The 72,089-nt window shown below is 41.5% G+C and overlaps 1 protein-coding gene and 1 long non-coding RNA gene across 4 annotated transcripts in view; one reads left to right on the top strand and one right to left on the bottom strand.

The window, feature by feature from the left end:
• The first annotated feature begins 21,836 nt into the window (after positions 1-21,836).
• Positions 21,837-36,980, top strand: htr5ab (5-hydroxytryptamine (serotonin) receptor 5A, genome duplicate b). 2 transcript variants are annotated; one of them, XM_014180684.1, is made up of 3 exons: positions 21,837-21,971; positions 29,362-30,155; positions 35,096-36,980. In XM_014180684.1, the coding sequence occupies exons 2-3, from the start codon at positions 29,427-29,429 to the stop codon at positions 35,426-35,428; spliced, it is 1,062 nt and encodes a 353-aa protein (XP_014036159.1). In that variant the 5' UTR covers positions 21,837-21,971; positions 29,362-29,426; the 3' UTR covers positions 35,429-36,980. The 2 variants fall into 2 exon arrangements, with proteins under 2 accessions (XP_014036159.1, XP_014036158.1); XM_014180683.1 differs by having other exon boundaries at positions 29,362-30,164.
• Positions 36,981-60,974: 23,994 nt separating this feature from the next.
• LOC106590070 (uncharacterized) overlaps positions 60,975-72,089 on the bottom strand; it is a 13,880-nt gene continuing 2,765 nt past the window's right edge. The window contains exons 1-3 of one of the 2 annotated variants that reach the window (XR_001325003.2): positions 70,372-70,434; positions 63,288-63,458; positions 60,975-62,942 (exon numbers count right to left, since the gene is read on the bottom strand). This is a non-coding gene — a long non-coding RNA (uncharacterized lncRNA). Of the gene's footprint in view, positions 62,943-63,287; positions 63,459-70,371; positions 70,435-72,089 lie in introns of those variants that run through there. The other variant, XR_001325002.2, reaches the window with a different exon arrangement.

Genomic DNA, 72,089 nt, shown 5'->3' with positions numbered 1-72,089 from the left:
GTCAGGGCGTGGCAGGGGTGTTTGTTTTGGGGTTTTTGGTCTAGGGGATTTTGGTTCTAGTTTTAATTTTCTATGTTCCGTTTTCCAGGTTTGGCCGAGTGTGGTTTCCAATCAGAGGCAGGTGTCTTTCGTTGTCTCTGATTGGAAGCCATACTTAGGCAGCCTGTTTTCCGTTGGGTTTTGTGGGTGGTTATTTTCTGTATAGCCTGTGTGCCTTATGGAACTGTTTCGTCGTCTGTTTATTTTGTTTTGAGTGTTCTTTCAAATAAAGTAAGAAGATGAGCACTATACCCGCTGCGTTTTGGTCCAATAATCCTTACGACGCCTGTGACATATACAGATTTTTCTATTGTGTTATTGACTATACGTTTGTTTATCCCATGTGTAACTCTGTTGTTTTTGTCATACTGCTTTGCTTTATTTTGTTAAATAGAGATGAAAAAAAACAATGGTGGCTATTTTGTGTTGTGCAGTGATAATGTATTACATTTATTCAGAACAATTTAGAAGTGGATAAATGTGTTTGCTTTTCCGTGTCTATCAAAGACAAAAATAAATGTAAAAAAAAAAAAGTTGTCCTTCTCAGGGGCTGACAATTAATTAGGGCCGGGCTCAAACTTGCATGCAGTGTAGAAAAGACGAGGGCCTGTTTGAATGGCGCAAGTTGTCTCTTTCACTTCTCCCTTATAGACTATTATAATCACATTCATTGGTAAACTCTGAACACTGTAGCCTAATATATTTGTCAGTATGCGGAGATCATAAGTAAAAAAATGTAAATGGGGGAATGTTTGGCCGACTGGTTGCTCAGGAGACAAAGGCAATGTCAGACGTGTGGAAGACGTTTGACTTGAGCTTATAGAAAGAGGAAGACGTTTGACTTGAGCTTATAGAAAGAGGAAGACATTTGACTTGAGCTTATAGAAAGAGGAAGACGTTTGACTTGAGCTTATAGAAAGAGGAAGGAGCCAGCGCTGCGTGCTGTAGGCTACTATATATTTTTTCTGATTGCTTGGTACGGTGTAAACACCACAAAATACATTATAGGTGTACCAGAGTTGATCTGTGCTTAAGTATTATTATTAGGCCATTGTATACTGTAGGCTAATTATTCAAGAGAATGCTTGACTGCATTTAAAATGCATGACTAGTAGGCTGTGTGATGAAATTAAGTAATAAGGCCTAATCGATAACAGGCCAAAAAGCTAAACAAAACAAAACCAGCATAATGACATACTAGAGAGTCTGCTCTAACGAAGAAGAAAAAAAACGGTAAAGCATTTATTAGGGCTACAGCATAGCAAAATAAAAAAATAACAATTTGAGAAAATGTCATGCTGGATGGACTGTTATACATTTTTCAGACATGCGCGTCAATAGGTTAAAAGGCCATTGAGGTCCCATGATCACCTCATTCAAAATTGCCAAGCTCCTGAAACCATTCTTCTCAAAAAGGGACCACACAAATTACCACCATGCAAATGAATAATTGGTTTAGAAGACAAAACAAGAATCTAGCCTATTAAAACAGAGATCAGATCATTTTGATTGTGCGACCTTAGTGACCCTTTAAGCAATGGGAGGGTGTAGTAAAGGCTTTTCTTATGCACAACGCAACTCAGTGTGCCTGGATACAGACTGTAACCATGTATTGTGTGGTTACGGTACCACAAAACCCGGAGGACTTTGCTTTTATGGCGATGACACCCACCGCCATGATAAAAATGTCATAACACATGGGCTCTCAGGTATTATTGCTTAAATATACCATGTCTGTTAGCCAATCAGCTTTCAGGGCTCAAACAACCCAGTTATTAATACAAAATATACTCAGAATAATGACGTTTGTAGGTACCGTTGACATTAGAGTACACAGTTGTGTTTCCTAATGCACGCTTTGCGCAATGGCCGTTGAAGTTTAACAAGGACACCAGGCCATTGGTAAAAAGCCTGAAGGTCAAGCACACATAGGATGTACTTTGTGAATTGAACACTTTCAAACTGCTGAGGAGGTAAGGCTCTTGGATTTACTGTCTTTGTTGCAGACAGTTTTGATCACTAATGATACCTTTACAATTACTTTCTTATTGGATCCATTCTAAAGATATGACATTACCTGTCCAAGACCTTATTGGCACAGTCTTTTGTGTTGTTACCACCCATTTTGCTTAACCTTGCAATCTGTGTCAAGAGACTTTGTTTGAAATGCCGGAAGTTATGCAATAACCACTGTCTCAGTATGACTACATATAAAAATAAATCTACAGGCATTTCTTGTAAGAGTGGAATTAACTAATTGTATAGCTTTAGGTGGTGTGAAATAGGCTGACTAAATCTACAGTGTAAATGAAATGTCAATACATTTCAATTTCACCATCAGATTCTGTGCATCCACAATTTGGAGCTGCTTCTCTAGTTGCTCGAAGTCTTGCTCTGTCTCCATCCTCTTGACATGGAACTCAGAGTCTTGGGGCTCTGCTCTCCCAACACGTTTCACCTCCTCCAATATCTCCACCAATTTAGTTTGGACACACTTCTGAAATTCTGAAAGAAGAACATTTTGTTGACACTGTGGAAATATGGGGTTGTCACACGCAAGAGGATCCTGACAGACAAGATTGTGATTGCAAATAAGAGTGAAATTGTACTTGCAATAATACATATAGTTCAACGTTTCAATAATATTCTATGTAGTCAGTATTTAACTTTAACACAAGTTTCAATGTTGTAGTAAATTTTGCAACATTTATACATAAAATATCAGAGGGCATCAAAATCCACACTTTTCAAGTACTTTGAGGTTGCTCTAAAGCGGAAAGGTGGAATAAACGAGTCGGGAGCAGGTTCTCTTACATTGACAAAGTTCTCTATTGGGGTATTTCTTTCTTCTCAAACAAACCCACACAATCAAGGATGATCTCACAAGGAAAACACAAATCTTCTTCTTTACAGGAACGAGGAACACAAGGTGAGTAACTTTTAAACTATAACATAAATTAGGGGTGTGTCACCGCCTTAACAAAACGTTTGTGGAGAGCTCTCTTCGGGTGGTGGTGGGATCAGTGGTTGCCATTCCCAAGAGGGTTGCCATTCCCAGTGGTTGCCATTCCCTTATGTCCGATAAGTCCTCTCCTTTGGAGAAGCAATCACTCTTTTTTTTTTCTCCAGTCCTCCTCACTGCCGGTTCCCTCCTCTCTCTTGTAGGGGGAAGAGAATAGGTCATTAGTACCATCAGCTGTGGTTAATTGCCTCTGATCACCTTGACTCACATGCCGTGCTTGGCTACTATCCGTGGGACCAGCCTGCACCCTGGTGGTCTTTTCACATACCTCCCCCCTCAGGACCGGACCGGAGGGCCAGGCACCAGACGCGCCGTCTTGGTCGCAGCGTGTCCGCATTCCCGTTCCTCAATCCAGCCCTGTGGATAACATGGAAATAGAATGGTTGTAATGCAAGAAACCATCTGGCTATTCTGTTGTTATTGTTTCTCTTACCGGCCATCCACGTGAGGGGAGCATGGTCAATAACGAGAGCGAACCGACACCCGAGTAGGTAGTACCAGAGATACTCGAGGGCCCACTTAATGGCTAGGGCCTCTTTCCCTACGGTAGCATATCTCCATTCCTGATCACTGAGCTTTCTACTTATAAAGAGAATAGGCCTCTCTGCTTCGCCTTCACCCTGAGTTAGGATGGCCCTGAGCCCCGTATCTGAGGCGTCTACCTGCACAGTGAACTCTTGGGAGAAGTCAGGAGCCTGCAGGACGGGATCAGAGCACAGGCTATCTTTTAGCAACTGGAAGGCGTCTTCCATCTCTTCCTTCCACGCTACATGGTTTGGCAGGTTTTTCTTGGTGAGGTTTGTGAGGGGGGTGGCAATGGTTGCATATCCAGGGATGAAACGGTGATAATATCCCGTTCTCCTCAAGAAGGCTCGGACGTCCCGCTTCGTCTGGGGCCGAGGCCAGTCCCAAATTGCCCTGGTCTTTTCTGCCTGTGGGAGTATTTTTCTGTTCCCCGTGGTGTATCCCAGGTATTCCGCTTCAGACAGACCCAGGCAGCATTTTTTGGGAATGGCTGTCAGCCCTGTAGCCTCCAGGCTCATGAGCACCGCCCGCAGTCGCAGGAGGTGGCTAGCCCAGTCCTCGCTGTGGATGACCACATCGTCTATGTACGCCGCTGCGTACTCTTGATGGGGCCATAGAATGACATCCATGAGGCGTTGGAAAGTTGCCACAGCACCATGCAGTCCGAAAGGGCATTCCCACATACTGAAAAAGCCCCTCCGGTGTGGCGAAGGCAGTCTTTGGGCGGTTCTCCGGAGCCACCGGCACTTGCCAATATCCCTTCGTCAGATTAAGGGTGGTGATGAACTTGGCCTTTCCCAAACTCTCCAAGAGTTCATCCACGCAGTGCATGGGATACGCGTTGAACGTAGAGATGGCATTTATGCCCCTAAAGTCGTTGCAGAGCCTCATACTACTGTCGGGTTTGGGAACCAGGACTATGGGACTGACCATCTACGAACGAGTGGTCTTGATCACCCCCATCCTCAGCATCTCCCTTACCTCGTTCTTTGCGATGACGCGCTGTGTCTCGGGAATCCTGTAAGGCCGGATATGCACCTTCTTGCTGGGTTTGGTGAGGATATGGTGAAACAGGACATCTGTTCATCCTGGGAAGGGAGAGAATACCCTGCCGAATTGCATAATCAGCTTGTCTAGCTGTCTCGACTGCTCCGGCAGGAGAGTTCGGCCATGGCGCACCTGTAGCGGAGCCTCCTCTTTTTCCTTGTCTTCCACTGCCATCAAAGACACACCCTCCTGTCTTCCATGGTACTTCAGCAGGTTGATATGATAGAGTTGGACCTTCTTCCTCCTGTCAGGTTGCTTGATGCAGTAATTGACCAGTGAGACCCTTTCCGTTACCTCGTAGGGCCCCCTCCACTGTGCCAGCAAGCGGTGTTCGGCCGTGGGCATGCGTACCATCACTTTATCTCCCACGGTGAACTCCCTGGGTGTTGCTGACTTATTGTAGGCCCGGCCTTGAGTCTGTTGCGCCTTCTCCATATGGGCCAAACTGGCTAAGTTGAGGATCCTTGGCTAAGTTGAGGATCCCTCAACATGGTCTACAATTTGAACGGCAATTTGAACGGGGAAAACCCTGTGGACGCCTGGGGTACTTCTCACAGGGCAAACATTAAGTGGGGCAGAAGCATGTCCCAGTTTTTTCCGTCTCTGGACACCCCTCTTCTCAACATGCTTTTAATTATTTAGTTCAGGCATTCGCAGAAACCGTCTGTCTGTGGGTGGAATATGCTTGTGCGTATCTGTTGAACCTGGTATAATCGACAAAGGTCTTTCATCAACCGGGACATGAACGGGGTTCCCTGGTCAGTTAGGATCGTCTTGGGAAGGCCCACCCGGGAGAACAGCGTGAATAATTCCTTGGTGATTCCCTTTGACGATATGTTGCGAAGGGGTATGGCCTCAGGGAACTTGGTAGCGACAACCAGGATGTACTCGTGTCCTCTGGCAGATTTCAGGAGGGGTCCCACAAGGTCCATAGCTATGCGTTCGAAGGGGGTCTCTATAATGGGAAGAGAAATCAAAGGATTACGCAGGGGTGGCCGTACGCTGACATCGAACACACGTCCTACATTACCTGGCCACATCTCAGGTTACGGGGCCAATAGAACCACTGCATGACTATTTCGATCGTTTTGTCCTGTGCCAGGTGTCCTCCTATGATGTGGGAATGGGCTAGCTGTAGGACAGTATCCTTGTATGCTCTAGGCACCATTAGTAATTCCTGTTTTTCCTCTTTGTTGCACAACCCAATACAAGAGGCCCCGCCCGATAGCATAGTAGGATAGAGAGAGCTCACCTGATCCGTCAGCATTTCTCCCATCGATCACCTTCACCTTCCTCATGGCATCCCGTAGGTCTGGGTCTCTATGCTGAGTGGTGGCGAACTGTCCCTATAATTCTTGGGGCAGGTCGACCTCGGTAGAGGGGTGTGGAGGATGTTCCCCCATCCCCGTCGGGGGTGCCAGAGGAGAATCCCTTCCAGGTTCCCCCCTCTGACTGGGCTTCAAATATATATCATAGCCTCTGGTCGCTCCTTCCTTCCTCCATTGTGTATAACCCTTCACAGGTGTCTTCATCTGAGGTTTCCTGGAATAGCTGTCGGAGACGTTGGGTCTGTATTTGTTCCTCTGCTCCAGAGGCCGGGGCTATTTTTCCTTGTAGGGCTACTTCCTCGGGCTTGGACATGTTTTTTTTCTTTCTCTGCTTTCCTGCCCCCCTGCGGTGGCCTGGACCTTGGCGTGTGATAGAGGGACCTGATCCCCTTTGTACGGTGCGTGAAGTCGTCTGCCGAAGCTCCTTATACAGGGGTGAGAATGGACAGACTCACGGTGGGGTAATAGTGGGTGTCTCCATGCGTACAGGACACGGCTACTTTGTCTGGTAGCAGTGTTGCTGTGGTCACCGTCTGCTCCTCCTAATGTGACCATACTTCCGAAGTCGAGAATGGCTACCATGTCTCGTCTTTCTATTCGAACCGGAATCTTTGGGGCTGGGGCTATTTCTGCTAACCAACAGGGGAGATCCTGCCCTCTTGGACAGGGATGCGTGGGGATGGGCAGTGATGGTCCGGAGACTGGCATTTATAGCACCGACCCTTTTGTGTGGGTGATGACTTCTCCCATGTCCGGAGTGGTCTCGGTTGTTTCGATGACGGGTATAACATAAATTACGGGTGTGTCACCGCCTTAACTATCTGTTCGTGGAGAGATCCCTTCGGGTGGTGGTGCGGATCAGTGGTTGCCATTCCCATTTTTTTACATTTACATTTTAGTCATTTAGCAGACGCTCTTATCCAGAGCGACTTACAGTAGTGAATACATACATTTTTTTTGTACTGGCCCCCCGTGGGAATCGAACCCACAACCACCCATTGCAAACACCATGCTCTACCAACTGAGCCCAAGAGGTAGTTTGTCCTCTTCTTCTCCCTTCCGTCCGGTAAGACCTCTCCTTTGGAGAAGCAATCACTCTTTTTTTTCTCCAGTCCTCCTCACTGCCAGTTCCCTGCTATCTCTTGTAGGGGAAGAGAATAGGTCATTAGTACCATCAGCTGGCTTAATTGACTCAGATCACCTTGACTCACATGCCGGGCTGGGCTACTATCCGTGGGACCAGCCTGCACCCTGGTGGTCTTTTCACACCTCTTACTGGCAGTATTCATGGGAAACGGCTCTGGTCTAGCGGAGGGAATGGGAGGGTGAGAGCTGTGATGCTCTTGGCTCTGTTGGGACTGGCAAGTAGAAACCCTGGATGAATCTGCAAAATTCAAAGCCAACTCAGTCTCAACCCAGAGGTAAACAGAAAAAATAAATAGCACTTGATTTTTGGAAACCTACACACTACAATACATATTTTAAGGATAGTTTTAATCTTCAGTTATCAAGACTGAACATAATGTGTATAAATTCTGCTCATTGTAAGGAAACTAGCATTGATGAGCGAACGCGTCCCCGTCATGTGCATGTTGTCTGTGAGTGCTCTTTAGTTACTACATAACTGCTCTCACCTTGTCTGGTAGAGTAACAGGATGGATATGGAGAAGGTCTGGCTAATAGAAGCCTTGGATGATTCTGCAACATTCAAAACCAATGAATAAACCTTCTTAAGGACTTGACCGGTTAAAGAACAGATCCGATGTAAAAAAATTGAGTGGTCATGTGATAATGAACTAGAATGTATTGGCATAAACGTTACACTGTCTCCCTAAATGTCTTTTACCCTTATTGGAATGTATAGACCAACTTCTACCAAAAATGTTTTTTTTTTAAATCAGTTTAATAACATGCTTAGGAAATTTGATTTTGGGAAAGAGGTCATCTTAATGGGAGATTTTAATATTAATTATGAAGACAAGTCTTGTAGGAAATCCCTCAAACGGATCACTAATAACTTTGACCTTACACAGCTAGTTAAAGGGCCAACCAGGGTGACTTGTTGTTCTAAGACACACGTTGATCTGGTGTTCAGTAATAAACCAGAGAGAGTGACTAAATCATTCAATATGGTTACTGGGCTGTCTGATCATAATTTGACACTTATAGCCAGAAAGCATTCCAAGAACAGATTTAACCTCTTTACTGTTAGAAAGCCTGATCAGCTCAGAATACCTAAGAGTGAATTAAATGTTTTTGAAAACGCAATAAAGGGAATTAACTGGAATGATCTCTTGTCCTGTACAGATGTGGAAGCTGATAGTCAGGTTTTTCGATCCACGTCCCAGGATACAATAAATGGTTTCCTAAAGAAAATCAAATCCAAACCTGGCCAAAAGAGCACTCTTCCTTGGCTAAATGGAGAAATCTGGAAACTGATGAAAGAACGAGATCATGCTCTAAAAACGGCTCTAAAGTCCAAATTAGAGCGTGACAGACGTAGGTTTATCATGTTGAGAAATAAGGTGATGAAAGAAATCAGACAGGCCAAGGCAAACTTTTTTATCAACATAATTGGTGAAGCAAAGGGAAATTCTAAATTGATCTGGGAGAATCTAAAAAAAGTTAACGGGGGAAGACCATAGTAACGCTGCAAAAAGACTAGAAATCAGGATCAGTTGAAATAGCAACAGCCTTCAATTCCTACTTTGCTGACTCTGTCAAGGTACTGACACAGAACCCCTCCACTGGTTTCTTGGGCTCAGCGCTAGTGAATGACACTCAACCTGTCTTCATCATAAGGGAGGTTTCTGAGTCAGAGGTGAACAAGGTAATTAGCTCACTAAATAACTCTAAAGCCAAAGATGTGTTTGGGCTGGACTCTACCTTTCTTAAAAACTACAAAGAGTCACTCATTGGCCCCATTACTAAGGTCACCAAGACATCTATTGGTCCGGGGGTCTTTCCAAGGGTCTGGAAGTCGGCCATAATAACGGCCATCTTTAAATCAGGTGACCAGGCTGACGTGAGTAACTACAGGCCCATTAGTATACTACCTGTGGTGTCGAAGGTTGCTGGAAAGTGTGTAGCAGAGCAACTGATAGCCCACCTCAACAATAGCCCTTTATGTTACAATCCATACAGTTTGGCTTCAGAGCAAAACACTCCACAGAAACGGCCACCTGCATTCTTATGGAAAATGTGAAGTCCAAGATGGACAAAGGTGACTTTGTTGGGGATGTATTTCTAGAAATAAGGAAAGCTTTTCATACTGTTAACCATGAGGTTCTCATCACAAAACTGTCCAAGTTCAACTTTTCCCTTGATGCATTGAGATGGATGAAATCATACCTTGAAGGCAGAACCCAGTGTGTCAGAGTGAGCAATGAGCTGTCGCCCACTCTCAGCTATGATGTGGGCGTGACCCAGGTGTCAATACTGGGGCCCCTCCTGTTCAGTCTGTACATTTAATGGTCTGTCTTCTGGCTGTACTGGGTCTGAAGTTCAAATGTTTGCAGATGATACAGTGATATATGTGCATGCAAAGAGCAAACAACAAGCTGCACAATAACTCACTACTGTAGTGGTTCAGGTTACAAAGTGGCTCAGTGACTCATGTTTGCATCTCAATCTGAAAAAAAACAGCCTGCATGTTCTTCACAAAGAGGGTGCAACTGATGCTACTGAGCTAGATTTCTATGTGTTAGGGGAGAAGCTCCAACTGGTATCCGATTTTAAGTACCTTGGCAGCATACTTGATTCCAACCTCTCTTTTAAAAAGCAGGTGAAAATGGTAACTCAACCAAATTCAACCTAGCTAATTTTCCCGATTCATACGAAATTGTTTGACTACAGAGGTAGCAAAACTGTACTTCAAATCTATGATGCTCCCCCACCTAACATACATCTTGAGTAGTTGGGCCCAAGCTTGCTGTACCACATTAAAACCCATTCAGTCTCTCTACAAACAAGCTCTCAAAGTGCTTGATATAAAGCCCAATAGCCATCATCACTGTTACATCCTCAGAAAGCATGAGCTCCTGAGTTGGGAAAATCTTGTGCAATACACTGACGCGTCTTGTATTCAAGATCCTAAATGGCCTGGCTCCCCCTCCACTTAGTACTTTTGTTAAACAGAAAACCCAAACCCATGGCAGCAGATCCACAAGGTCTGCCATGAGAGGTGACTGTATAGTTCCCTTAAGGAAAAGCACCTTTAGCCAATCTGCTTTCTCTGTGAGAGCTTCCCATGTCTGGAACAAACTGCCATCAGACGCACAGAGCTGCACCATCATTCGCACCTTCACAAAAAAACATAAAGACAAGGCTAAAGGCCAATCAGACTTGTGAACATAATCCCTCGCTGTGTATTGCCGCTTTCCATGTAGCCTGTAGCTTGTGAGGTGTGGAGACACAGTTGCTATTTTGTTTTGTTGCTTTTTGTGTTATGTTGCGCTGTCTGCGTGCTACGCGTTGCTTGTCTTATGTTGCTCTGCATGTGCTCATTGCTCATTGTTTGTCTGTGTTGTTATTGTTTTTAATGACCTGCCCAGGGACTGCGGTTGAAAATTAGCCCGGCTGGCTAAATCAACACTTTTAATGAAACCTTGGTTAATGTTGCACTCTCCCTGTAAAAATCTCAAACTCAAAAACTCATCAGACCAGGTCCTAAGGGGTTAGACAGTCTCCTGTGCCTCTGACGCATTGTTCCCACAGCTCTCAGTGTTGTTTTATTTCAGCAGATCGAAGCCTCCCTGTGGCTCAGTTGGTAGAGCATGGTGTTTGCAATGCCAGGGTTGTGGGTTCGATTCCCACGGGGGGCCAATACGGGGAGAATTTTTTTTTTTAATGAAATTAATTGAAATTAATGCATTCACTACTGTAAGTCGCTCTGGATAAGAGCGTCTGCTAAATGACTAAATGTAAAAGCAGATTTGCAAAACCCAAAACACTCTGAAGAAGGTTGCCACGGAAATGTCTCTGTTTTCAGCTGTGAGACAAAAAATGTTTGGTCTACTTTTGTGTGCAAACCATTCTTAATTTTTGGGACTTGGTGTTATGTGAATTTCGTTATCAATGTTCATAAACTTCAATTAATCTACTCAGTCTGCAACCCAGAGTTGGACTGGGAGTTGGACCTAGTTGGACTTATGTTTAATACTTTAATTATGCATTATACATGCTACATAAACAACTAATTACTAATTAGTTACGTTTCAGGGTAGAATTATTTAATCATTTTCTTTAAACATATCAAATCTTTTATCACTTGGTTTACTGGTTTAACGAAGCAAAGACTTCGTTTAAGGTTGAGCGTGATGGTAAATGCTTTTTTTAAAGCAAAAAAACAAAACACAAATGTACAGCTGTGGTTTACAACAGAACAGAAAGTCTCAAACTCAAATGTATCGAATCAACAGCCTTCTACGGTGTCACAAGGATGAAGGAAAAGCCCACAACAAGGTCAATGTTCTGACCGAGTGTTGCATTCTGTGATTTTCCCAGTCCCAGTCTGACAGCTTGTTATGGTACACAGGTCTGTGTGGTGACCTGTGTACCCCGCGCACCGTTACTGAAGTACTGGACCTCCTACACTAGACATGGGGTCAAGATGGACAACACAGAACAGTGTAGCAGTTATCACATGAGTGCATATTCTGTGGACAGCAATGGTTGAAAAAAGTAACTATTTCCCGGTCTAATGGAATATTGTGCTGAATATTTTCAGTAGATTGGGCATTTGTCAGAGGTGTCGCTCTGATTAAAAATATTAAGTGCTGCATATTTTTCCAGGGTTGGCATAATTTGGTACACTGCAGAGGGGGACTTGACTTTGTACGGAATTGGTATGCCTGCCTACTGTCATTTCCTAAACTATGGAGCAGCACTTTTAAGCACTTTATTGGAAACTTTACCAATATTACAAATTTGTGCAAACTTAGAAAGTAAGGCTATGGACCGGGTGAATCAGAAAACCTAAGATTAGGTCGGAATGAATACATCTTGGAAAGGGTCCTAGATATTGTCTTAGAAATGCTAATGTCATTTGTGGCAGATATAAAAGAGTCACCTGTATTACCTGGACTTGGCTATGAGTCCTCAGATTGATGGTTCCCTCAACAGCTTTCTGGCACATGACCTTGGTGGGCTTGTTATATTAAATTCACCCAAAAGAGCCAGGGGATCACCACAGGCAAAACTGTTGAAATTAGGCAATTTCCTTTCTTAATTCTAAAGTCCTTCAATAATTCATGAACAATTTCAATTAAGAATAGTCTGTAAGGAATAATTAAATTCTCAAAATAAAATGTGCTACTCCAATTGATATGTAAGGTAACCTTTTCAATTATGAAAACATTTGGCTAGAAAAGAAATGAAGTTTCAACGAGATGCAGAAAGATTACACTCCATACAGGAGGTGAGATGAAACTGTATGAATGAGTTGTAACATTAGCTGATTATTTTTAGTTCGAAAGAGGTGTGTACATTTTGTCTCATGTCTGCTCTATATCTAAATGTTACTATATTACATTACAAAAAAAAGTAAAGTCAACCTCAGATTACTCAACCTAAATACTCTATAGTGGAGGTGAGATCAAAATGGAAATTATGTTAATGGGGCCAGACTAAAAAGCAGCACTAAAAGCTTATGTGCCATTTGTCCACTTAATGAAGTCCAATTCATAAACATGAAAAACACTTGGTTCCAATCCAACATAATTGACCTCAAGGACATCGATTATAATTGGATTTGGACTGGAGTCTGAAAGGCACTTGGACTTAATATGGTCCTTTGTGCTCAAGAGAAGAGCCTTTCCTGGCAGACAGACATCCCATTGAACTCCAAGATCACACAACCACTAATAAAATGATGCAAAACTATTGCAAGTTGTTTTGGAACAGTTCATTCTCACACAGCACTGATGAAATTAAAAACTCTCTTTTGGTCTATTTTGAAAATGTGTTCAATTTTTTATTTTCCACTGCTTTTCTTTTCTTTTGAGTATGTGATCACTCCTCCGTAAAGTCTGTATATTATGTGTGTCTGCATAAATGGTGTCTGTATCAAGTCTGTGTAAAATGGTGTTACCAGGGTATAAATGTATCATTAGTGGTGTTAAAGATGGACAGAGGAAGGTTAGACATTGTCTGTACTGTACAAATCATTTGTTTTTATAATTGTTGTGGCATAGTGGAAGCTTCAGCTCTTAGACCAGAGTAAATGGGGACACAGTGAGACTGTAACGACTGTATAATGGCTCTATGAATACTTTTGAAGCGCTTAGCTACTTGTGTAATTTGTCAAAACAATGCACATGGAAAGGCATTACTTCCGTAAACGTAGTGACGCTCTGCTGCGGGAAAGAAAAATAACTTCCATCAGTGGTGAAAGACGTGACAATTCCATATTGGTAAGAATGTGGGAGCGGGTGTTTGATTACTGTGTTTAGGATTGATGGAAATAAAGCCCGTGCTGTCAATCTTTATACCTTGCATTGCTTTCCTCGTATGTTTCCGATTTGAAAGATGTCTATCTCAATCCACGAGGTTTAGCAATAACACCTTGGAAACTCAATCACTCCAGTTCGGATCACCATATCTAAACGATCCGCTATGTGGACAGCCACATTGAAAAGCCTGGGAGACACATCCTATTACAGATCTCCTAATTGATATGCATGTCCTTCTCCCACAGAATATAATCTTCATGGCAGAAAGAAAAACACATTTCCTTAGCCTCCCTCATTCATTCCGTAGCAGGGTGACACTCTTGTGACATATATAAGACAGTCATATTTCCTGTTGTTCCTTTCAGTGGTAGGTCACAGTACCTCTGAGAGTGATGAGCAGTGTAATGACACCTCCATGTCCCTACTACATACTGTACGTGCTGCAACTCAACACTCTGACCTAAATTCCGCAGACAAAGGAGGACAACACGGTTGACAACGGAGAAAAGGTTGACAAGAAAAGTATAGGAGTCCATGGCGCTGCAATCCAAACAACAATTAGTGTCAACCCTACATTTGACCTTGAAATATTAGACTCCAGTGTAACACCAGGAGAATTCATATTTGACGTGTTGCTGTCTGCATGTGTAAAACCACAACCTAACCACATGAAAAGAGTAATATGTGAAAATGTTGTTTCAACACTGTTTCGTTTAAAATAATGTGTACATATTTAGTCTGTAGATGCAGTAGTGAACCCTGTAAACATTTCCAATTGAGTCATTTAGCAGACTCTCTTATCCAGAGAGACATACAGTAGTGAGTGCATACATTTTCATATTTTGTTTGTACTGGTCCCCCATTGGAATCGAAACCACAACCCTGGTGTTGCAAGTGCCATATTCTACCAACTGAGCCACACGGGACCAAAAATGAGTTTTTAGCACGTCCCCGGAACGTCATGAAACGGTTGCCTAAAGTGGTCAGGACGTTGTGTCACGGTCCCCTCAAGGTTTTTGTCTAGTTCCCAGTTTGTCGCGGGGACTTCCTTGACTAAGTTTTTAGGACATTCTTGGGATGTTGTGTCATGGTCCACTGGAGGTTTTGTCTAGTTTATCTCCACTTTCACAGGACACAACAGGTGTAAAACAGTACATTGAAATTCTAACCTTGAGAGCTCTTTCCCAACAATGCTGTGATAATAATAAAGATAATAATAGAAATATAATAAAAATTACAAATAAAACATTTTATTCCCAAGGACATTTTTGGGATGTTGTGTCATTGTGCCCTGGAGTTTTTTGTCTAGTCCCAGGGGAAAAGAAACATTCATGCCAGGGCAGACACACCCTAGATCCATTACACAGCACCCTTTGCTACTGTTGCCAAGCCCATCAAGGAATTGATTGGTGAACCACTGATCCATTCACACACACAAACAATGTTTCTAACATAGTGTTTTCAACTTCCATATTTGACATATATGATTACATTGAGTACATTTATACAGAAATTATTATTCAACATGTCCTCTCCTGGGATTTGAACTCACAACCATCTTGGTTCACAGCAATCTGATCTTCCTGCTACACCACCATGTCTGTGGCAATAACTGGTTTCACCTCTATTCCTACACTTTGGACTTCAAAGTAAATCTCAGCTCTGTTGAAAATACACTCAAGAAAAAACATTCTGTTTATCATAGTGATTCAGGAGTAACATTAACATTAAAAGAGAATAATACATTTAAACCCAGTAGGGTATAACCTTTTACAATCACTATGTAGTTAAAAAAAATAAAAAATAAGTTCATTAGAATTAACCGTACCTCAGATTGCAGCCCAAATAAATGCTTCATAGAGCTCAAGTAACCGTCACATCTCAACATCAACTGTTCAGAGGAGACTGCGTTAATCAGGCCATGGTCAAATTGCTGCAAAGAAACCACTAAGCATAGAAATCGTGCATATAGAATAGGACAGATCTAATGCTTCTTAGACTTGCTGTCAATGAGAATGACAGTTCAATAACTCACATTTCTGTACATATTTCTCTATCAAACACTTCTTAGTGTCAGACAATGGGAGATATCTCTGTGGTGGATAACCATTAAACAAAATGGATCTCCGGGCAAGTGCTACACATTGCAGTTTTGATACTTCTTAGGTTCAACCTAACATCGCATTCCTAATTTAGCTTACAATATCCACTGAAGTTGACGATTTATCATCATTAGGTTCCACTTGCAATTTTAGCAGAGATGATGATTACGATCAGAAAATTAATTACTTCATCTAATTTTACTGCTAAATTGAACCTCATTATGCTTATCCGGCTGACTCACAGGTATGCGGTACACATGATTAAGTAGCACTTACACAGACACTTTAAGTGGTCAGCATTAATTCTCTCATAGCTCCGTCATCATAGGCGAGCCAAAATGATCTAACGTGATTACGACGCATAAAAGCAGGATGTTGCTAAACATTTAGCTAAAAATGCTGCCATGCTGAGATACCTTGTGCGTCACCTGTAATTAGTCCTAAGTGGAGACTCAGCACCCGCAGGGACAGGAGTAGAATATAAGAGCAACAACTTGCTGGAGGCCTTTTACAGCAATACTCTTTGTTCCTTCGCGCTACATTCGCCTGGATTCCACTGTAGGGCGTTGAATACAGTGTTATAGGGTAGAACATAGAGGTGGTAACTGGGAGAACACATTTCGTTCACCAAAGCCTAAGAAAGGCCAACAAAATATATAATTGTGTGTTAGCATGTGATTGCTTGCATGCTGCCAAGTGGATTGCAGCGTTCCCATAAAGTGGGCACTTGTTGAGAAAGAGACAGGGTGGTCTGGGTGATCTATTATCAGGGATGGGGAGTAACTGATTACATGTAATCAGTAATCTGATTACAAAAAACTGTAACAGTTACTTTACCAGCAATAATATTATAATCAGATTGCAGATACTTTTGAAAAACAACTTCTTGGATTACTTTTAAATTCAGAAAGAATGTTTGCAAAAAATATATTGACACCATTCTGTTTTCTCAATGACATTCAGTTCAGCATTGAAAAAGGCATAACTTTAAGTGTGTTAACCTGAGTGAGTCTGACCACAGCTCAGACTACTATGATGACATACCAAATGCGTTTGATGGATCCTTTTTTTCTTCTTCTAATGCCTCTTAAGGGGAAAGTAGCCGAAAAGTAACTAAAAGTAATCAGATTACGTTACTGAGTTTGGGTAATCCAAAAGTTACATCCCTGATTACAATTTTGGACAGGTAACTGTAACCAATTACATTTAGAAAGTAAACTACTCAACCCTGTCGGTTATCTATGCATTACATCTGTAGACTTTGATATAAAGATCTTGATGCAGTTGTGAAGTACCAATGGCTCATTGTTCATATACAGTCAGGTCCAAAATGATTGGGACCCTTGATAAAGAGCAAAAAATACTATAAAATAAATAATACAAATGCTGAACTATATTGTATTCTAAAATAAATGAGACAATTATGATATTGTATAACCTATATAATTGCTCAGAGATTTAGTTAAACAAGTAATACAAAAAGTCTCAAGAAGATAGGGGACAAAATTAATGGCAACCCTGTTTTCAATACTCCAGCACCCTGCTCTTGTGAAGATAACGACACTGAGCCTTTTTCTACAATGCTTTATGAGATTGGAGAACACATTGGGACGGACCATTCCTCCATAAAGAATCTTTCCACATCCTTGACATCTTTCGTCTGCTCTTATGGACTGCCCTCTTCAATTCAAACCACAGGTTTTAAATGGGGTTCACGTCTGGAGACAGCCATTGCAAAATGTTGATTTTGATGTGTGCTTGGGGTTATTGTTTTGCTGGTGGCTAAGTGTCACTTGTGGCTAAGTGTCAACTTCCTTGCAGAGGCAACCAGGTTTTTGGCAAAAATGAACTGGTCTTTGGTCAAGTTCATGATGCCGTTTACCTTAACAGGAGTCCCAGGACCAGTGCAAGCAAAATAACCCCATAACATCAAAGATCCACCTCCATATTGTACAGTAAGTATGAGGTACTTTTCTGCATATTTTATACTTTTTCCGACGCCAAATCCACCACTGGTGTGCATGGTCAACGAGCTCTATTTTCATGTCATCTGACCATAGCACTGCCTCAAGTTTGATAAACAGCATTCCCGTTGGGCACAAACTGGTTGAATCAACGTTGTTTCAATGTAATTGGTCGAAGTATTGCGACATGGAATCTATGTGGAAAATGCATTTTCTGGGATCTGACTGTACAGTTTTCCACTCATAAGTTGTCCACAAATGGAGCTACAAGTATTGCATGTGACTTGTTTATTTCCATTTCCTACCAAGAGGCAATCTCATTTCTCTCTGCCAGATATGCTGGATGGTGCCTACTGCCTACTCAGTACATTATAGTTTACCACCTGGAGAGTCTGGACCAGGAGGCACCTTCCTAGTGGGCACCCGTCTCAGAGAGATTCTCTGTCTAAGGATTCCTTCCCTGTGCTGTTGTCCTTTTCGCCAAGCTGGTTCTCCAAGGATGGCTGATTTTTCTCTACTGCTTCTCTCAATGTTTCTCAACACTTTTCTTTTGCAAAGACGGGTCAGCAATTGACCCGATTCATCCAAAGGATGTCGTGAACAGCTGGGTTAAAAGACGACAAGTTTTTATTGACAACGTAATTGGGTGATATTCAATTATCTGACCACTACATTTACTGTACCACGGACCAATAGAGTGGCATGACACATAAATAATAGGGAGACACCCCACCGGAGGTCTTTAATCTGTGAAATTGTTTCTCCCTGAAAATGGTTCTGCAAGTAATAAACCACACTGATTGTTATCTCAGTGTAATTGACATCTGCATTGCCTCAAATAACAATTCATGAACAGAGTTGGTTTCATCATATAAACAAACACAGTGCGAGGACTTGACTAGCAGTGTCCGCTGAGAGAAGGGCTACATTCTTTCACAAACAACCTGGTGAGAGGAGGCAGCCTGTTTCCTCACAAAACATCACAAGCTCACATGGCGCTCTCCCAATGGAATCTGATGGACCACCTGCTCATCACAACGAGTAGAGCTCGCAGATGTTGCCAGTGTGAGCCACCTTGTTAATGCTGACACCAAACTGAAGCTGAAATGACGAGCACCAACAAAGGGAACGCTGAGATTTTGATGTTGGCGTACTAACAGACCAAACCTTTAAGAAAACCTTCATAATGCAAGTTCACAAGCCCTCTCAAGTAACACAGAAATAGATAAGGAGGAGACTGAGGGAAATATACACAGGAAAATGGGAAAAAGTGGTTCAAGCTTCCAATGAAAGCAGCAAGAAAGCCGTAGCACACAGGAGAAGGCAACACAAGGAATGGATCACCCCAGAAACGGGAAGTGATTGAGGAAAGAAGGGACCTTGCAGGAATACACTCTTAGAAAAAAAGGTGCTAAGTAGAACCGTGCAGGGTTCTTCGGTTTGTCCCCATAGGGCAGGGCTGCCCAACTCTCTTGCTGGAGATCTACCGTCCTGTGGGTTTTCAGTCCAACCCTAATTTAACACACCGGGTTCTACTAATTAGCTGCTCAACAAGACCTTAACTAGCTGAATTAGATATGCTAAATTAGGGTTGGACTGAAAACCTGCAGGACAGTAGATATCCAAGAAGAGGGTTGGGCAGCCCTGCCATAGGAGAACCATTTTTTGTGCTGGGTAGAACCCTTTGCAGAGTGTTCTATCTAGAACCCTCTACGTAGGGTTCTTCAAAGAACCCCCTGTATATGGTTCTACCTTGAACCCTCTATGCCGGGTTCTACCAAAGATTGTTTTATCATCTAAAGGTTCTTCCCAGAACCGCCTATGAAGAGTTCTACCGAGAACCCATTTATCTTTGAGGTTCTTCCTAGAACCCTCTGAACGGTTCCACCACCCATATTAGCCTTTAAAATGTTATTATTTAAAACAATACATATATCATAAGGCCTTTCTTTGTGGGTGTAGTTATACCCTAACACAGTGGTGTTAGGAATCTCCTGGTTTACAGGCCACATCAGACCTGCAAGTCGCATTATGCTGGCTGGCAAAGTGATGTGTCATTTCTAAAAGACTTCAGCCAGAGTTAGGATATCCAACAAGTGGAATTGTTAATCACCTGCAACCTGCATTCAAAATGACTGCCAGGATAGGGAAGATTGAATACTGAGACTACCTCAATCATCTAAACTGGAATGACCATCTTAGTAACGGGTGCAATAAATCCGACAGATTGGATTAGTTTAGAAAACTGTATGTTATTTATTTATATGTAGCATAAAATGTATTAACTAATCAATGTAAATGCAAAAACACAGATATTACAGTAAAACAAACAATTCAGAAAGTCTCACTGCAACAGAGCATGCTGGGAAATATGATATATGGTTCTATGTAGAACACTTCTTGACTTCCAAAGAATCATCAAAGAATGCTTTCTTCCAATACAGTTCTTAAGATGTTAAAGGTTCTAGGTAGAACCCTTTGCCTTACAAAGAACCCTTGTCTTCCAAAAAGGTTATTCTGATCAAAACGGTTCTTGATAGAACCCTACCCCTCTGCAAAGAACCCTTTTGGAACCCTTTTGGAACCCTTTTTTCTAAGAGTGTCGCTGTACATTGGACTTCAGAGGTAAGATGGGGAGGTCCAAGACAAGGTCGCACAGAACAATCAAGCTTCATCAGCATAGCTTTCATTATAGGTGAGCCCAAATTATTTAATGTAACTACAAAGCATAAAAGCAGTATGTTGCTGAAAATGCTGCCTTGCAGAGATTCCTTGTGTGTAACTAGTCCAAAGTGGAGACTCAGCACCCACAGGTAAAGGAGTAGAATATAAGAGCAATCACTTGCTGGAGGCATCTTCATTCTTGGAGCTACATTAGCCTGGAATACACTGTAGGTCTTTAATGCAGTGCTGTAGGGTAGAGTGTAGAGCACTGGGAGCACAAATTGCAGAGTTTGGCCTAAGTTATCTCGTTCAACCAGACACTTCCTCTCAAAGCCTAAGAGTGGCCAAAATATATATAATTGTGTGTTAGCAAGTGATTGCTTGCATGCTGCCAAGTGAATTGCAGAATTCCCATAAAGTGGGCGCTTGTTGAGAAAGAGACAGGGTGGTTGCTGTCCATGGTGCTGATTTGACAAGCTTGTGGTGCTGAACCGAGAGCAACACTCTTACAGACAGCTGCCCGCGGCACCTCTGGTTTCTAGCGCTGTCTTCTACTCACAGGGCTTCTCAACCATGTTCAACTCAAAGCTACGGTGTCTCGCCACCTTGAAAGCATGTGGTTTGACAAACCAAGTAACAATAAGAGATACACTTTGACTGCTTGATCAATAATTAAAACCTAATTCTCATTCTGGCAGTCGTTGGCAACCCCTCCTACCCTCTACACCCTCAGTTCGAGAGGGTTCCCTTTGGCCGGAACTTCAGAATGCCCATGGCCAAGAAGAATGTTTTCAAACATTCATTCCTTCCTTGTGCTGTTGGACTACTAAATGCAATGTAAATTGTATCAGCATATGTACTTATCTATCCGGTGCAGTTGGGACAGCGGTCAGTTGTGAGTGAATGTACCAATGTCCTCTATGTTTTTAATGTATGCAACATGTTGGACTGACTGGTTTAAATGTGTATAATGTGAAAATGTATGTCTATGTGATCCTTTAAATGGCAGGTGATGCCAAAGAAAAATGTCCATCCTGGATGCACAATAAAGTTGTATTCTATTCTATTCAAAAATCATGATAAAGTGTCGAGTTTTACGTTTTTTAATCCGTGTTGTATTTTGTAAGGTGGGTGCTGGTAATGAATTATGTGGATTTAATTAAGCAAGCATCCAGAGAGATTTAAACAATTTCCATTACAGTGTCCTGCTGGGGAAGACTAATGTCGTTCAGTCAAAAGAAACTTGATTATAAATGACATTCACCCACTTGTGCTGAGATAGATTAAATTAAAATAGCTTTTGTGTGAAAATTAATAGACAATGTTATAGAAGTTCTGGTGAGGGATGGGTAAATCGCCATATGTGGTCGCGTTTGTTTAGCATTTTAAAATATGTCATTTTCAAACACTATTACCACCGTTCCTCACGCGCACAAAATAGACTATTAATATTACAGTGTACAGTTTACTTAGCACCTATAAAAAAATTTGAGCGAATACCTGGCAATGGCATGAAATGTACAAATAAATGCAATCAAGAAACAATACCTTCCCCTCCAAATGATATCCTTCGTATAGCATACGGATTAAATGTTCAAAAATACATGTATTTTATGATAGTGAACAACCACTGCGATAGATTTATCTCCCCCTTTCTTTGGCTATGGTTCATTCCGAAGCCACTGTATCTCTTAGACGCTGCTATCATAAACACTCACCGTAGGTAGGTCCACACGAGGAGTAACAAAGTGAACACATGGAAAAGCAAAAGACTGACCGAACTGTCCGTTCTGTTCCCATGTAGGACTCGTTTTTTTCTGAGATTTGGGGTAAGTTATATCTAATATAGCCTACTGAATGCGTCGTTGGGTATCTTTATTCTAACGAGATCGCGGGCGTTCAGTCAATCAAAAGGTGTGACCGTATCGCTCCACATCTAATATTGCAAGTTTATATGACCGGAAACAAACAGATATGTTATTGTCAAAGGCAAATCGGGTTGGGCCGTTTGACTTTCTGTCGAATTAGTCAAGTTCTGTTTTATTGACCGCGACTGGGAGTGTAGCAAACGTCCGTTCAACAGTCTTGTGTTGACCATTTGCAAATAGGTTATGGTTTTTATGGATAGTAGCCTAGGCTTATGTGTATTATTGGTATGGGTATTCTATATTTTATCCCAGATAATACATCAATAACTATTAGACTAAACTTCCCCCAAGACGTCTGAGTATAGTCTATTTTATAGATCTGTTGATTTGTACATTAGGAAATCAATGTTCGGGAACAGGTAATATTACGGCTTTTGGGATTTGATGAGATTTCTTTGTTGTATGGGAATTATGTCATAATTACCATACAACAAAGAGATTTCATCAAATCCCAAAAGCCGTAGTTTTACCTGTTTCGAACATTGATCTCCTAATTTACAAATCAACAGATATTAGATAGACTATACTCAGACGTCTCGGGGGGAAGTTTTGTCCATCACATAACGTGTCAGCAATGATCCTGCAATCTTTTTAAATAGAAAGGCCTTGGAGAATGAAGTTTGTTATTGCATCACTGACAGTTTTATACGAAGATGTTGTTTACCAGAATAGAAACCAGCTGCTGGTGTTAAGGACAACATGACACTAGCTTCCTTCCAAATGACACCCTATTCCCTACATAGTGCACTACATAGGGAATATAAAGCCATTTAGGAGACAGCCATACTAAATGGTACTAACACAGTAGACATGTGAAGAATGCAAATCCATAGACCTTTTGTAGCTATTACCCCTATCCCCATGGGGTAATATCATTATAGCGTTGCCATAGCCACTTTGTTCCGTTAGGCACCAGTACAGGTTTATACAGCTTATTTCACTCTGGTGATGTAGTGTACTTCACCCCTGAAAGGCAGACTAGGTATAGAAGGGATTAATATCATTATATAGAGAGCGTTGACATAGTCACTTTGTTCTGTTAGGCACCAGTACAGGTTTATACTATGCACTTCCATTTTATACCACTTCACTCTGGTAGTTTAGTGGACTTCACCATCACCCCTAAAAGGCAGTTGCCTGACTACTCAAACGGAATTCTTCCCATGCTCAATGTTCGCTACATACTTCAGTCTGAGACTGCCATCGTTGGAAGTTGTTTGTGATGTCGTCAACATGAGGGGTGCTGTACAAAACAAAGTCATCAGCGATTGGATCATCTCTAACCAATCGGAGTATCAAAGCTAATGACGCATTTTTACAACGCTGCATACCTACGTGTGTTCTGGCTCTGGCCCAACCCATCAGTTTCTGGGACCAATCAGAATGGTTAGAATGTGTTTGTGTTCTAGAAATCGTTATGGCGGTATTCAGATCCAGACTCATTGTGGAGAAGAAACTAACGTCTGTGGGCAAGGCTTAGCGTTTGGCCCGAGCAAGAAGTCTGGGTAAACAGGCAAAAAGGGCAGGGAGTTTTGCCATTCTGTCTGTCTGAACAAAACAATTAACATGATGATTATGAAGAGTATTTGAAATGGAAGCAATAACATATTGATTATTTCTTACAGCACATGCACATCCTCCGTGGAGACAAAAGCTGTTATGTAAATTGTCATTTGACAAGCCAGATGATAGCCTATTTGAAAACATAACGAATATACCACATTTGAAACTATTTGGGAATTTGTACACCTCATCCCTATTCAGGAGTCTATGTCATGGTTATGTTCAGTATGGTGATGTGTAACAATCAGTGAAAATCACACATGTATGTTAACATACATTTATAAAGGAATCAGCACTCTGAATTTAATGAAACTCCAAGCTATACAGTACCAGTCAAAAGTTTGCACACACCTACTCATTGCAGGGTTTTTCTTTATTTTTACTATTTTCTACATTGTAGAATAATAGTGAAGACATCAAAACTCTGAAATAACACATATGGGATCATGTAGTTAACAAATAAGTGTTAAACAAATTAAAATATATTATATATTTGAGATTCTTCAAAGTAGCTACCCTTTGCCTTCATGACAGCTTTGCATTCTCTCATCCAGCTTCACCTGGAATGCTTTTCCAACATTCTTGAAGGAGTTCAAATTTGAGATTTTTGGTTCCAACCGCCGTGTCTTTGTGAGATGTGGAGTAGGTGAACGGATAATCTCGGCATGTGTGGTTCCCTCTGTGAAGCATGGACGAAAAGGTGTGATGGTGTGGGGGTGCTTTGCTGGTGACACTGTCAGTGATTTATTTAGAATTCAAAGCACACTTAACCAGCATGGCTACCACAACATTCTGCAGCGATATGCCATCCCGTCTGGTTTGCTCTTAATGGGACTATCATTTGTTTTTCAACAGGACAATGACCCAAAACACACCTCCAGGCTGTGTAAGGGCTATTTGACCAAGGAGAGTGATTAAGTGCTGCATCAGATGACCTGGCCTCCACAATCACCCCAGACCTCAACCCAATTGAGATGGTTTGGGATAAGTTGGACCGCAGAGTGAAAGAAAAGCAGCCAACAAGTGCTCAGCATATGTGGGAACTCCTTCAAGACTGTTGGAAAAGCATTCCTCATGAAGCTGGTTGAGAGAATGCCAAGAGTGTGCAAAGCTGTCATCAAGGCAGAGTGGCTTCTTTGAAGAATTTAAAATATAGCACATATTTTGATTTGTTTAACCATTTTTTGGTTATATGATTCCATATGTGTTATTTCATAGTTCTGATGTCTTCACTATTATTCTACAATGTAGAAAATAGTAAAAATAAAGAAAAACCCTGCAATGAGTAGGTGTGTGCAAACCTTTGACTGGTACTGTATATCAATAATATATATAATTTAGCCAACGCTTTTAATCTAACCCACAATCCTGATATTCAAGCAACATGCTCTACCCATTGAGCCACACAGGACCAAGCTAAACAAAAGGAAATGTTCTCCCAGTCGCTCTACTTCTTTGATTGGATTTGTGTGTGTGTGTGTGTGTGTGTGTGTGTGTGTGTGTGTGTGTGTGTGTGAACTGTCAGGCCTCCCAGGCACCTGTTGTATGATCTCAGGAGACAAGACAAAATGCCCCGGGTTCCGTGGACTGTCATTCGTGATTAGCAGTCAACTCTTTGGATCCTTGCTTCTTTTGTGAAGGCCGAATGTTTGATTGCTGTGTTCCTCTCAAATATGTGTGCGTCCAATTTCATGGCTCTCTCTGAGTACTTTCTAATGAGAGAGGGAAGAGAAGAAAAGAAGAAAAGAAGAGTGTGTGTGTGTGTGTGAGACCGCCTGCCGGGTAGGCCCTTGTCATGGTTGGACGGTTGATCTCTGTGATTAGAAGTCATGGCTGGAGAGTGTGATGGCAAGACAGGGGCGGTGTCCCAAATGGCACCCTATTCCCTATATAGTGCACTACTTTTGACCAGGGCCACCATAGGGTCCTGGTCAAAAGTAGTGCACTATATAGGGAAAAGGGTGCCATTTGGGACGTAACCAGAGTGTATCTCAAACACAGATCAGCACTGCTTGCTGACAGTGCCAGGCGGGGGGTGATTATTGATGAGCCCCGGGGTAATTAGATGCACAATGGGTAATCACATGCACATGAATTTGCGGGAGACACTCTCTCTCATCTCTGGGGTTGTGAGAGCTGCTAGCAGCATCAGAACACCACAGCTGATTTGCAATGTGTCCAAAGTTGCACCCTATTCCCTACATAGAACAGAGATTTTTGTTTCATCGCAAACCCATTCTGAGAAACATATTGCATGGCCCCGAAATGTATGAACACTCATCCAGAAAGTCAATAGTTTCATAAATAACTTACGACTGACGGATTCCCAAAGCCATCATAGAGCATAATAGATTCTCAATGTCCTTCACTGGCTTCTTATTTTTAGCAGTTTAACAATAGCCTCGAAAGTTGGAACAAGGCTTTGTGCTCTATTCAATCAGATCCGCTTTAGCCGAAATCCACAGAGGTTGTTTTGGTGGTGTCAGATGTGGAACTGCGTGAGAGTTGTCAAATCCACAAGCAGCTCCTGGCATTATACCGAAAGCTGACATCGCCATTGACTGCAAGGAGTCGCATTAAGAGAAATCACATGCAGCCTTGTTTAGTTGGAACACTGGAATGTGAGATGTAATCTCCACCTCGATTACGCTGATTAAAAATCAATTTTTTTTCTTCTATTATTTATTTATTTATTTATTTATTTGAGTGTCATTATTTATATTTTGGCTACACTTTCTCATTCTGAACTTCTAACGCGAGGGGGATGGGTGTGGCTTCGTGACAGTGATGAGAAGAAACAAACATTTATTTGGAAAATAATGGGCTCCCCAGAAATTCGAGTGAAGAAAATTGTTTCACGCTGAAAAAGTTTGAATCCCACTGCCTTAAAAGGGAACTAATGGAAACGTCACCTAACTTCCCCTGTTTTCTGGGCAGACACAAAGATATGATCATTTTGATTCAGGTATAATAATTACATTTTAATCCCAATATTGACATGCGCAAGACTGGTCATAGGGGAGTTTGTGCAAAAGCCAAATGGCCCAGTGTTGGGGCATCGAGGTAAAAATGGGCCAGTGTGTGTTAGAAATCCCAGGCCGACTTCTGGTCCCAGTCTGTCCCTGGCTTGGAACAGACTGGGACCAGAACACTGCACTACAATGCCACTGTAAAATAAATGAGCCCATTGACTATTAAAGAAAAGAGCTCTAACAAAGTCAATGGGTCATAGCCATAATAGGACAGGTGAAACAGGGCTAATATACTTTACAGTTACACAATGATAAAAGACTAGAAACAATTGGATCTGCTTTGTGTGTGTGTGTGTGTGTGTGTGTGTGTGTGTGTGTGTGTGTGTGTGTGTGTGTGTGTGTGTGTGTGTGTGTGTGTGTGTGTGTGTGAGTGAGTGAGTGAGTGAGTGAGTGAGTGAGTGAGTGAGTGAGTGAATGTCAATGAAAAAATCCATATCACAGCAAGTCCTGAGACAAATTACGATATAGATAATGAGGTAATTATTACAGACTGGCTAGCCTTTGTGAAATACAGTATATAGGCTATAGCATTTAGTACTCCCAAGGCTACTCTTAAATTATGCAACACTAAGAGTAAAATATAGTTCCCTGGATACCAGATTAATGTTAGTTTCCTATTTTTATTATTCTGAACAAAAATATAAACGAAACATGTAAAGTGTTGGTCCCATGTTTCATGAGCTGAAATTAAAGATCCCAGAAGCACAAAAAGCTTATTTCTCAAAAAGAATATACACAAATTTGTTTACAACCCTGTTAGTGAGCATTTGTCCTTTGCCAATATAATCCATCCACCTGACAGGTGTGGCATATCAAGAAGCTGATTTCAGAGGTGCACCTTGTGCTGGGGACAATAAAAGGCCACTCGAAAATGTGCACTTTTGTGACACAACACAATGCCACAGATGTCTCAAGTTGAGGGAGCGTGCAATTGGCATGCTGACTGCAGGAATATCCACCAGAACTGTTGCCAGATAATTAAATGTTAATTTCTCTTCCATAAGCCGCCTCTAATGTCATTTTGGAGAATTTGGCAGAACATCCAACTGGCCTCATAACCGCAGACCACGTGTAACCACTCCAGCCCAGGACCTCCACATCCGGCTTCTTCATCTACAGGATCGACTGAGACCAGCCACCCGGACAGCTGATGAAACTGTGGGTTTGCACAACTGAAAAATTTCTGCACAAACTGTCAGAAACCATCTCAGGGAAGCTCATTTGGATGCTTGTCGTCCTCACCAGGGTCTGACCTAACTGCAATCCGGCATCGTAACCAACTTTAGTGGGCAAATGCTCACCTTCGATGGCCACTGGCACACTGGGGTAGTGTGCTCTTCATGGGCGAGTGGTTTACTGATGTCAACATTGTGAACAGAGTGACCCATGGTGGCAGTGGGGTTATGGTATGGGCAGGCATAAGCTAAGGACAACGAACACATGCATTTTATCGATGGCAATTTGAATGCACAGAGATACCATGACGAGATCCTGAGGCCCATTGTTGTGCCATTCATCTGCCGCCATCATCTCATTTTTCAGCATGGTAATGCACGGCCCCATGTCGCAAGGATCTATACACAATTCCTGAAAATGTCCTAGTTCTTCCATGGCCTGCATACTCACTAGACATGTCAGCCATTGAGCATGTTTGTGATGCTCTGGATCGACGTGTAAGACCGCATGTTCCAGTTCCCACCAATATCTAGCAACTTCGCACAGCCATTGAAGAGGAGTGGGACAACATTCCACAGGCCACAATCAACAGCCTGATCAACTCTATGTGAAGGAGACATGTCGCGCTGCATGAGGCAATTTGTGGTCACACCAGATACTGAGTGTTTTTTTTTTGTTGATCCACGCCCCCTAACCTTTTTTTTAAGGTATCTGTAACCAACAGATGCATATCTGTATTCCCAGTCATGTGAAATCTATAGATTAGGGCTTAATGAATTTACTTCGTTTGACAGATTTTCTTATATGAACTGTAATTGTAAGATTTTTGTTCAGTGTAGCTACAGAAACAACAACGTGTTGAAAATGTTTTACCCTTGAGTATACTTCCTGCATGTAACTTTAGCTCAGCTTGTTTTATTTCATTTGATTATGTAAATAGACATATTTAACAGAAATGGGTTTCCAACATACTCCCATTCATAATTATTTATTTAGATTTTGTAACATCCCTAGGATCCCTGTTTTGTCTAAATAATCATGTGAAACCAAAGTAACAAACGCTAAATTGTGTATTCCGTGCAAGTCTTTTCATATGTAATACAATTTCGGTGACAATGAATGCAAATCAAAAGTTGGCGGTTGGAGCTTTGGAGCTGAATATTAATGGTCTTCGTCAGAATCACAGATCTACCACAGCAGTTGATATAGTCGACATCACAATCAAGTAGGAAAGTTGTAGGCAGATTCATTGACAGTTGAAATGAGACTCTCAACCAGGTTGTTGTGTTTATGACACATCATGAATACAGTAGTACCTTCACAGGGAACGTGAACAAAATCAGAATAATGATCTGAATAAAATCATTCTCCTTCAATGCCCTTCACAATTTCCTTTGTTTTTCACTTCACCCCTTCCATAGATATGGTTGTGACATCTGTCATGTGTCAAGACTATCAAGTGTCATGTGTTCTGTTTGCATGAGTTAAAAGCTTCTTCTCTCTCTCTCTATACACTGCAGGATGCTTCAAATCAGAAGCTTCCCCTGTGACAGACCTGTCTGAGCTCTGCTGAACACTGCTGAATATGACCCAGCCCAATGTGAGCCTGGTGACTGCCAACCTCAGCGGGGCCTGGGCCAGGGCCGGAAGCGACGACCTGGGGTATGGAGCAGGGAACTTCTATCGTCCTTTCTCAGTGTTCAGCGTGCTGACTCTCACCCTGCTAGCCATGCTGGTGGTGGCCACCTTCGTGTGGAACCTCCTAGTTCTCCTCACCATCCTGAGGGTGCGGACCTTCCACCGTGTGCCCCACAACCTGGTGGCCTCCATGGCCATCTCGGACGTGATGGTGGCCGCCCTGGTCATGCCCCTGAGCCTGGTGCACGAGCTCAACGGGCGGCTGTGGAAGCTGGGTCGCGTGCTCTGCCAGGTGTGGATCTCCTTCGACGTCCTCTGCTGCACGGCCAGCATCTGGAACGTGACAGCCATCGCCCTGGATCGCTACTGGTCCATCACCAGACACTTGGAGTACACGCTCAAGACCCGCAAGAGGATCTCCAATGTGATGATTGCGCTTACCTGGCTGTTGTCCTCCGTCATCTCCCTGTCGCCGCTGTTTGGCTGGGGGGAGACCTACTCGGAGGAGGGTATGGAGTGCCAGGTGAGCCAGGAGCCCTCCTACACTATCTTCTCCACCTTCGGAGCGTTCTACCTGCCGCTGTGCGTGGTGCTCTTCGTCTACTGGAAGATCTACAAGGCCGCCAAGTTCCGTATCGGCTCGTGCAAAACCAACACCATCACGCCTATGGCTGAGGTGATTGAGGTACTTTTGTTGCTACGGTATAGTCTTACCCAGCGTGTAAAAACTGGTTGAAGTTACATCAAAATGATGTTATTCCTACCAGTGTCTGGTTGTGATGATGTCTTCTTCAACCAGTTTTGCCTGCTGGGTGGTTGGATGTTTCATGTGGGATCCACATGATGAATTACCAGTAGACTAGCTTGGCATTAATATTCAGTTGATTTTATTATATTGTTATTACACTGACACACTCCTAAAGCTCCTCGGTCAATTTTGCCAGACTTAATCAATCAACCTTGACCAATGTTCTGATAATGGTTGCGCATTCGAACGCGATCGAAAGAAATTCTCTGAATGTACCTCAATGATATCAGTGTCATTATAGCTCTATCACATCTGCTCGTGAGTGCATATCACATTATCATTGACTGATGAGACTACTGTAGCTCTAAAATTGGTTGCTGGGCAATTAGTGGAAAACCATGTCATCTGTATAATATATTCTGAGCTGTTCTGATGGTGCTGTGATGCTGCTGCAGGGCTGTGGGATGTGGATTGTTCTTTAACGCTTATCAGCGTGTACTGTATCTCATACTCAACAGACCAATTCACCTAGAGGCATACACAAATGCATGTATGCACATAGGCCCCCACACACGTGCACATCCGCACACAACTACACAAATCACAGTCGCCATGCAAAAACAATCCCTTGATGTGAAGGATAATCTTTTGTTCAAGGATCTTTGTTTTTTTTCACACAATCTCTCTCTCAAACACACACGCGCACATACAAGTGCACACACGCGTGCGCACACACACACACACACACACACAGAGGGAAGAAACAAAAAGACAGTAACAAGTGAGGGAGGCGGTTGGTATAACCCCTGTTAATCGCTATAGGCACAGTGGCCTATAAACACCCAGCATGTTTAACAAGGCTAGGGACCACTGCGCCTTCCTCACCACAGCAGCTCCCTCTAATCCGCAAGGACTCTGACAGAGTCCAGCGACCCAGGCTGTGTCCTAAATGGCACCCCATCCCTATATAGTGTGCTACTTTTTTGACCAGGGCCCAATGGGCTCCGGTCAAAAGTAGTGAACTATATAGGGAATCGGGTGCAATTTGGAACGCAGGCTCACTCAACAAGCCCAAACTAATTTATTAAATCATGCCGTTTATTCACTCTGTTCAAAGGGAGCTGCCTCCATGTTGCCTTCACTCTCTCATGTTATATACAATAGGGAAACAGAAAACATAGGCCTTTGAGCTTGGCTGGTTTGTTTTGAGACTAAGGGGAGAGAATTGGCTGGTACAAAACAGCAACAACTTATTAAGACTATAGACAGCTATTTCAGGCATCCACCGACTGATTTGGAGACACCTCATTCGTCAGTTAAAAATAGACTTCTTATCGCCCGGTAGGTCTTTGGAATTTCATGTATTAGTCCACACAATATAGAAAATATTATTTTAGCTGTTGTAGGTTTGATTCAATTATACCACAACAATGAGTCGTATAATACTGAGCAGTCATAAAATAGAAAAACGAATTGGTGCCTAACGACTATTTATCACCGTACACCTGCTGTAGACGCCCCATCTACAACAACATAGCTCAGGCAGTAGGAAGCTCTCTCATCCATTTATATGCAGATGATACAGTCTTATACTCATTTGGCCCCTCCCCGGGTTTTGTGTTAAACACTCTAAAACAAAGCTTTCTTAGTGTCCAACAAGCTTTCTCTGCCCTTAACCTTGTTCTGAACACCTCCAGAACAAAGGTAATGTGGTTTGATAAGAATGTCCATCTCCCACTGGTGTGTTTACTACCTGTGATGGTTTAGAACTTTATGTAGTCACCTCGTACAAATACTTGGGAGTATGGCTAGAGTAGACGGTACACTGTCCTTCTCTCAGTACATATCAAAGCTGCAGGCTAAGGTTAAATCTAGACTTGGTTTCCTCTATCGAAATTGCTCCTCTTTCACCCCAGCTGCCAAACTAACCCTGATTCAGATGACCATCCTACACATGCTAGATTACGGAGACGTAATTTATAGATCGGCAGGTAAGGGTGCTCTCGAGTGGCTAGACATTCTTTACTATTCGGCCATCAGATTTGCCACCAGTGCTCCTTATTGGACACATCACTGCACTCTATACTCCTCTGTAAACTGGTCATCTCTGTATACCCGTCGCAAGAACCACTGGTTGATGCTTATTTAAAAACCCTCTTAGGCCTCACTCCCCCCTATCTGAGATATCTACTGCAGCCCTCATCCTCCACATACTGGCAGAACGGGTGTTGTAACATTCTGTTAAAGGTCCCCAAAGCACACACATCCCTGGGTCGCTCCTCTTTTCAGTTTGCTGAAGCTAGTGACTGCAATGAGCTGCAACAAACACTCAAACTGGACCGTTTTATCTCCATCTTTTCATTCAAAGACTCAATCATAGACACTCTTACTAACAGTTGTGGCTGCTTTGCGTGATGTATTGTGTCTACCGTCTTGCCCTTTGTGCTGTTGTCTGTGCCCAATAATGTTTGTACCATGTTTTGTGCTGCTACCATGTTGTGCTGCTGCCATGTTGTGTTGCTACCATGTTGTTGTCATGTTGTGTTGCTACCATGCTGTGTTGTTATGTGTTGCTGCCATGCTATGTTGTTGTGTTAGGTCTCTCTTTATGTAGTGTTGTGGGTTCTCTGTTGTCGTGATGTGTGTTTTGTCCTATTTTTAAAAAAATCCCAGACCCCGTCCCTGCAGGAGGCCTTTTGCCTTTTGGTAGGCCGTCATTGTAAATAAGAATGTGTTCTTAACTGACTTACCTAGTTAAATAAAGGTTAAGTAAAAAATAAATACATCTAGTTTTCATAGAAATGTATTTGACAGTCAGATATCACCCCCTTGGACTGTGGTCTTTCAGCTGAATTCATTTTGTCACATCATTCCTTTTCGGCATTACAGTTTGTATACATGGGTCTTTGGCTCAAGGTCAGCCCAGTTAACAGCGTGGACAAAAGGAGTCATGACTGAGGCGTGAAAACATCTAAGCACAATGGACCATGCATACCACAATAGGGAGGGAGCCCTACCGGAAATTTCACACAATTACACCCACTGGTCACGGATGTCAGTTCAACAAGTAATTTTGATTGACATTTGATTGAGTTGTCAACTAACATGAATTCAACATTAAATCAACAAAAACTTTACCATTTCATTGATTTTACTTTAGAAGTTGGGTGATAAAAATACCAAAAATACAGAAATTCCTTTATGTTGATGACAGTGGAAACAATGTTGATTCAACCAGTTTGGGCCCATAGTGCACATTCCTTTTGCAATTCTAACATGTTCCATGTTATTAACCTGTTTCCAATGCATTTTAAATGTATTTAAGAACAAAAAAAAGATAGCTTTTCAGGAGTTTGTGAATATAAAGACGGGTTTAATACATTTTTTACGCGGTACAATTCAAGTTGTGTTACAATGAAATTTGTTACAATGTAACTGTTGTATTTCCAACATGTTTTAACATGAACATTTCTGGTAGTCTAGCCTACCTCTGAGTGGATTGGAGGTGGGTTGAAATGAAGGTCAGACCTATCTCTAAATGCAATCCCTTAACCCCCTGGTGTGGCTCAGTGGAGTAGAACCACTGTGATCTAATAGGAAATGATATTGATATTTATTCTACCATTACTTGGTATGCGAAAGGGATCCGCTATGATTAATCCAGTTGAGCCTATGAAACAACATCAAACAACATTACTATTGCTTATGTATTGTGTATGGCTTAAGTTTGCATGTCTTAAACTCAACAGTAACTTAGTTAGCTTCCTCTTTGTACAAAAAAAAGTAATTTTTACATTTTGCCAAGAAAACCTTAATCTATTGACTGGAGTCAGGCTTTCATATATCACAGTCCCAGATTGGCCATGCATGGGATCAAAAATGGTTAAAACTATGTGCATCATTTATTTTGGGCTGTGATGTGTGGTATGACAGTTAAACTAAGCGTGTGAGGCATTTTATCATTTATATTCTTCAAGAATCCATGGCTATATATCATTCATTTAGAAGTACACAAATTGATGCGTCAATGCCAGATTGACCCTTTAAACTGCAATATTACACTGCCCTTCAATTTGGCATCAGCAACTTACCCCCAGCCACTGTGCTTTTAACCTCCTACCCTCTGTTGCAAATCGATTATTTTGAGTGTTTTTTTTATTGTTATAAGCGACCAGGCCTACTTCCCAAATTGCACCCTGTTCCCTATTTAGTGCACTACTTTTGACCAGGACCCATAGGGTGTCATTTGGGACGCACCCCCAGATGTGATCTGCTGGGAGGAATGTGTAGGTTTATAAACAGCTCATGCAGAATGACCTGCAGGGGTCAGGTGTAGAGAGAAACACTACTCTATCAGGTTCAACATAACAGTGCAGCTGTCTGGAGAGGAGAAATGGGAGGATAGATTGAAGCATGGTGTTTTCATTCCATTACTTCCATTTAACAGGACTCTCTGTATGAGTCACAAGTGAAGGTTGATGGCTTGAGTTCTGGCAGGGGGTTGTAGTTTATGCAAACGTATCGTTTGGCTCAATGATTGATTCATTAGAGGCTATTTTGCGTGATTTGTTAATTTGCCTATTGGATTCAGCTAGCTGACTGGTTGCTCAATTAACTAATTCATGGCTGGTTCTTTTACTAATGTGAGTATCGATTGGTTGACTGATTGACTAACTGACTAATTGACTGAGAACAAAATAAATTGTGGATTACAGTGTCTCAAAAACGGTAAAACTGAAAGCCTGCGACAAACACTGACTGATTGGTCTGTTCTTTAACTTATTTTAGTAATGTGAGTATCAATTGGTTGACTGATTTGATTGACTAACTGACTGACTAACTGGTTGGCTGACTGATTTGATTGACAGGTGAAGGAAACGTCACGGCAGCCCCAGATGGTGTTCACAGTGCGCCATGCCACTGTGACCTTCCAGACGGACGGCGACACGTGGCGCGAGCAGAAGGAGAAGAAGGCGGCGCTGATGGTGGGCATCCTGATCGGAGTCTTCGTCCTCTGCTGGATCCCCTTCTTCCTCACGGAGCTCATCATCCCGCTGTGCCACTGCGACATCCCGCCCATCTGGAAGAGCATCTTCCTGTGGCTGGGCTACTCCAACTCCTTCTTCAACCCGCTTATTTACACCGCCTTTAACAAGAACTACAACAACGCCCTTAGGAACCTGTTCTCCCGTCAACGCTGAGGCTGAGGGCTAAAGGGTGAGGGCTAAAGGACAAAACAGATCATGCCAAATAGTGGTTAAAATCAGCGGGTGGCCGTTCAATTGTCTCTGACCACAGAACATTGGCCATAATTTTCTGTTAATTTAAAACTAAGGCTGAGGCTGGGGATAAGGCAGAGGTGGAGAATGGGGCTGTCTTGAAAAAAACACACCATCACATGATCAAATTGATGTCACAGGAATGGTTTTGAGGGGGGTAACTTTCCTTAGATACACCGTAGACTGAAAACAAAATAAATATGGTGATCTCATAAACCATAGGACTCAACTACAAACCATAGGACTCAACTACAAACCATAGGACTCAACTACAAACCATGGCCAGCTAGCACATTTGGTTCCAAGGAAGTTGTGGGAACGTACATTTTTGGTTTCCCATTGGTTCTGGGAATGAAGCCATACGTTTCCTGACTGTTAAAACTGAATGTTTTTTAAACGTTCTGAGAATGGAAGTGAAAATTTCACCTGTTCTGGGAACTTACTATTTTAGGTTGCAGAGAGGTTCTGAGAAAATGTTTCTATTGTTCCCTGAATGTTAAATAACACTGCTAGTTTAACTCCAAGCACAGATGGAACATCATTTGCTCAGGCATTAATCATGCAAACTCATTTCTTTCTTCTTGTGGCATGATGTCAGTGAGTTTCAAACCTATGATCTTCTGCTCTCTATCCATGGAATTAGTCCACTGCACCACCAGGATGGAACTAGCTATTCATTTAAACAGACCCTATTTCAAAGGAAACAAGCCCTCAAGATCAGGTGTGGGCTAATTAGTAGGTGCGGCCAACAAACCTGAACAGACTTAACAAGATTTTTGTTGATTGTGAGCACGGAATGTATATGTTTTAAAATAACATTCTTAGAACGTTCTGGGAACGTTACTAACGTTTTCTTGTGTTTTTTTATGGAATGTTTTCTTAATGTTCTGAGAACATGACTTTAAATAGAATCATGAGGAAACCTGTAGAAAACGTTATGCTGAAGTACTGACATGTCCACAGAAGAATATTGTTTCTTGAAGTTATCTGAATGTTCTGAGAACATGCCTTTTAATAGAACCATGAGGAAACCTGTAGGAAGCGTTATGGGAAGGTTGTATGCAAAATAACTATAGGACAACCACGCTCTCACCAAGCTCTAAGAAACATATGGTTCTCAGAACGTTATGTGCTAGATGGGTATATAATCAACAAACCGTGGACTACATTGTAAAATATGGAGTAGATAACAAACTAGGAACCACATTACAATCCGTGGATTTGACAACCATCAATTCACTCCATAGCTTTTTAAGAACTATTGATTTTCAATGTGAATAAAACAGATTGTGGTCCACAAACTGAATTCATCAAGCGTTATTGTGATCATCTTGTAACTGACATACACCATATTGAGGAAGTACAGTTTTAGATTGCTGTGTCCAAATAAGATAATACTGTATCAAAATGAAATAAACGGATCAAATTGAAACAGGGGTTGATCATAATCTTTACTCTCAATTGTTTGAGTTCATAAATGTCACAGGTGTCTTCATATTATAGAGAAATCTACTCTGATTGTTGATGAATTGTTTGAACACAAAGTTGGATATTGAGTATGACAGGCATTGTACTCCTCTAGTGTCTTTGATCCTACACAGATGAATTGGTTGAGCTAGTTTGACTGTAGTAGGTTTTAGTGAGACATTGGTGACGGGAGAGACGAAAGCAAACATTCTTTCTTACGGACTGTCACATTTGAAGTGCCTCTCATGACTCCACACATTCCCCCATGATAGCTGATATTTGCTTACCACATCTCCTCTCTGGCTCTACTCCGATCCCCAGCTGGAAATGCAAATAGCTGGAAATGCCCAGTGAGCCATCCCCACAACAACATATCCTTATAGTATGGGGGATGTGTTTGTATCAGCTGCATGGTGGAGAGCGAAAATTAGAGTGTGTGTGCATGTACTTATGTGTGTGTGTGTGCGTGTGTGCGTGCGTGCGTGTGTGCACATGAGTGTGTGAGAGAGATAGAGGATTAGGGGGTTACCCACCATTGGCCCTTACCTCCGGCAACAGTCCCTCACATCTCCACTTCAAAGGGGATACGGCACTTCCTCCTTGGGTAGAGTGGGACGGCGGATGGGAGAGGTGTCCGAATTGGGTTGTCTGACTCATCTACCTGGCTGTCCGTGTCCTCTACCGCTCAGGTGTTTCCTAACAGAACAGTAGGCTATTGAAGAGAGGGGATCCAGAGAGTGTCAACATAATATATTCAGTAAAGGAAAAGATAACGTGCTAAACCAGCATCTTCCATTAACAAATAGAAGGGGTGGTTGGATCGAACCAAAATCATAAAAAATGTAAAAGGTCCACACTTGATAATTGATAATATTTTGATGATGAATTATAAGCGATAATAAACCACACGCGTACGTTTCAGCTTGCACCTTCCTCAATGTCTCACACACCACATACCGAGGAAGGGTTTGCATGACCTAGGGAGTTTGCCAGGTAAAGCTAGCTAGCTAGCTAACATCAGATGGTCTCATCTCTCCTTTGCCCACCCTCAGTCAAACCTCAAGCACTGAGTAAGCATTGGCAATCTCATATGTCTGTTATGTTATCTGGGAAGACAGAAAGCGACACATACATACATACATACATACATACATACATACATACATACATACATACATACATACATACATACATACATACATACATACATACATACATACATACAATGTTAATGTAAATCACCCCTTCAAGTTCTTTACTGTCACAATGTTTTGATTTATATTTGTAATTGTTTGTTTGCAATTGTATGCGCAATTCAGCTTTTAGCTGCCATGTACAATGCAAACAAAATAAAACTAAATGAAAAACTAAAAAGCAATGCTAAAATGCCTGCCAGCCTGCCCTCTTTCCATAACTGTACTTGTCAAGATGCCCTCCCTCTCTGCAAGTGCATGCCAAGATCCTACCACTACATCTAGCTAAGTTATAGGAACTAGCTCAAAAATATCAGTGCTTCCCCTACACTATGCCAGTTTGATTCCAGTAAGTTGTGTGTGCTTTAAAAAAAAAATGACTTGCCTTTCGTGAACTAAGATTGACTGCTACTTTAGTGAGGAAAAATGTACTTACTACGACTGAGATATGTGGTTGCCCACCTAGCTATCTTAAGATGAATGCACTGTAAGTCGCTCTGGATACGAGCGTCTGCTAAATGACTAAAATGTAAATGTAAGGGGCAAGCCGATAATATAAGCACATGGTTTATTAGGACATGTTGCTACAGTGAGGCAAAGAAAATTGATAATCATGTTCTGGCCTTGTTTCATTTTTATCTGAACACAATTATGTTCTCTGCCATTCTCTTTTTCACTCTCTTTTCATTTATACATTTATTTATACAAGGCCAAGACAGTTGAGAGGAAACAGCATGATATTGAATACATGTATTTTGCAGTGGGAGTAACCTGAAATAACCTTTATTGTCCAGTGAACAGACAGTACAGTTTGGGGTTCTGAACAACTCTTTTGTATGTGTTGTCTCCTGTTCAAGGTCATATTTCGGAATCACTGAAATAGTGGAGACACTGGATATTCTGTAATAAATGGAAATATATTGTGAGACAATGAGCCACAGTTCAGTACTCCTACACACAGCTGCATCCCAAAATGTCACCCTATTCCCTATTTAGTGCACTACTTTTAGGGCTCTGGACAAAAGTAGTGCACCAAATAGGGAATAGGGTGCCATTTGGAGTGCAACTACAGTCTCTAGGGCAGGGATGAGCCAATTTTATGGGGGTGGGGGCCACAAAAAAAGTCATCATGAGGGGCCGCAGTTGCTCGCGGCTCTGAGTACCCACATCCATATACCTCCCCACATTGAGAGCAAAGCATCTTAGTGGCCCCCTTCTTGACAGAGAGAAACGTTTTACATTTTTGAGTTAATTTCGTGCAATTCTAGAAATTTTTCCATGGGGTGTAGAGCAAATGTTGCAGTTTTAAAGCAAGTTTGCTGCAATTCTACACATTTTGCCATAGGGCAGAGAGAAGATTCTGCAAGTTTATAACTAATTTCGTGCAATTCTACTATTTTTGCCATGGGGCGGAGAGGAAAATTAGCTGTTTTACAGCTAATTTCCTGCAAAATGTTAGCTGACATGGGCTAATTGACTGACTATTAGTGACTGACATAACAATAGTAAAACTGCTGATGTACAACCAAATTTCTAAATTGCACCTTGTGCCGTCTACTATTCTAACGTGCAACAGTAAGTTGAGACCCCGACTGGGAGGGTCTTCAAAAGGGGGGCCGCCAGTTACACCAATCCCTTCTTAAAGGAGACTCACCTTTTTCAAACTCACAACCCACCTCTGTCATCCAGTAGCAACTATTGGCTAATGACTAGCTACCATCCCCCAATCACCTCCTATCCAGTTATCCTTTAAATTTTCCCTCTGGTTTTGTTCGCCATTCTCTACAACTGCCATTATTAACAATACCAAGCAGACCATGAATATTAACGCATGTGTACCGCATTAAAATTCAGTTGATGCCACCTCCAATGTTTGTGAATAAGGATAAACTTAGCCTGGCTACCAGTCTCTTTAGCTGACATTCCACTCCATGTACTGTCATCGCCAAATTGTTTTTCAATGACACATAGTACAAGGGCTGCAATGTTAGTTACTGTAAACAGATTGGTGCCCAGGCTAGGATAAACTCTGGCTGTGTGACAATTGAAATAAAAGCCCAACGTGTGCAGCCTCATCAACCAAAGTACTACGTCTTCGTCCTGGAAATGATAGAAAGCCACATGGGAAAATAATATATGCATTTCCACAATCTAGATGAAATTAGTGTTTTATTCATTTGGAGGTGGAAGAACCTTTTACCGGGAGGGAAAAGGTAGTGTTATCTTTCATGTTTTCTCAGTCTGCATTTCAATTTTACATCTCAACAAGCTCAGATAAATCAAGACAAACACAGGGTATGTTCAGATGGCACCCTATTCCCTACCTTCCCTACGGACCCTGGTCAAAATTAGTGCACTATATAGGGAATAGGGTGCCATTTGGGAAACAGAGCAGAAAGGAACCTTAATAACAGGAATTGCTAGAAAGCTATTTTCAAGTCCTGACATAGATTTTCAAGCCAATTTAAGTTAAAACTATAACTAGGCCACTCAGGAACATGCAATGTCTTCTTGGTAAGCAACTCGAGTGTATATTTGGCCTTGTGTTGTCGTCTTGCTGAAAAGTGAATTTGTCTCCCAGTGTCTGTTGGAAAGCAACAAAATGTGGAAAAAGACAAGGGGTGTGAATACTTTCTGAAGGCACTGTAGATCATTTCGTCATGGATGTGGCTGGTCAAGCTACTATACAGCCTCTCAACTCTATCCACAGGCTAGACCATAGCAATAGAATCTCATCCAATACTCTGTGCAGATCAGTGATTCTGAATGGACCGCACGCAGGGCAAGATGTTGCCGCTGTCTGGGTTGCTTCAAGAGCAGAGATAATCAGACCTGAACCAATCAGTGTACTGATTGCTTGAACTGGGTAATTAGGAAGCCGTAGGATGAGACGTCTGCCACCTGCCTGCCCCCATGCTGTGGTGCGAAGAGGACTCTTCCTGTGTCTCAAATGGCACCCTAAATCCTGTATAGCACTAGATCCCCAGATCACTAGATCTGTGTCATGGCCAGGGTTTCTGATATGAACGTCTGTAGTCAAGGATATCTGTCTGTAATCCTTCTGATGTGAGTGCACGTGCACATCTTGAGCAGATTTGTTTCTTCGATAAATCCCCTGCTCTCTCCTTCTTTCTCTCTCTCTCTATCAAACATCCATTGTTATGACCCTTAAAGCATGAACCATCTTTCATTTTAACTGACAACTAATAGATGTACTTTATGTAGTGGAATCTGGCCTGTCAATGTTAGATCTTTTTACTAATCCGTGGATGCATGGACAGGCATGGCAGGAGTCATGATACCATTAAAGTGTCGATAACTTTTTTTAGTTCCACAGCCAAGGACACCTAGATATTTCAAACATTTTCTGGTTATCCTGAGATTTAGTGTTTGGTGTCATTGGAGAGATACTGTATATGAGGTTGACTATAGTACTTGTGCTAGAAAGAATAGACTGCCTTATTTCTTTTTCATCTGTCTGGTATATGGAAAAGTAGGGGGTATACTGGCAAAGGCTCCATCTCAATTACTGTTCAGTGACAAACAGTACTGCATTCGCATTTGAATATATAGCATAATTGATATGAAATTGGAGATGTTTAAAGGTGCTACATTGTAATTTCAGAAAAGGTCCATAATATATCTGCAGTAATAGTGGAATGATAGTGTTTCACAGTATTACTTACACGCCAGTATTGTGATTGGCTGTGATATTCGTCTATTGATTTCTCCCACTGGAGCGGCAAATAGGAAAGCTGTTTTGACTTTGTGGTTGTGTTATCTAGTGGAAATCAGGTCAAATGCAGAAAACACTCTTTCATTTTCTACACTGTTCACTCAATTTTTGTTTATGTGAGAGAACAGGCACTGAATAGTGTAGGGAAGCAATGTACCAACTAAATCGCTGTGAAATATATTTTCAATAACAAAAAAATCTTGTTTTTTCAGCTGTTTGAAGCTGGTGGACCAAAACAAAAAGTGAAAGGCTCAAGCACTAGTCTCCTCCATGTTAAATGGGATGCAGGCGGAGGGGGGATATTTGTTTTGAATATAGCCTAGTGCTGTTGCAATTCACCTAGCTTCCACAGAAATTCTAGATGTAGCATCTTTAAATGTCATTGATATAAAGAAACATTTTTCAAAGGCAATGATAGTTCAAAGGCAATTTCAGATGAAAGGCAATATGTTAGGTGCCGTCGCCAGCTAGCCCTGATTATACTATCAAACCCATGTGGGGATCAGTGGCGGTCGGTGCCGTTTAAGATGAGGGAGGACAATATATATTTTTTCATGAGCATGGCCTTATTTCTACAGTATACTGGATGGCTGCCATTCATATTCCATTCACCCAGTTCAATGGAACATCGATAGGTTTAGGCTAGTTACACATGGACAGACAGTGACACATTTAATATCGCCATGCACACTCTTGCCTGCCTCTAACTGATCTAGGGTGTAATGATTAGGACAAATCCAGGTATGTTTATCCCGGTTTTGTTCCGTTTGATTTCCGTTTAAGAAACGTTTTTCAACAGAATCGGCGGAATGAACACACCCCTGATCACATGCAAACAGTTCACTTTCATAGCCACATACAAACAGCTCGTTGTATTCCTTCTCGCATCTACGTGCACTCCTCCTCTCACCTTTTCCCTTCACTTGTGGACTTCAATGCACAACACATCAGCTGTATGTGACCAGGCAAAAAAACCTTTCCAAGCCAAACCATATCATAACCTTCACACACAGCCTACATCGTTGTAACCATATTAGCTAAAGAAACATCATAGTCAACATAGCTAATAGAACTAATGTGTTAGTAAACCCGCTACAATCATGTAGTACAGTGTACAGTCAGTAAGCAGTTACACCGGCGGGCCCTAGTGGCAATAAATTACCAAAACCAAAAGCTTACCTTGACTTGGAAGAGTTCCAGTGTTGTGTTGGATAGTCATAGCCAGCTAAATAACATAGCATCCCTCTGTTTGAACCGGGTGTTCGAGTAGGCTAAACTAGCTAGCTGCATTTGCTAGCTTTGTAAGTGAAAGTGAAAAAAATTACGAAATCTCTTGCATCTTAATTTTTGAAGAAATTAAATTGTTAAAAACTGTTTAACTATTGTTTTTCTCTGAGTCAACTACTCACCACATTTTATGCACTGCAGTAGTAGCTAGCTGTAGCTTATGCTTTCAATACTAGATTCATTCTCTGATCCTTTGATTGGGTGGACAACATGTCAGTTCATGCTGCAAGAGCTCTGATAGGTTGGAGGACGTCCTCCGGAAGTTGTCATAATTTCTGTGTAAGTCTTCGGAAGGGGTGAGAACCATGAGCCTTCTAGGTTTTGTATTGAAGTCAATGTACCGAGAGGACAGAAGCTAGCTGACCTCCGTCTACACCACGGTGCTGCCCTACAGAGTGCTGTTGAGGCTAATGTAGACCTTCATTGCGAAACAGTGTGTTTTAATAAATGATTTGGTGACGTGACTATATTTAGTATAGTTTTATCTAAAAAGTTGAACTTTTTCAATGTCTCACAATTTTTATTTTTATGAAATTCACTGAGAAGGGTGGTCCTCCCCTTCCTCCTCTGAGGAGCCTCCAGTGGAGGGGATATGAAATATATTCATAGCAACTGAGTGCTGGTAGTATTTAATTTGAAATGAGAATGTGTAGTATGTGTGACAATATCATTCATTTTAGAAGGGCAAGTGGCATCATGGTGACGTCTCTGTAGTGGCTAGCATGCTTTGTATCTTTATTCTCTTCCTCACTATTTCCCTCTTTCTCTTCTTTTATTTCAATTCCACACCAAATGTCCAACATTTCAATAAATAAAATTATAAAGTTGGCCTCTTTTATGTATGGTGTTTTATCGTCGAATACATAATGGAATGTTGAAGTGAACGCTTTTAGTCTAAATTCCCCTGAAGATCTGAAAGCATTAGAATATGAATGGGACCCATTGAATATTGTCAAATCATGTGTTGATTGCATTGCCCGTGGATGGTGAAACGCTGAAATGAATGAGACTAGAGAGACACAAGTGGTCCTGAAGATAAATAATTCTGTCACAGATGTGACTGGTCAAGCTACTATACAGCCTCTCCACTCTGTCCACAGGCTAGGCCATAGAAACTCATCCTAGTTATTTGGGCTAAACATATCCCACAGAGGCTATGTTCAAGCCTCAGTACCTCCAAAATTGGCAGACATGAAGCAGAAAAAATAAACTGTTGAGAAATGTAATCTCTCACCTAATTCATAAACAGAGCAAGCTTTTGCTGTTTCATATCCAGCCAATTATTTGTTGTTGTTGGGGATTAAAGACCATCTGTGGTACGGAAATTAAATTGGGAATCATGCTTGTACCTAGAGGTAGGCAACATACAGATACGGCCCACGAGCCCATTCAATCTCGCCCGTGGGAAGTTTGGGTAAAACAATGTATATAAAATATATTATTTGGGGGTTATTATTTTGGTAAATGATTATTTTGGGTTTGCAAAACACTTCAGGCCACTTCTGATAGTCTAAAACTAGATATAAAGTATCTAGAAATTATAATGGACCTATACTTTTTCAAATAACTGCTCTATTTCTTTCCCACAAATTGCTTTTTACAAGCAAATTGTTCCGAAAGAAAATCTGTGTGGCCCTCCGCTGAATTTTTTTATCCCGATGTGGCCCTCGAGCCCAAAATATTCCCCACCACTGACCTAGAGGCTACTTGTTTCATTTCCAGCAGGTCTGGATACAAACATGGTCCACAAGTCCAGTATCGTTATAGAAGTGCTATTGTACTCAGAAATGTATACTCATACTTCAATAAATGAGAGATTAATTATAAGTGAGTGTTGTGAGTGTAATTGTTGTGAGTGTTGAACGTGTTGTGAGTGTAATAGTTGTGAGTGTTGTGAGTGTTAGAATACAGTGGTTCAGTGAAGTGTCTTCACAGTGAGTGACAGTGTGGTTATGGATCTCCAGTGGACTTCTACACAGCTCTATTTCTTTAGAATTAATATTTCTTTAGAATGAATGATGATGCCTGAAAGCCATGCATGTCTCCCTGCAAGATTACTTATTATATTAACGCTGCGTTTTCTCCTGCTGCTGGCATGGGGAAGGAAAAATACATTGAGAGATAATTGGATCACAAGCTGTCAGATTAGAAAGCGGTTGCGGAGGAAGGGAGGGAGACCATGTGATCTTAGAGACTAATGGAAATTTGATAATTCAGGAGGCCTGGCATCTATATTACTGCACAGATGGTTCAAGTGGCTTTACTGCAGGAGTGGAGGTGCAGGTATGGCATGCTCACACCTCCCCAAGCATGGGGGGACAAAGTGATTGGTGTACAGTATACCCAGATAGCACATTTGGTTCCCTGGAAGTTGTGGGAATGTATGTTTTTGGTTTACATTGGTTGTGGGAACGAAGCCATACGTTTCCTGACAGGTAAAACTAAACGTTTTTTAAACGTCCTGAGAACGGAAGTGAACATTTTTCCTGTTCTGGGAACATTTATTTTTAGGTTAAAGGGAGGTTCTAAGATAAAAAAATGTTAACACATAATTATTAGTTTCAAATAGACAATTAGGACATTTAACCTTATTATTTTTAGGTTAAAGGGAGGTTCTAAGATATTTTTTTAAACACATAACTATTAGTTTCAAATAGACAATTAGGACAATCACACAATCACACATTGTATACACCCCCCCCCCCACAACCCTAAGAGACAAAAACATAACCAAAAAATCACAGACAAGTCCTCACATTTCTAATAATACAAATACATAAAAAGTATAATATGTAGTTGCAGATAATACAGATTACGCTTTGACTATAGACAATATTCACAAAAAAAAAGAGAATATACAGATTTACAATTCCAATGCTTCTACAATATCACCGGTTTGCAAAAACTCACAAAACAGATCCCAAATATCATGAAACTGGGGCTTTCTTTTTCACTTTATAAGATCATTTTTCAAGAGCCAGGCTTGATGTTAATTATTGACCAATGACCAAGTGAGGGGAAGCTGACATACTGCCAATGGAGAGCAATTGAACGTCTAGCTTGTAATAGACAGAGATCAAACATTTTATTCTCTCTCCTTTGTAAAGAAATATTCCCTGGGTAAAGATTTAGGATGCAAAGTTTAGGGATTAATGGTATTGGGGTAGAGGTAATCTTAGAGATATAGTGCAATACTGAGCTCCAAAACTTTTGTATCTCAGCACATTCCCACAGGCAATGATACAACGTGCCTAAATGCGTGTTACATTTAACACACAGGTCTGGGATATTAGGGTCAAATTTGTGGAGCTTAACAGGGGTGATATATGTTCTCATTATCCAATTATATTGCAACAATCTCAGGCGGGTGTTTATTGTCTGTATCTGAGCTCTAGAGCATATCATACCCCAGTCCTCTGCTGAAATATCTCCTTGCATATCTTGTATCCACTGAAGTATCTTACTATCAGAGTTGTCTTTATGAGAAGCTACCATTTTCCCTTGAAATGATGTAATTTCACCTCTCCCATAACCCATCTTAACAGAGAGCATTTCTAAAGTGGTCAAAGGAGGTTGTAGGGCAGATTGTTTTAGCCTGGAAAAAATAAAGCTCCTCAATTGTAAGTATTAGAAAAAATGCTTTTGTGGTAAGTTAAATCTATCCTTTAGTTCTTCAAATGACATGAGCCCTTTTTCATTGTATAAATCCATTACTTTTTACAATACCTTTTCTTGCCCATTCTTTAAACCCCAAGTCATTTCTACCATGTGTGAAATTGTCATTGCCCCAAATTGGTGTAAAACTGGATAATACAGGGGATTCGCCCAGATGTTGCTGTACTTCGTGCCATATAGTTAGGGTGTTTTTAACAAATGGATTAGTAGTATTCTTCTTTAGCTTCTTAAGGGGAGCAGAGTACAAATATCCATCCAAAGTTAAGCCTTTTGTGGACAGCATTTCAGTTTGCAGCCATTGTAAATATGGTTTCTTGGAGAACCAAAACATTGCAGCCCTACATTGTGCAGCCCAGTAATACCACATTCAGAAGGCCGTGGGGCCAGACGGATTACCAGGACGTGCACTCAGAGCATACATGGACCAACTGGCAAGTGTCTTCACTGACATTTACAACCTCTTCCTGACCGAGTCTGTAATACCCAAGAAAGTATGTGCCCAAGAAAGTGAAGGTAACCTGCCTAAATGACTACCACCCCGTAGCACTGATGTCGGTAGCCATGAAGTGCTTTGAAAGGCTGGTCATGGCTTACATCATCACCATCATCCCGGAAACCCTAGACTAACCAATTCGCATACCGCCCCAACAGATCCACAGATGACGCAATCTCAATCGTACCCTCCCACTTTGATGTTACACTGCTGCTATTCACTGTTTATTATCTATGCATAGTCACTTTACCCCTACCTACATGTACAAATTACTTCAACTAACCTGTACCCCCGCACATTGACTTGGTACCGGTACCCCCTGTATATAGCCTCGTTGTTCATTGTGTTACTTTTTATTTTATACTTTAGTTTATTTACAAAATATTTCCTTAACTCGATTTCTTGAACTGCATTGTTGGTAAAGGGTCTACACCTGTTGTATTCAGCGCATGTGACAAATACAATTTGATTTGATCATGCTGTTTAATCAGCTTCTTGATGTGCCACACCTGTCAGGTGGATGGATTATTTTGGCAAATGAGAAAAGGTCACTGACAGGGATATAAACAAATTTGTGCACAAATTGAGAGAAATAAGCTTTTTGTTGGTATGGAAAATGTCTGGGATCTTTTATTTCAGCTCATGAAACATGGGACTAATATTTTACATGTTGCGTTTATACTTTTGTTCAGTGTAATAACTTCCATGTGCTCGAAGGGATATTCAATGTGTCCTTATTTGCGAGGCATTGGAAAACCTCCCTTGTCTTTGCGGTTGAATCTGTGTTTGAAGTTAACTGTTCGACTGAGGGACCTTACAGATAATTGTATGTGTGGGGTACAGAAATTAGGTAGTCATTCAAAAATAAATGTTAAACACTATTATTGCACACAGAGTGAGTCCATGCAACTTATTTGACTTGTTAAGCATATTTTTACTCCTGAACTTATTTAGGCTTGCCATAACAATGGGGTTGAATACTTATTGAGTCAAGACACTCCAGATTTATTTGTAATTAATTTGTAAGAAAAAAATAAAAATAAAATTGGCTTTAACTTTATGGAGAATTGTATGTAGGCCAGTTACATCATTGTTCTTGGTTAAGCTATTTAAAATTCATGCTTTAAGACAATATGTGGAGAATGTCAAGGGGTGTGAATACTTTCTGAAGGCATTGAATGCCAGCCTTTAACCTGTATACGAGCTTAATGTTTTTGAACAGAATACAACAGATCAAATTAACTGGGATGACATTCACTCTCATGGGAGACCAAAAAGAGCTAGCTGAAAGCCACCCCTCCAAAAAGCCATTACTTCAATAAGCCACACCTGCAATATTCTGATAGTACTCTGCCAATTAGCATGTAGTGTTACATGTTGTCCACAGAAGAGTCAGTGAAGGCACAATAGGTTACTGGCATGTATTGCTAGTGGCGGCCAGTTGCCTGTAAGCTGTTGTGAATTCTACAATAAATGACTGCCAAATGGTTTCCAGCTAAGAAAAGACAGATTCACAGCAACAAGTTGTCATTAAATTACTGGCAAATGCACAATAACCACTTCACTGTGCAGTTCATTAGTGGCACATACTCAGTGATGATAGTGTCTTATATTCCAAATATTGGGTAGAAAGTTGTCCAATTATACTTACAAGGTACCAAACTGGACCATGTGAGTTCATATACAGTATGTGCCTGTGAAGTGTACCTTTGACTTTTTTGTACCCCAGGGAACAACACTGTACCCTAATCATACCCTTATTTGTTAGCATGTTCCAAGCAATAAGTATGACCCTGGTGGCACTACAGAAACAGTGAAGCACTAAACCAAGCGATAGCAAGTTCAAATCCCCCAAGCAGTCATGTATACTCTATGTGAAGTGGCCTTTGAGCACTGCTAGTTCTATGTTGATGTAACGTTGGTAGTGATAATTGGATCATTATTTACTTGTTTCTGGGCAGCTTTTAGCAAAGTGCAGGAATTTATTCTTGTCAATAAGTCTGTAGCCATATCTGTTTTATGATCACAGACCTGGTGGTGTAGTAGGACACAGAGCTGGTGGCACAGCAGGAACATCTTGTAACGGCTGTCGTAGAGAGGGGACCAAAGCGCAGCGTGTTGATTGCTCATGATGAATATTTATTTTAACTCAGAACACTAAGGAAAAAATAACAAAGAGAAAACGAAAGCGCACAGTTCTGTCAGGTACAGAAAAGTAAACAGAAGACAACTACCCGCAAACACAGGTGGGAGAAGAAAAAAAACCTACTTAAGTATGATCTCCAATTAGAGCCAACGAGGACCAGCTGCCTCTAATTGGAAATCATCCCAAAAAACAACAACATAGAAATAGAAAACTAGAACTTAAACATAGAAATTCAAAACATAGAAAAACACAAAACACCCCCTGTCACACCCTGACCTACTCTACCATAGAAAATAACATCTTACTATGGTCAGGACGTGACACATCTGGTACCTATTAACTAAGAGGTTGTGAGTTGAGTCCCAAGTAATCCAGGGGACCATGATACAACGTTCTAAAGAATCTTCTTGGGGATGTCCCGGGGACTAGTGGACCATGACTTTAAATTAAAGTAAAATATTGTCAATGACATTTGACACCTGGGTTTTCACATGTAGTTTTATGTTATCACATGTAGAAATTTTGCATAGACGTGTGTAACAGTATAGCTTCCGTCCCTCTCCTCGCCCCTACCTGGGCTCAAACCAGGGACCCTCTGCACACATCTACAACTGCCTCCTACGAAGCATCGTTACCCATCGCTCCACAAAAGCCATGGCCCTTGCAGAGCAAGGGGAACAACTACTTCAAGGTCTCAGAGCGAGTGACGTCACCGATTGAAACGCTATTAGTGCGCACCCCGCTAACTAGCTAGCCATTTCACATCGGTTACACATGTCATTTATTTCACGAGATCATGTTTTCAACGGTATCACATTAACTTCAAATACAATCACGTGATCACGTGAGATCACACGAGATCACGTGATCAGGTGAAATTCATGTGTTTTTTTTCGTTTAGGATTACTCCATCATTTGTAAACAATGTTTATGAACAAACACTCAATAGCTTCAAAACAGAATTAAAACAGAATTTTGATCTCATACATGATTAGTGATTGCATCCATTGCTCTGTCTATGAATTTGAGACTGGCTACATGTCTCCAGCTCTGTCCCTCAGCTGTATGTTTTACATTAGTTATCTTGTTATCAGTTGTTGTTATTTGTCCCAACCTTCAGCCCCATTCCCTCTGCTATAACTACTCTGTTGTTGTTTGATTGCCAGATTCAAAGTTATTGTATGCTTCTTCTCTTTTTTACTTGTATCTCATGCTTTTTAACGTCCACCTCCTGGGATATATACGAGACAGAAGAGCAAACAAGACGAAGAAGATCACACTCCCGGGGAACAAAAATCATCATCGTTATGAGTTTCTCGCTTCGGCGTTATGTTTGAATTCATCCAAGCCAAACAACTCGGCTCTTTACAGGACAACCAGGCTATCACTTAAATCAGGATCATGCTTGGCCATATACCACATAGTCTGTGTCCCAAATGGCAATCTCTAGGGGGGCCTGGTCAAAAGTAATGCACTATCGGGAATAGGGTGCCATTTGGGACTCCGCCATAGATTAATGAGGTTGTCGTCAAGCGTCACTTTTGACCACTTTCAGTGGGCACGCTGTATCCAGAACTTCTGATCTGACCAGCTGCTGGTGTGTGTTCCCAGTTAGCCACAGTTGGCTCCAGCCCACCATATACTTTGAAGATGCCCAGAGATGACTGACCTCCTCTAAGGTTCTGTTAGCAGACAGACCTTCCCCCCCCCCCACCCCCACCCCCAGTGGTCCTCATTATTTCTGCAGCAAACACGCTGGAAAATTGATTACAACTTTAAAGGTGAAATCAGCACTTGAAACAATAACAAAGTTGGCTCCCTGCCCTATTTCGGTAAAAAACCTGAGGGATGGGGCTGGAGAAATGTAACCACTCTCAAATGTATAAACAGAGCAATGGATGTGAGGACTGACTATCCATGATATCAAAATAATAGTTTTAACAATGTTTTGAGGCTATATAGTGTTGTAAATGCTATTTACTTTCTTTACAAACATTGGAGTAAAACAAGCTTATATTTTGGGTTCTGATGGGGTACGACAGTTTAACTAAGCTCATGAGGCATTTTTAAGTTATATTCTTCAAGAATATATCATAATATCATTAGTGTATAAGTCCCAAAATGGATGTAGTAACTGCAGATTGCCCCTTTAAGTTAATCGCCACAGGAGACAAACATAACACCCAATGTGAGGAAAGTTCTACTTAGTCCTGCATTTCACTGAACAAGTCTGGTGTGTAGAAAAACGAATAGATTCTCTAATGAGAATGCTTTTAGTCTAGAGTTCCATTTGGGTCCAGGAAATCAGTGTTAGTTATTTTTTGCCACCTTATAATTTTTCCCTTCCTAGGTGGGGTGAAAGTCTCAAAACTTTAAGACTTCATGAACTTCTAGAGATGATCTGTTTATACCTTGTACAAATGTTAGACCAAGTTGTGACAGCATTGTGTGAACAGACACTATCCTATAATAATACATTTTGTGGACACATTTTGAATAGATAATTCACTTTCTTTCTTTCCCTTAGAGGAAAATGAATGCATGAAGACGGAGCGCCAACCGACCTGGGTTCAAATAGTATTTGAAATAATTTCAAATATATACTTTATCCGGGCTTAATTAAGCTTATCTGTGGAAATGGCACCAATAGAATAGTTGGAAGTTCAAACCCCGCCAATCTGACACTCAAGACAGACTAGATGTATTTGAAATATTTCAAATAGTCTTTGAACCCGGTGCCAGGCTAGTGCTGCTACCCGTGGCTACTTCACATAAGCCTGTCTTTTACTATAGCTGAACAACATCTGGCTGTTCATGTTGTGAGGTTGAACCTGGTTGTTAAACCAGTTGGTAGCTCTTTGGACAAAGTATCAGTGGACTCGAAAAATTGCCATTTCTGTCGGTTATTCATTTTCAAACGGATGTTGATCATGTCCTATTGCTGAGCTCTCAATAGTTTGCATGATTAATGAGCATGATTGACCTTTGATTTGTGCAACAGATTTATGAATTATGTATATATCCAATGGGATTCTCTTGTTTGAAAAAAATAGCACCCAAGATTACAGTCTCAACACGTATTCATTTGGGGATTTTGCTTCCGTGTCCTGCTGTGGGTTCAATCATTTAGTGGATTCTCATGGACATCTGGTATATATATATATATATATATATATATATATATATATATATATATATATATATATATATATATATATATATATATATGAACGCCTTTTCGCAGTGTTGACAGTGATGTAAATAATCAGTCATGGGAATAATCAGTCATGAGCTTCTGAAAAAGTCCTCACAAGGATAGTAAAGCAAGAAAAATGTCCCCACTTGTCAATTTCGCCGGTTCACACAAGAAAAAAAGCCTATTATAGGCTTAGGGGTTAGGGAAAGGGTTAGAGTTACAAATAGGGTTAGAATTAGCGTTAGGGTTAGTTTTAGGGTTAGGGGTTAGGGAAAATAGGATTTTGAATGGGAATACATTTTTTGGGGGGAATAGTAAAACAAACATGAGTGTATGTGTGTGTGTGCAGGGCTCTAAATTAAAATGTTTAGGCTATAGTATAATTTGTGGTGGAGTGGAGCAGCTGTGCATGTGTGTGTGCATGTGTTTAGAGACAGGCACAGCAGTGGTGGATACATCTATGGCAGGCCCTTTGTTCTGCAGCCAGAGGAATCTAAGGAATAGTTCTCCCTTCTTCCACATGCTGCAGTGACTGCAGGTACATTTATGGTCCACAAACACACATATGGTGGTCACACACAGACAAACACACATCCCATCCCCACCGTGCTCCCTTCTGACTTGCCATCTCACAGCTGCTTGCTGTTGACAGCTCACTCTACCCAGTAAAAAGAACCCAGTGTTTTTATAGCACGATTTATATTCATGCATCTGGATGTTCCAGTTCAAATGTCCAGTACTGTGTGCTGCATGATCAAAACAGGACCAAGAGGACCACCACAACCAAAAGCACAAACACATTTTATGCTATGCCATTTGAAATATACGCTGAATGTACAGAAGAATAGAAACACCATCCTAATATTGAGTTGCACCCCTTTTTGCCCTCAGAACTGCCTCAATTCATCGGGGAATGGACTCTACAAGGTGTCTAAAGTATTCCACAGGGATGCTGCCCCATGTTGACTCCAATTCTTCCCACAGTTGTGTCAAGTTGGCTGGATGTCCTTTGGGTGGTGGACCATTCTTTATTTTGAACACAGCAGCGTTGCAGTTCTTGGCACCTACTACCATACCCCGTTTGAATCACATTTGAAGTATGACCCAGATTCAGACAGAGTTGAAGAAACAAAAGTTTATTCATAACAACAGGGGCAGGCAAACGACAGGTCAAGGCAAGCAGTGAGTGAGCAGTAATCCAGTGAGGGCATAAAGGGACCAGAACAGCAGGCAGTTTCAGGGTCAGGACAGGCATGGGTCAATAATCCAGTAAGGTACAAAAATGGCAGGCAGGCTCAGGGTCAAGGTCAAGGCAGGCAGAACGGTCAAAACCGGGAAAGACTAGAAAACAGGAACAGGAAAACAGGAGACAAAGGGCTGTGAGACATGGGTTTGACTTTGGACACATGAAAGGTGGGATGTATATGAAGGGTACGGGGCAACAGAAGACAAACAGTAGAGGGGCTAGTAATTTTGGAGAAGGTAAATGGGCCAATAAACCGGGGGGGGAGTTTGCATGATTCCACCTGGAGGGGCAGATCCCAAGTGGATAGCCATACCTTCTGCCCGAGACAATACCGGGGAGCCGGGGTCTGGTGGCGATCCACTTATCATCGATACCTGGAGGTGGTCTTGAGAAGGGCCGACTGGGCTCTCCTCCAGGTACGACGACAGCAGCAGACAAACGTCTAGGCAGAAGGTATGCCGACGTCTTCTTCCTGCTCGGGGAAGAGCAGGGGCTGATACACCAGGGAACACTCAAATTGCGATAGGTCGATGGAAGAGAAAGGAAGGGTTTTGCGGGCGTATTCCACTCACACAAGCTGCTGGCTCCAGGTGGTGGGGTTGGCGGAGACCAGGCAGGGCAGAATAGTCTCGAGGTCCTGGTTGGCTCGCTCCGACTGGCCATTGGACTGGGGGTGGAACCCGGAGGACAGGCTGGCCGACGACCCAATGAGGGTGCAGAACGCCTCCCAGAACTGGGACAAGAACTGAGGACCCCGGTCGAAGACCATGACCACGGGCAGTCCATGGAAGATGTGTTGAAGCATGAGCTGGGCCGTCTCCTTGGCAGAGGGTAGCTTGGGGAGAGGAATGAAGTGGGTGGCTTTGGAAAAGCAATCCACAACAGTCAGGATGGTGGTGTTGCCATCACACGGGGGAAGACCTGTGACAAAGTCCAGGGAAATGTGAGACCAGGGACGGTGAGGGACAGGCAGAGGTTGGAGGAGATCAGCCGGAGCTTGCAGAGGAGTCTTGTTTTGTGCAGAATACCGTGCAAGGGGCAACGAATGCAGAGACCTCAGGGACAATGGTAGGCCACCAAAAGCGTTGGTGCACAAAAGCAAGGTTCCGACAGGAGCCTGGGTGGCAGGCAAGTCTGGAGGAGTGAGCCCACTCCAGGACCGCGGAGTGGACCGCGTCAGGCACGAACATCCGGTTATCTGGTAAGGTAGCGGGTAGCAGTTCTTCACCGTGATGTCGTTGAGACCTCGGTAGTCGATGCATGGATGCAGGGTTTTGTCCTTCTCCACAAAGAAGAACCCTGTGCCGGTGGGGTAGGCAGAAGGATGCATGAACCCAGCGCTAGGGAGTCCACAATGTAGGTCTCCATAGCCTTGGTCTCCAGACACGACAGAGAGTACAGTCGTCCCCTGGGCGGAGTGGTGCCTGGGAGAAGATCAATCCTACAGTCATACCTTACTGAACACCTCCCGGGGGTCCTGGTACTCCGCGGGAATGGCGGAGAGGTCCAGGCCAACCTCCGAGGCCCCAAGAAGACATCCCGGAACAGGCTGCGCTGACTTCAGGCAGTGGGCATGGCAGAACGGGCTCCAGCCCATGATGGCACCGGCAGACAAGTCAATGAGGGGATTGTGTCGCTGGAGCCAGGAGAACCCCAACACCACGGGAACCTGAGGAGACTGGAACTGGATCGTCTTGCTGTGGTTCCCTGACACACGTAGGTTGATGAGGGTGGTATTGTGGGTGACCCGGCCAATAGAGCTCCTGTCCAGTGTTCTAACATCCATGGGAATGGAGAGGGGCTGAGTGGGGATATCCAGCTCAGAAGCCAGGGTAGCGTCCATAAAGCTCTCATCAGCCCCAGAGTCGATGAGTACCCGGAGAGATTTTGACAGGTTCCCTCACAGCAACATGGCATGAAAAGGAATGCGAATAAAGGGAGAGGAAAAGTTATTTGTATGGCCCACCAGAGTACTCGCTCCTACCGATGAGCCTGGTCTTTTAGTGGACAGGTGGAGACAAAACAACCAGTAGTCCCACAATACAGGCAAACTTAGTGTGAAGCCTGTATAGCCGTTCAGCAGGAGACAGTCTAGCTCTGCCTAGTTGCATGGGCTCGGGAAGAGGTGCATTGTCAGTCTTCATAGGCTCTCGTGGGAACTCGGGTAGCCTCGGGTTCTATCGTCAATGGATCCATCGGGAACTTCCGGGATACCCCGGAGGCGAAGCGGAATCGACTCTACTGTCCTTCCTTCGTTCCTGTAGTCGTCCATCAATCCAAATGGTCAAAGCGATGAGCAAGTCGAGATCCATCGGTAGGTCCCGGGCTGCAAACACGTCCTTAACTTCCTCCGATACTTTGTGTAGGAACGTGTCGAACAGTACTTCCGGGTTCCAAGCACTCTCAGCTGCCTACGGGAGTCTTGGCATAGCTGGAGCAGCTTGCGGGCAGACTCTTGCCCAGACAACGGAGAATCAAACACCTTCCGAACTTGCTCCATGAACAGCTCCAGACTGAGGCAGACGGCGGATTGTCGCACCCACAACGCCGTGGCCCAGGCGAGTGCCCTCCAGCAAAGTGTTCAACGCATGGTCATGGCATTCGGCCAAGGTCTGGAACCCTTCCATAAGCCCGCGAAGCAACTCCTTGTGCCTTCCAATGGTGGCTCCTTGCGAGGAGATAGCATTGCGGAGTTGGTCCGAGTCTGCTGGGTCAGTCACAGGAACAGGAAAACAGGCAGGAGCAGGGAAACAAACGATGGTAGGTTTTACGAACAAAACTAACTGGCAACAGACAGAGAACACAGGTATAAATACAGTGCTTGGCAAAAGTATTCATCCCCCTTGGCGTTTTTCCTATTTTGTTGCATTACAACTTGTAATTTAAATGGATTTTTATTTGGATTTCATCTAATGGACATACAGAAAATAGGTGAAGTGAAATTTAAAAAATAACATGTTTCCTAAAATGTTACAAGTGGTGCGTGCATATATATTCACTTTGCTATGAAGCCCCTAAATAAGATCTGTTGTAACCAATTACCTTCAGAAGTCACATAATTAGTTAAATAAAGTCCACCTGTGTGCAATCTAAGTGTCACATGATCTGTCACATGATCTCAGTGCATCTACACCTGTTCTGAGATGGTTAGTTCATGTCATGGAAAGAGCCGGTGTTCCTAATGTTTTGTACACTAATGTTTAGGCCAAACTCCTGTGGATTATGGCATATTTACACATATTTGTAATGGTGAAATTATGGCATGAGGTGACATTTTATTTGCATGGCAATTTCCTACCGTCCACTACGCAAGCGCCTATAGTCATCCAGTAGACAGGACGCTATGCACATGTGTCAAACTCATTCCACAGAGGGCCAACTGTCTGCAGGTTTTCGCTACTCCCTTGGACTTGATTGACGAATTAAGGTCCCTGATTAGTAAGGAACTCCCCTCACCTGGTTGTCTAGGTCTTAAATGAAAGGAAAAAACTAAAACCAGCAGGCCCTCCATTGAATCATATTGACACCCCTGGCGTTGGGATGAGCTTAAACCACCGCTTCGAGGATCACTGGTTCAATCCCAGTGCTATGCACTTATATAAAAAAAATATTGAATGTTTTAAGCCTATCCCAAACCTTAACCCTTACTTTACCCACTCGGAATGAATGGCTAAATGTAACATTAATGCCTAAATTTAACCAAAATCTCGGAATTATTTCCTAAACCTAACAGTTGACCGCTAACATATGGCAAAATATGCCGTAAACTAAAACAGCAACACAATCCATAATATCCCAACAGCATCACAGATGGCCACTTACGTAATAATTAAAAGAGCCAGCCATGCAATATCGCTTTTGCTGCAGTTATGCTCAGGTATGCCAATTCCAACTGTGGTCAGGTATGCCAATTCCAACATCTCAAAATGCTATGCCATTTTGAGATGTACACTTCATGTAATTCACCCATCTAGGCCTACTGATTAATCTAAAGGCTCCATTAATGTAACGAATACTCAGGGAGACAAAGGTGTAGATTCACGTGCAGAGCACGGCAGATGTTTATTAAGCCTTCGCAGAAGGGAGGAATCGTGGCCGCAGGCAGGCAATGGTCAAACGCAGGTAGGCAGTCAAAAACAAACAATACCTCACAACCATACAAACTGAAAGAACTGAACTAAATAGGGAGCTGATGAGACCAGGTGAGAAACAAACACAGGTGAAATCAATGAACAAAAATGAATGACAGGGCTACGTTCCAGAACACAAAGAAACAGGGCTACGTTCAACATCACAAAGAAAAAGAGGTTGACTAAGAAAAGAAAAGCAGAACCTTACAATGAACTGGCCACAGTCATCTGTGTCTGTTTGTGTCTGTGGGTGTCTTGTCAGTTAACAGTGTGTGTCTAGTGGGTGCCTTCCACTGATAAAATGCGTGCGGCAAAGTAGATTTCCCAGTGTGGGGGATATCAAAGAAACACAGATGATATCTGCGCTGTTTGGCCAAGTAGCCAATCAAGGGACTGATTCAGTCCCAACCTGGAAGTCTGAATGTCCTTGACTTTGCAGAGATAAGCGCTGTAAGTAGGTTTATTGGCAGTTTCTGTTTCAAGAGGGAACTTGTGCCCTCCTGAGCACAAGAAAACCCAACCTGGATCTACGACAAGGTAATAAATATGTAAAAACATTATTCCTGATTGAATTATAAGAAAATGCTAATTAGAAAAAATGAATAATTAAATTACCAATAAATCTGTTTTGTTGCTAATTTAATCGACGTGATAAGGAAGCAACTATAGCTATAACTTTATTCCCTAGAATATATTCACCAACATGCTAGCTCTGCAAATTATTCTCCCTAGTCAGCATTTAAATACAAATTTTACAGAGGGTGCATAATTGGGGTTAGGTTGACATATGCATTAAAACCAATTCAGCTCAATCCAGCAAAAAGAACCAGCCAGGCCAAAGATCACATATAAGCTATCTGAAAGTGGAGATACTAGACTAAGTGTGTGTGTGTGTGTGTGTGTGTGTGTGTGTGTGTGTGTGTACCTGACGCTATCTCTGACTGTATTGTCTGGTTCCATACAGGTGTTTTTCACACCTACAGTGGTATAGATGTAGCAGCCCAACACAAGGTGAATTGGTGTCACTGACTTCGTCTCCTAGTGTAGGACCAGTCAGTCAAGCTCATTCCCTGAGGCCTGATAGCTGGGCGATGTAATGATGTGGTTGGCCATACTGAAATGTGACTAAGCTCCAACCATTATTGATTATTCAAGCCATGATGTGATTTATACCCCGTTTTATGTAGCCTATTTACTGGGCTCAATATTTGGAATGACTAACAATAAATCATATTTACTCTTAGTCATTCCAAATATGATGCATTTGAGGTTTTGAATAACACAAGAACAAATTCACGGTCAAAAGGAATACTGAACATATTCAGTGGTACATTCATAATTCATAATGGTAAAGGTGAAACTTTAAATGTCACCTGCCTGCTCCCCACAGCTGTTCACAAAGGACTGTCACTCAAGGACTGAGTGTCTGCCCCACCGAACATTGCTTGAACAGCGACAGACTACTGGACACGACAAAATGTTCTAGGATAAAAAGGAAGACTGTGTCATATTGTGGTGAATTTGTATAAGGAATAGGTAAATGATTCTCCTGGCCCAATGTGTGGGGACTATGAAATGCATACCGTGCCATTGTTGTCATTCCCACAGCTCACAGAACACACATAACACACACACAGTCATAACAGTACACTGTGCAATAACAAGGGAATAGATGAATTAACACCTTATAAATTATGTCTTATATAACACCTAATAAATGATGTGTTGTAGCGTGTTAAAGAATTACATTTGGTGTGTTAAAGAATTGCATTTACTTCACTTGGTGAAGGCCGCAGGACTGAAAATGGATGAATGCAACAACCATCTCTCTGTCACTAATAAATACAGTCATGGGTGGTAACTCTACAATTCACTCGAAAGGCAAGGTACTCTGCAAATAAGGCTGTACACTAAGCAGTGTGTTAATTTAACACTGAAAAGTGTGGACCCGTGTAGACACTGGACCCGTGTTAAGTTTAACACTCTCAGTGTTGATTTAACGCTGGAGAATTTGCTGTGAAAGTATCAGTAAACACCATAACATTGTAAATTTAACACTGACCTAGTGTAAACATTGAATTGTAAAGTGTTAAATACAAGATATTAGTGAACACCATAACAGTGTAATTTTAACACTGAGTTAGTGTAATATTTTAATGCCACTGGTGTTGGAAAGTATTGTTGTTAAAAGGGCAACACTTTGAAAAGTGTAAATACAAAACTTTCTGGGTGTTCTCATATAAACACTTCAAAAGTATGAAATTGAGCACCCACAGTATTCAATTTATCGATCTAATTTTGCTGTGAGGGGGCAATGACAGACTCAGCACTCAAATCAGCTGAATTTCAAAGACGACCCAGGAACGCAAAAATAATGAATATTTGTATTTTATAAATTTGATTTAACCCTTATTTTACCAGGTAGGTTGACTGAGAACAAAGTCTCATTTACAGCAATGACCTAGGGAAACGTTACCGCAGAGAGGAGGGGGGGATGAATGAGCCAATTGGAAGCTGGGGATGATTAGATGGCCATGATGGTATGAGAGTCAGATTGGGAATTTAGCCAGGACACCGGGGTTAATACCCCTACTCTTACAATAAGTGCCATGGGATCTTTAGTGACCACAGAGTCAGGACACCCGTTTAACGTCCCTTCCAAAAGACGGCACACAACACAGGGCAATGTCCCCAATCACTGTCCTGATATGATTGAATTTGGAAACATGGTGCTAAAAGTGATAGTCATTGGACAGTATGAAAGCAGACTGAATTTGATACACATTAAATTAATGAACAGGTGTGACATAATGTACATCTAAAGCTAGCCTATATAAGACCTTGAGGGAAATGTGTGTGTCAATTCAAATGATGTTTTAACGGTATTAATTGCAGTGTGTGTGTGTGTGTGCGTGTGTGCTGGTAAAAGTGAAACTTTAAATGTCACCTGCCTGCTCCCCACAGCTGTTCACAAAGGACTGTCACTCAAGGACTGAGTGTCTGCCCCACCGAACATTGCTTGAACAGCGACAGACTACTGGACACGACAAAATGTTCTAGGATAAAAAGGAAGACTGTGTCATATTGTGGTGAATTTGTATAAGGAATAGGTAAATGATTCTCCTGGCCCAATGTGAGGGGACTGTGAAATGCATACCGTGCCGTTGTTCTCATTCTCATAGCTCAAAGAAGATACATAACACACACAAATAGTTATAACAGTACACTATGTAATAACAAGGAAATAGAAATAGACAAGGAAGTTTAATTATTGACAACTTGACACCAGGAGGCAGCGGAACTTCAGCTAGCCTCGGGATGGTTATGTGTTTCAGATCTGAATGAATCCATGAATATTGAGTGAAGAAATGACAGGAGGAGGACTCTTGCCCACTGTCAGGGGGCAAAGACAGTCTCAGCACTCAAATCAGCACTTAAATTTCAAAGAAAACCCAGGAATGGAAAAATAATGGATTGAATTGACATTGGAAACATGAGTCTGAAGGTGATAATCCTCAGACAGTATTAGAGCAAAGAGCCTGAATTTGATCCACATGAAATGAATGAAAGGGTGTGCCATACATCTAAAGCTACTGTATATAAGACCTAAATGGAAATGTGTGCGTCAATTGAAATGAGGTTTTTATTCATTGCAGGGCCATTATTGATGTTGTTCCAGTGAATGGGGGTTTATTCTTTGTTTGGATTTATCCCTCAGTTTAGTGCTAGTCTCTTACTTAACTATAGTTAGTTTGGTCTGAGCTATACATATGGTATACCGTAGATATTGAATCACAACCCAAGCTCCAAAGAAAACGCCACCCCTTGTCGTAACCGCAGCAACAGAGGAAAGTCAAAGAATTATGTGTAATATCATTTCATTCAAACATGGCAATATTGTAACAATATTGTAGCTATTTCAAGGATATTGAGCAATACTGTAATCACATAGATTCAGACAGTTGCACCCAGGGTGGAGGTGCCATCTGAAACCAGCCTGGGGAGAAGCACACACACAACACCACCACCCACAACATCAGAGAGCCATCTTGTATGTAAGAGCAGATTTTTTTTTGACTCGCCCCGTATTTGGCTGCTTCGCCCCCGTTACCATGGTCAACTGAAGCCAATCAACCAAATGTTTGTTTTCTTCCCAGAACAGACAAGTGCTGAAAGAGAGAGGATCAGTGCTTGTGTGTGGGCTGCTTTTGGCACAATGAGCCTTTTCTTCAGCTCTATTCTGGTCTCAGCTTCCTTGTCATGCAGAATTATCATCCCAATTAACCAACATATAATCTTGGCTGTATGTATGGACTTGGCATTGACTGTACGGACTTGGCTTCATGGGTAGGTATATAATTGCAACCTACGTACAACATTATGCTGGTCCTTTTCTGTTTGGCTCTACTTCAGATCTTAAGAATCGGGTAATAACATTTAAAAAAATACAATATGTGCCCACTATGTTTCCTGATTATTCTGATTACACTTTTTATCAATCGCATACAAGCATTTTTGTTTATGGAACAACAATGTCAATATTCAAAACCCAGTTCACAAGACACAGAAGTGTGTGGCCATTTGTAAAACAGCAAACGCTTTTTCAAATGTAGTTGCCTTCTCAAAACATACATTCAATTGAGTGCAGGCTTAGCTGAATGACAACAGAGACAGGACACAATATGGAATTGTATTGAATAGTTTTGGGTAAGCCTCGTCTCCGAGGAAGCCAGATGCTGATGACAGGTCGCCCTATGCTGGGCACCTTGCATCGAAACCCCCCGCCACTAGGAGAACGGGGATCCGATGACAGGCCTTTAGTTTGTTGGTGGTGGTGGGGAAGTGGAAGGTCATTGGCAGACTGTTGCTGCAAAACAAGAAGCGGGAGACACAAGGTTTGAGTTGACGTATAATTACTCTCTTAGATTTATGTCCATTGGTTGAAAGAAATGGAAAGTGATTATTGAACGAGTGAGCCCCTGTGTTAATCAGCAAGTGTGGTGGGATTGCCTTTAGAGGCTGAAGTTAGTAGGTGAACGACATTCCGCACGCTTGCCAATAGTAAAGCAGGAGGAAAGACGTATGCTGATGAAGTAACATTATGACACTACCATAGATACCTGCTATGCTTATGAGGTTAATGAATAATCATTACCATATAAATAGCTGCTACGCTGAGGCGGTAACATTATAAACGCTACCAAATAAATACCTGCTATGCTGATGAGTGAGATAGGACGTGATGTGAATACTGGATGCATAAAAAGGGACGAGCCATTCAGACCGGTCTTCCTGATTGAACCCTCGTAAACTGCATTACATTCGTCAAAACTCTATTGTCCTGTCAAAATTGCAAATAGATTCATCAAAAGAACACGACCGCCTGCAAAAAGATGAACAAAACACAAAGTTAGTGTTTCTTTTAAAAACACCAGTAGATCAATACATTTCTTTGCGGTCACTAAATCGTGACGATCAAAATTGGAAGTACAACTATCCAAAGGTGCAGCATTATGGGACATTACTCTCCTTTTATGCATATTTCACAAAACAGTTGCATACACATCAAATCAAATATTATTCCTGATAAAAAAAAATACAAAGAAGTATATTGTGTGCAGGATTCATTCAATCCAATTCCATGTCTTCAACACAAAAGCTGGTTTGGTCATTGTTTTGTAGTTCTATCCACAATAGAAATAAGGAAAAGGTGAATACAATGGAGGAACACGACTGACATGAATGGAGACGCCTCAATCCACACCAAAGAAAAGCTCTATAACGTTTATGCTGATGACTTAGGAGTAACCCGAAGTTACTTAGAAGTAACCCAACTTCCGTCTCTGGATCTCTGCAATATTGTAAGAAATAATAACAATTAGACAGTCCCCATTGCCTAGATCCTTCAATATATTGTACATGGTGTGACACTGATGGGGTATTTTATAATGTTGTGCAGTAGTATTTACTGATTGCCGGAAACAGTGAACACAATTGCACACATTTCTCTTCTGATGAAAACAATGTGTTAATATTCTGTGAACAAAAGTACATTTTGTGTTCACCGATTACATTTGTATTTCATGTTTTGCAAAAGGCGGTCTACGATATGCAAGTCAGGTACTAAGGCAAAAAAATAGGATCAGAAGTGCTGTAAATGTATTTCAGCGTTTGATCATTGCTGTTCTGCTATACCGTACGTTTCAGCACAGATCCAAAAATTGCTTGTACCCATTTGAGAAAAACTGTAACATGCACTGAGCACGTCTGGTCGAGTGTTTGTTTACCAGATAGCCGACATAAAACAACATTAAAGGAGAAAGCACTGAGCCCAGAAATAGCCGGGAGACAAATGAATCAAAGACTGTTCAGCACATAGGATAATCACAGTGTCATAGTAGAAAGGTGAGCTCGAGGAGAGATCAAAAGTTCCAAATCACTGCACCTGCCGCCTCTGCCAGCGTTTCCCTAGGCGCGTGGAGAGGTGTGTGCTTCCTGTTCAGTATCAGCCAAATGCGACACACAAACCACACGTACACACACACACAGGCAGGAAAGGAGCACACCTACACCATGATATAAGGCTCCCGCCACTCTACAGTAGTCAGGGTCAAACTGATATCTCTTTGTTGTTTATGTAACTCCTGTCAGTTGAAGTTGATTGCAGTGAGAAGCGGTGTGCTATTAAATACAATCGAACTACTGCCACAGCAAGGTTGTGTGTGTGTGTGTGTGTGTGTGTGTGTGTGTGTGTGTGTGTGTGTGTGTGTGTGTGTGTGTGTGTGTGTGTGTGTGTGTGTGTGTGTGTGTGTGTCATGATGTCGTGATGACTCAAGTAATTGTTTGTGTGATACAGTCGCAGCATGCACAACCCCCAAAAAACGGATATTACAGCAGGCTGTCGACGTTGACAATGTAATAAATTGCTGGAAATAATTTCCATCCCTCCAGTGAAACGTTAAGTTATTATTAGACATCATATTATGATTCCCCCTAGTCTGTCATCAATTTTGCAATTATTGTTCTTTAACAAGTTCTTCCTTGCAGGTTTGTTAATCAGACCTATTCTTTGATTAAGTAGAATAATCATCTTCATTCTACTTTATTCTATTACAGTTATGTCATTGATTTCGTTATGCGATCACGTCCTTCTCTCTCAAAACAAGGAGACGAACCATTAGAATACAAAAGAATACCGGTTTTTCCCAGCGGGAACTTCAGATGTGGATAAAATATGCATGGTTATCTCTGTATGTTCAGAACATTGTAAGACCTTTCAGTTCTTTTGTTCCACATCTGAGTCTTTAATGTTTCAAACTGATGAATTAATATTTCCCCTTGAGCTTTTTTTTTTACATTCCTGAGAGTACTCCTCCAGCTCTACACAAGAGCACTCCCTGCAACAAGATCATGATGAAATGGCTAAACACCTTTGAGAAAATGTGTTAAGGCATGGCATGGTCGAACGAACTCATACACAATTTATTTCACATGTGAAACCATGTGTTTTTGGAACACTTCACAAATAACTATTATATTTATCATGGTGATTCAGGAGTAACATTAAAACAGAATAATATGCCTCACCAACATTAGACAACTATACAGAAAACACTCAAATTGCTGAAATAAGTCAATGAAATCAATGATGAGAGAATAGTCAGATTTAACTGATAATTAAAATGGCAGTGCAGATGGCACTCTTTTACTAAGTGCAGAGATGTATTATAGTTAATGAATCTGTATGGGACTTCTGAGCATGCTATAGTCTTTGTGGCGCAGCTGAACAATCAGCATACCCCAAATCCAGAGTTTGCGAGTTTAAATCCCAGTTGGGGTCATATTGAAAAGTCAGTACTAAGTGATCATGTCAAATGTAATCATATTGATTAAAGATGTCTACACTATTTTAGCTGAACAGCGTACCACTTACTTCTCTTACAAAAAAAAAACATGTTGAATTGAAATGTTCACATGTGAAAACAAAAGAGACACATGTCAGGTCAGTTGTTCACATGTATTACATTTGGAGATGTTAAGACCTTTTCACATGTGAGTGGAATACGGTTTTCACCTCACATGTGAATTGCAGATTCACATGTGAAAATTGCAGTTTCACACGTGAAAAACTATCACATGAAAATCGAATTTGCATTTTCACACGTGAAAAACATTCACATGTGAAAACCTAACTCTCACATGTAGAAATGTCGAAGTGCTCAAATGTTTTCACGTGTAGTGGTTATTACATGTTACCTTTACATGTTGTCACGTTATCACATTAACTTCACATAAGATCACGTGATCCCATGAGAACACTTGAAATTCATGTTTTTTTTCTGTAAGGGACGGTTGGTTCTCCGTCTGCAAACCTTGAAATCATATTTTTCCTTCACCATGTGGTAAGAATTAGTGATGCACCGATATGACATTTTTGGCCGATGCCGCTATCCGATATTTTCCTTCGCAAAAAACACGATACCGATAACCGATTTTTCTAATTTTAGCGGCCTTTTAAGCATTCTAGTACAGTTAAATAGTTAACACACACGGACGCAGTGGTCTAAGGCATTGCATCTCAGTGCAAGAGGCGTCACTACAGTCCCTGGTTCGAATCCAGCTGTATCACATCCGGCCGTGATTGAGAGTCCCATAGGGCGATGCACAATTGGCCCAGCGTCGTCCGGGTTTAGCCGGGGTAGGTTAGCTAGCTAACTATATAGCTAGGTGTCATCATCTAAAATAACACTAATTTATAAGACAGTTCTTATTTGATTAATGGTGTACGGACCCATCTATGTGAAGCTCGCCACAAAAAGGATTAGCCACAATATTGGACTTTGCAGTTAGCATTCAAAATAAAAGTATTGATGGTGATGCAAATGAATACAAATAGTAGAATTATGCCATAATTGAATGGATCATGCTAAACAAGGTTGGAATGTTGTTATATAAAATCAAAAAATAAAATAAATATTTGACTAAAATCTATTGAAATCTCACTGGATGTATTATACTTTAGAATTGTATTGGGGCATACTTATTTCACTGTACAGCCTTACCTATGGATTGTGGATCAATGACATGGGGTATCAGTCTACTCAGTGACAGTCAGAGAACATTAGCATCATAGCTCTTATTGCGGGACTCTGAAACAACTGTCAATTGAGCCACATTTGTCAACCTATGTGTATTGAACACTATTCCAGAGGAAAAACAATACTGCGTGGATGTTTTGGACTCTGAGGAGGACGTTGGGAAAAAATATCTTGGGTATTGAGTAGACTGATACCCATTTTATTGATCCATTGATCCCCAATCCTTAGGTAAAGCTGTACAGTGCAGTATGAATGTCAATACATACAATAGGCTGACTGGGGAGGTGATTTCACACAGTCACAGTCCTGTAATAAGAGCTACAATGCTGATATTTGCATAAACTCTTCACAGTTGTGTCCTATGGGTGTCACCAAGTAGACTGATACCCCATTCCATTGTTTCACATTACAACCTTGTTTAACTGTATCTAGTCTAAATATGGCATGATTCCACCAACTGTAACCTTCTGCATCACTTTCAAATAGGTACTTTTATTTTGAAGGCAAACCGCAAATTCCACTATTGTACCGGTCGAGCCTCACTAGCCAGATGAAGTTAGCTGGCTGTTTATAACGTTAGCTTTGGGTAACAGGGTTAAGTAGCTGGCTAGCTATTTATTTTCATGAAATTAAGTTCAATTTCAATAGGCGAACAACAAGTGGATAATACTTACTCACAAGGATTCCTAAATCATTGTTAAGAATAATGAAAATGACTGCAGTTTCAATTTTACTTGGTGTCAATACGTCATGTACCTACGTTATATAAGTATGCATTTCAGCTTTGACATCGGTTTTGCGCATCAGCGTTAAACTAGACATCGGGCCGATACCGATGTTGGCATTTTTAGCTAATATCGGCCGAATCCGATATGTTCACCAATATATCGTGCATCCCTAGTAAGAATATGTAAATGAGTTCACAAATGAATACATTACTGACAAACTAATGATACACCTGAAGTATATCGTTCCTATAAATTACTCAATAATCATGTCTTCATATTGATTTTTCTTATAACAAAGCTCAAAATACCTCTATTCATAAAGCTTCACAGGGTAGGAATGCTGATCAAGGATTAGTTTTGTATTTATATCACAATGAATAAAATTGTTTGGACAGGGGGGACCTGATCAGCACACCTATTTTGAGATGCTTTATGAATAAGGACGGGTCTCTAACTGATTTTCAGACTACAAAGACTTTCGTTTAAATTGTATTTTAATCCCATGAGAGCTTTTAGTGAGCAAATGTAGTCTAGCACATTACACGTAGCCTACCTTTCTCTGAAAGAACATACTTGAAGCACGGTGACGTCAGAGTATCTAATTATCCTGACAGTCTAGTAAAGTGTCCATATTGATATGGATATTCCCCCAAATTGTCCTCTTTGTTTTTTCAATGTTGTAATTTAATTAGAGGGCTGCAATTACAAGACAAGAGAACTTCTGAAATAATTACCCCGTAATTATGACATGGCTGTAACAATTAGCATTTCTGTTGTTTGGGATTCACAAGTACTCCATAAACTGCCAAATGCAATAGATCTATATTGAACAATTGCCTTGAAAAGGGACATAATTACTGGAAAACAATTCACACGCTCTTACACACGAAGAATAATTCTGAACGTTAGTGTTCCATACAAAATGGCTCGAACACTAAGGCCATAAGCAGAGGAAAAACAAGCCAAAAGGGACCACCGTGGAGCTCCCACCAAATAACAGTGCCTTAGGGGTCAGTGGCTATAAGTTGGTGATGTGGGTTTGGAGAGCGATGACATCGTACGTTTGGCTACGCAAGGATACATCCTCTTCAACGACGGCGACTTTTGCTCTCGATCACAGTCGACAGCGGGTCATTTCCCAGTCATTTATACGTTCAGTGCAGTAACGGTTCTGTGAGAGTCCCAGGTAGACAAGCAGGTATTAGATCATCACTTCATGTATCTCATACTTCAGGAAGTCATTCAGTACCTTTAGTGGAATCCAGGCTAAAGGATCCCACTTTAGATCATTCTCAAAACGGTAGTTCATATATCCACTCATTATATTTCATTCTTCATGAAGTTAATCGTTATCTTGAATAGAGCATTTTAGCTCACTCTTAAAATGTTGGTCAATACATTCATACATGTATAATGCAGAGTATGAGTGACTAGCTATATGAACAACCGGTCCAGTTGTAGGCTTATTGAAGCCACTCACTGAAGTTATATTTTGTATAAATGATTCATCCTGATCTCTCTGAAGGTCACGTTGCTTTGTCCTGCTGCTCTGGCAACTGGAAATGTTTCTTGGTAATCTAGGAAGGTCTTTAGAAAAGTGTATTTAGAAAAAGACAAAGATGCTACACTCACACTGGAGTTTGAGAAATTGACGTAAGAATAGGAGGACAAAAGAGGGAAAGAAAAGAACACAGGAGAACGACGATAGAAAGATTTTCTCTGAACACTTTCAAAGTATACTGGGTATAAAATGTGGCATTACTATACAATTTCCCTTCATGTTAATTTATTCACAATGGTGGTTACAGCTGAGCAACTCAAGAAGTGAACCTGTCAACACTAGAGGTATCATTTTGTTGACAGACTCAAATAAACACAAGTACAGGTAATTAGATTTACTGTTTATTTACGTGTATTCACACATCTTGATCATTCAACAGGGCTTGTGCTCTCAAGTTTGGAGTATTAGTGCCCTCTGCTGTTCATCAACGTTATTATACATGTCCATGCGTTTATATTGTTTCCCTTTTCACCGGACCCAATATGAATTCTATACATTATATGAATACTTTTTGGGGGGGAAAGTGCCTTTCATCTGTTGCAAACAGTACTTCTCTTCCAATACCATATTAAGATATGTAAAACACTGGCTAGGAAAAGTACGATGCATATACACTGAGTATACCAAACATTAGGAACACCTTCCTAATATGGAGTTGCTCCCCCTCGCACCATACCCCGTTCAAAGGCACTTAAATATTTTGTCTTGTCTCAATTGTCTCAAAGCTTAGAAATCATTCTTTAACCTGTCTCCTCCCCTTCATCTACACTGATTGAAGTGGATTTAAGTGACATCAATAAGGGATCATAGCTTTCGCCTGGATTCAACTGGTCAGTCTGTGCTATGTTTTGTATACTCAGTGTACATCAACAGTGACAATGGTAGGAATAACAATTCTCCATAGCATACCTTGGGTTCGCTGTTGGACAAACCCATCCCACTGTAAAGGAGGGTTAGGATTCCTAATTCTCTCACCATAGACAGACAGGCTGATGGGACATCATCTCTGGATGTTCTTTGTCTTGCCACTTGAGGTTGCCACTAATCCTTGTTTTGGAAGTGACAGGCCTACAAAACAACTCTCGAACTTTAGTAGAAAGTTATGTGATTACACAACATGTTTTATGAAGAGCTAAGAATAAAATCATCTTATGAAAGAATGTCTGTATGCAGACATCGCGGGGCCATACTGAAATTTACAGTGCAGTCAAAAACGTGATTGTCCTAAGTTTTATATATATATTTCCACAGTATGAGGTTGGAATAATACTTTGAAATTCTGACAATTATAATAATGCCCTTTAAGTTCAAGAGCTGTTTGAAAAGAACGCTTGATATTTCAGCCTGTTTTTGTGGGATGGAGTTTTGGCCTGCCTGGTGACATCAATTAGTTAATAGGCCAATAAAAAGAGAGTTCCACTTCCAAACCTCTCTGCCAATAACTCGTTTTCAGTGTTCACCTCCCCACTCAGACCACTTCCAGACAGTCCTAGCAAAATTCTTGCTTGAGAAATTGAAGAAGCTATTTTTGTTTCTTTTTTACTATTTTAATTGAAAACAAATCACAGTAAGGTACTTAATTTTTACCCCGAAATGATTTGATATTGAGATAAAAACGGCTGAATTGGACCTTAAAGTTTAAGCATCAGCCAATTCAAATTGTTGGCAAAGTTGCAAGTGATCAAATGCAACATACTAGCTGTTTCCATTACATAACCTGGCCCATTTAGCCCTATGCTATCCTCACCAGGTGACTGTGATTATATCCGGTTCAAATGCCGTATCAGCCAATTAAAATCGCTGACATAGTTGGACGTAATAGAACAGTTTCTCATGAGAGTGTCCTTAACAGCAGTCAAACGGCACCATCTGCTAATCTAAGTTAGTAAAACACGCACCAGTTTTTAATTGGACGGTTATCTCAGGAGCCAGGCTTCTGGTTATTTTTGTAGTTTGCGGCAAGTTCGAATCCCAGCTGAGATATAGTTTAATCCTTTGAAATATATAATTACATTAAGTGTGTTTTAGCGTGTTTTGAAGAGAAAAGTGAAGCCAAAACCATGTAAATTAAGATTAGGAATACATTTAATGAGGAGCATCATGTTGGAGAATTTGTTACATGAAATAATCACAAGGTTCTTAAATGGTACTTCGTCAGCTCTTAAGGTACCGTAGAGAACTCTTGCCCGATAAAGAACCTTTGAGTTAAGTGTAGGGTTCTTGGTGTGGCTTCTACGGTACTTGAAATGAATGGAAGCCTGCAGATATGTCCCTTTCATAGCACTCAGCAAATTGGCCACTGTTAACTGGTGTTGATTTCTCAGTGTAACATTCCTAGTGTTGATTCAAGAGTTAAATTAACATTGTAAAGAGTTCAATTATCACTCAGTGGTGCAAAAGAACGCCAGCATTGGAGTTATTAAACAGAGTTGAACCAAACCACACCCATCATTATCATATTTCCCAGCATACTCTATTGCAGGCTCATTTTAAGAATTATTTGTTTCAATATCTATCTACTTGTATGTACATTGATTGATGAATTAATCTTATGCTATTAAAATATAAATAACATACATTTATCTAACCCAATCCAAACTGTTGCTTGGTTTAATTGCACCCGTTAC

The sequence above is a fragment of the Salmo salar genome, chromosome ssa29 (assembly GCF_905237065.1).
Source record: "Salmo salar chromosome ssa29, Ssal_v3.1, whole genome shotgun sequence".
NCBI classification, from domain to species: domain Eukaryota; kingdom Metazoa; phylum Chordata; class Actinopteri; order Salmoniformes; family Salmonidae; genus Salmo; species Salmo salar.
Note: the sequence above shows the minus strand (reverse complement) of the source record. Positions and strands in the feature narration are given on the sequence as shown.

Excerpts from the sequence above, each read along its gene's own strand:
- htr5ab (XM_014180683.1), top strand. The coding sequence starts at position 29,427 with ATGACCCAGCCCAATGTGAGCCTGGTGACTGCCAACCTCAGCGGGGCC. Across the intron at positions 30,165-35,095 it reads CTATGGCTGAGGTGATTGAG|GTGAAGGAAACGTCACGGCA; the intron begins GTACTTTTGTTG and ends TTTGATTGACAG.